This window comes from Nomascus leucogenys, chromosome 14 (genome assembly GCF_006542625.1).
Source record: "Nomascus leucogenys isolate Asia chromosome 14, Asia_NLE_v1, whole genome shotgun sequence".
NCBI lineage: Eukaryota > Metazoa > Chordata > Mammalia > Primates > Hylobatidae > Nomascus > Nomascus leucogenys.
In genome coordinates this window covers 70,900,494-70,971,971 of record NC_044394.1, presented here as the reverse complement: position 1 = coordinate 70,971,971, position 71,478 = coordinate 70,900,494, and the positions used below count along the sequence as shown (strand labels likewise).

General features: G+C 45.4%; 2 protein-coding genes across 3 annotated transcripts; one reads left to right on the top strand and one right to left on the bottom strand.

Annotated features, from left to right (window-relative positions):
- The first annotated feature begins 2,062 nt into the window (after positions 1 to 2,062).
- On the top strand, positions 2,063 to 7,168 carry FABP1 (fatty acid binding protein 1). The gene is made up of 4 exons (XM_003268786.3): positions 2,063 to 2,228; positions 3,830 to 4,002; positions 5,588 to 5,680; positions 7,048 to 7,168. Exons 1-4 carry the CDS (start codon positions 2,162 to 2,164, stop codon positions 7,096 to 7,098), a joined length of 384 nt encoding a protein of 127 aa, XP_003268834.1. The 5' UTR covers positions 2,063 to 2,161; the 3' UTR covers positions 7,099 to 7,168.
- Positions 7,169 to 17,146: 9,978 nt separating this feature from the next.
- On the bottom strand, positions 17,147 to 63,119 carry SMYD1 (SET and MYND domain containing 1). Of its 2 annotated transcripts, XM_030827315.1 has the most exons (10): positions 62,837 to 63,119; positions 46,028 to 46,204; positions 42,850 to 43,063; positions 39,489 to 39,619; positions 37,075 to 37,113; positions 33,824 to 34,013; positions 27,132 to 27,224; positions 23,762 to 23,925; positions 22,005 to 22,173; positions 17,147 to 20,176 (listed from the first exon to the last, which is right to left on the bottom strand). In XM_030827315.1, the coding sequence occupies exons 1-10, from the start codon at positions 62,971 to 62,973 to the stop codon at positions 20,018 to 20,020; spliced, it is 1,473 nt and encodes a 490-aa protein (XP_030683175.1). In that variant the 5' UTR covers positions 62,974 to 63,119; the 3' UTR covers positions 17,147 to 20,017. The 2 variants fall into 2 exon arrangements, with proteins under 2 accessions (XP_030683175.1, XP_030683176.1); XM_030827316.1 differs by lacking the exon at positions 37,075 to 37,113.
- Between the last annotated feature and the right edge of the window lie 8,359 nt (positions 63,120 to 71,478).

Below are 71,478 nucleotides of genomic sequence, written 5' to 3'. Positions count from 1 at the left end.
ACACTCTGTCTCCCAGGCAGCTAATCCAGTCATTTACACACAAACACACACACACACACATACACACACGAGGAATTCTCATGCCAGTTCTTAAGATAATGGATTTTTTACTTCCTTACATATACAAAAATGAAAAATCAGCATCCCACCTGGAGACCAGGGTCTAATATGGGCCCCTTTAGTACAATGAGACATGTTAAAAGATGGGCAATCAAAGCTCGGAGCAAGATGAAAGAAGGACTGTGGGTGTGCCCATCCTTCTTTGAGCCACCTTGCCCCCTTCCTGCCTGCTGCTCAGGTAGTTGTGGTGATTATAAAAAGCCATAAGTTCTCAGCATGCAGGCCCACTTCGCTTGCTGCAGGGACAGCCCCAATTCGTGGCCTGGGAGGCACCTTGTGTCCTAGACACTGTTAGAGGAGGGCCAAGCAGGGAGGGCCAGAGCACCCTCTGTGCTGGAGGGAAAGGTCTGCTGGTGCCAGAATCTGCATGGCAGGACACTCCATTAGTGAGTGTTCTCTGCCCACACCGCTCCTAAGGTGAGGACCTCCCTGTGGTAGGGTACACCTTAACACCACCTGTCAGGGATGCCATAGAAGGACCCTGGCACTGGGACTGTGGGTGGAGGGGAGAACTTCCGAAGTGCCTTGCTGGATCAACATGTCCAAATGCTGGAGACCACAGAGGGCAGAGAGAGTGACATGGACGCCCCTGATGTATCCACTTGGCCCTGTGGCTGGAACTGTGGCCTGAGGAGAAGGAAGGAAAAAGGATGGAAAGGTAGACTGGAGTTGCCTTTTGAGGGCTGGCAGCCCTGCTAGAAGTTTAGGCAATGGGAGTCATTTTCCAAGCCAAAAATTAGAACTCGTGATAGGGAAACGGAAGTGTTACTGGGGGTGGCCATCATGACCCGTCACGTGACACCAGGCCATCCAGGACCTGTGGCCTCTGAAGTGATAGGAACCACCGAGGCTCATGCCTGGAGCGGTGGCCCGACTCAGCCTATGCTTCAGGATGATCTGTCTAACCACAGAGTAGAGGAGGCCCAGAGGACGAAGGCTGGAGGCTGCGGGTGAAAAGGTTGATGCCAAAGTCCAGACAAAGAAGGGAGAGAATCTGGGGGTGAGGGGGTGCTTGTAAAGAGCTGCCTCAGAGGCAGGAACTGGGACATGTGCACCCATTGGGCACCACGCCTCTCTGTGCTTCACAACAAACTGGCACATCCCAAGGCCACTGGAAGCCCTGCTGGGCCATCTCCCCAAGGCCAGTGCTGCACACACAACCCTACAAGACCAGTTTCCTACACATAACCCCAGATCCCTTGTCCTGTCTTCTCAGCAGGGCTGGAGCAAGTCAGCAGGTGCCACTTTCTCCTGCCTTGTCTCCGCCTAATAAAATGTGTCTCAATTCCGCACACATGGTTCCAATGTTTTACACCTGCCATTTAGCATGGACCGCTTTAACACCTCAAAAAGGCCTGTGGAGGAGCCTATAATCATCAAGGAGGAATTCCCAGAATACAAAATAGCACCAGCAGCTAACTCTAAAAATTAAGTTTGTGTAATAATGGGGGTGAGAAGAGATCATAAGGTTACGTAAATAAGGTGAGGTTTTGAGTTCAAAGGAATTCTCTGGTATTTTTCTGTGTGTGTACACATGCACCCACACACGTGTGTGTATATGTGTACAGGCATATATAAACACTTATGCCTATAATGTGTATATATGCATTACATATATGCACATTCACACATCTTTATGTACATAATACATATATGCATATATAAACACTGATGTACAAACACATATGCACATATCTATATATACACACATGTGTATATATACACATACATGCATATACACACACATTTCATGGGGTGTGGAGAGTCACTTACAGGCTGCAGGGCCATAAGGCTTCCTGCTTGACTGATATTCATTAATGTTTGCTGAATTACAGCAAACCTTTGCTGTGCCCATCCTGTTCTTTATCATTGACCATTGCTCTCAGGAGTTAATGTTTGAACCTGGCCATAAAGGAATCAACAGCTGCTGACCTCTGGCCACTATTCGAAGGGAAGGGAGCCCCCTATAAAACAGCCTACAGTGGACAGTCTGGTCGGCAGAGCTGCAGGTCAGTCGTGAAGAGGGAGCTCTATCACCACCATGAGTTTCTCTGGCAAGTACCAACTGCAGAGCCAGGATAACTTTGAACCCTTCATGAAGGCAATCGGTGAGTGCTAGACTGAAAGGCAAAGCCGTGGGTCACATCAATGAGGGTCTGGCTCTCCAGCAGTGGCTATTTAGGGTCCGAATGTTGAGATGGGGGGAGAGATTCAGGCTATATATACAAACTAGGGGGCATTTTACTGACTTCTGGAGTTATTTGCAGCGAGTGCTCACTGCACAAGGCCACCCCATAGGCAAGTGGAAAGAGCACTGAACTAGGGTGTGGTCTGGATTGATGGCCATGTCGTTGGCACTTCATTGTGTGATCCTATTCCTGCATTTATTCATTCTTCAAACAAACAGTGATTCAAGGCCAACCACACACTGAGCACTGTGCTGGATAGATATCAGGGAGACAGATAATAAAGGTAATAAGGCATTATCTTATCAGGGAAGAGAAGAGAAGAAATAAAGGTAATAAGGCATTCCCTAAGGTGTATGGAGCGCTGACTGTGCCAGGCGACTGTGCTGACCATGCGATATGCAATACCCCATCTATTCCTCGCCAAAAGACTAAGCTGGGTACCATTATTTTCCCACTTTACAGTTGATGCAACTGAAGCCTAGAAAGGTTTAGTAATCACAAGCAAAGTCATGCAAGTAGGAAGTGTTTAAGTTAGGATTGGAAGCAGGCACTGGTTCTCAGAGACCCTGCTTTAACCCCTGTGCCTCCCAGGGTCACGTACAGGAGGATGTGGCTCACGGAGGGCATGGGGGGATGGCTCAGTGGAGGTAAAGAGAAGGCTCAGGCTGAGGCTTGGAAGACAGGTGTCTAGGGGACTGGGGGTGGGGAGCATGCTCCAGGCAGAGGGAGCCCTATAAGCAAAGGGTGTAGCATGGCAAGGGAGGGTGCCAAGAATGAGAAGGGTGCCGAAGACAGCAGGGGCAGGGAGAGGAGGACCTTCAGCGCTGCTGGAGAGGGATCTTCTGCAGGCAAGTCATACCACCTCTGTGTCTTGCATCTCTCCCTCATGCAACAGAACCCTCTGTGCTCACTGTCCACCCACATAATTTTTGTGAACCTCAGTTTGTATAACAGCGTAGACAAGTTCTGAAATTGGTAAAGCTCTACCCCAGGGCAAGGGATTGCTGGTATGTCTTCCTCCGGAGCCTTGACTGCAGAGGTGGACACAGGCTTGCCTGGCACAGTGCCGCTTTGTGTGAGTTGGCCTGGCATGATTATCAGTAGCTCCCCTTTCACTCCCAGGAGGGACCTAGCTTGGAAGATCAACTCTCTGGTCACCAGGGGTATGGGGAATGAAATGCTCACACTCCAAGAACAAAGTCATCAAAGGAGGAGGGAATGAGGAAGGAGAGTGAGCAAGAACCACGGTGCTTACAAGGGGAATGGTTCTTCAGGCCAGAAGAGTGTCCTTTTTTATAAATTGACTGGCAAGATAGCAGCAGGCCAGACAGGTCACTGTCCCTTCCTTCCTGAGGCCACAGCCCACGCTGCTCACCAGGCCCCAGTGAGTTTCTGTGGCCCCTTGGGAGACACAGTGCCCTTCTCTGTCCCTGCATGTCATGTCGTTTCTCTCACCTACCTACCACAGTCATGAAACTCCCACCTCTGCCCATCTCTAAACCTCAGACTGTTTCCACCAGGTCTGCCGGAAGAACTCATCCAGAAGGGGAAGGATATCAAGGGGGTGTCGGAAATCGTGCAGAACGGGAAGCATTTCAAGTTCACCATCACCGCTGGGTCCAAAGTGATCCAAAACGAGTTCACCGTGGGGGAGGAATGTGAGCTGGAGACAATGACAGGGGAGAAAGTCAAGGTAGGAGGGCATCCCTTCTGCTGTCAGAACTTTCCTTGGAACCTGGCCCTGGGGCCTCATTCCTCAAGGCTCAAACCTCACAATTCCACCCAAAGATACCATCTCTGAACCCACCTCCCATGTGGGAGAAGCAGAGAGACAAAGGCAGCTCTTAGGGAAGAATCTTATAGGGAAGCTGCTCTCCTCTTCCCAGGGACTGTCTGCGGGGTGTTCCAGCCCCTGAGCTCTCCCATATGGAGGATATGGGGGAACCAGGCATGCGGCAGGATTCTAAATCTCAGGTTCTCCCAGGCCCAGTGCTCCTAGCACTAACAGTCATCTAAGTAGGGCCCAGGAGTGGGGCAAGTGGGAGTTTCTGAAAAATCCTTAACTGAGCCCAAAGTCAACTGGCCTTCACTGAACCTAGAGCTGGTGGCGATAGGGAGAGACTTCTTGAAGGAGGTGCTGGCAATACCGAATACTAGGGCCCCGGACAGGTGCTCAGACCCTGCCTTCAGTGGCGGTCACAAAGTCTCTGGCTTCAGCCACCCCATCTGTAAAATAAGAACAGTCAACCTCCCTAGACTGAAGGCAGTGGGCAAGGCAGCATCACTCCTGCTGGGCACAACTCAAGGTGTGCAATGACAGCTGGGGTGTGGGCTGTGTGAGTGGTTGGCAGATGGTGGCAGGGGGATCCCAGCAATGGGAGTGCCCATCTCCTCCTCCTTCTGAAACACTCCATGCTCTAGCAGCCGTCTTCTCTCCTCCCCGCAGATAGCTCTGTTCATTGGGCTGGGCGTGTTTGTCTTTTTATCTCTTCTGGTCACTCTTTATTTCTGCCTCTCCAATTACAACATTACGGGTCAGGGTGATTTTAGGAGGAAAATATTCTTGATGTGCTCATGATCAAGGGATTTAACTATGGGCCTTTTCCAAATTTTCTTTTTGGAGGCAAAAATGTTTAATGTTGCCCAGGGTCTTCGGCTCCCTGCTGGGTTCCTGTCATCTCTTCCAGGATGTATAAGGGCTTGGAAGGAGGCCACAATAGGAAAAGTTAATGCTCTGGGAAGAATAATACATACCTGGTTGGGCGGGTGGCTCATGCCTACAATCCCAGCACTTTGGGAGGCTGAAGTGGAAGGACTGCTTGAGCCTAGGAGTTCAAGACCAGACAGACTGGGCAACATAGCAAGACCTCATCTCAATTTAAAAAAGAAAAAGAATAATACATACCAAAGCAAAATATGTATTCTCTACTGGTCAATATTTGAATTTTGCCACTACCTCCCTCCATTAGCTTGGGAGAATTGAGATTTTACTTGATTTGATTTTAGAATTTGTATTTGGGGCCACTTAGGTGTTCCATGCTCATTTCTAGATCACATGCCATAAATTAAAGTTCTGACAAAAGAAGTCTTGACATTTTATTTAGTTCTTAATGCACCTCATTTCTATTTGGAGCCAGAGAACTGGAGGCTTGGGATCATAGGAACCAGAGCATTTTGGTTGTTATGAGCTGAGACCTGTGCAGAAGAAGCAACTTCTTTAGCAAGGCTCTTGCCTCCCACCACCCCTTCCTCACAGGCCACCTCTCTGTTCCTTGCAGACAGTGGTTCAGCTGGAAGGCGACAATAAACTGGTGACAACTTTCAAAAACATCAAGTCTGTGACCGAACTCAACGGCGACATAATCACCAATGTGAGTTGGTGGTGCTCTGAGTGTGTGGCTCCCAGTGCTTGAGGGGAGAGGGGAGGTGAAGCATGGGGAGGGCCTCACATACCCTAATGCCACCCCTCTACCCTCCAACCCCCAAACTTCTTTCCTGTGGTCAGTATCCACCAGCACTTACTGAGGATCCATAATGTCCCAGGCAGTTTACACACATTATCACTAATCCTTTCTGCTCAGCACTAACCAACCAGCCACAGAGGCCTCCACCTGCCCTGCATGCCCAGGGTGCTTCATAAATGCCTTTGCCCATTTAGCATTTATAAAGAGAATCCCATTCCTGGTGATATTATGGCAGCCTACAAGCCTGGCACAGTCCAGTTATGCAGTCAGCCTTTGTGCCTGGCTGCCAGCCACATCCTATACCCTATTTGGGGGTGAATGGTGCAGTGTTTCTCCTGCAGGTGTGTCCCTCTGACTCTTCTTTGCCCCCAGAATATGCTTTAGGGAGTCACAGACAACAGAATACTGCCTCAGGGCACAGTCATCACTCTGTTCAAATGGAAAAATTCTTAAACTAGAGAGAGTGTGAGCATCAACCACCCAATGTGCAGTTTCCACCTCCACCCCAGCACATTCCCAGGAAAGCAGGGGAGCAGGAGATGAGCTGTCCTGCAGTAAGTCCTGGCCAACGCCCTTTGATAGGCTCCATCTCATCTAATCCTCCTGTCTCCTTCGAGGGAGGCTGGATGAGGGATTCAATAGACAGGTTGACCTGTCCAAGTCATCAGCTAATGGTAAATCCAGGGCTCAAACCCATCAAGCAGCAACCATTGCATTGCTGCTGAAGCTAAGGGGCTCCTTTTCACCCTGATGCCATGGTATGTCATTCCAGCAGTCTTATTCAAGAGAACTGGCAGGGGTGGAGAAAACATCCTTAAAAACTCAAAAGCTGATGCATCCACTGTTTGTATACGCTTCACAGCTCTAGGAGGACAATTATGCACTACCCACTGCCTTCCAGGCTGTGTGCCTAGTTGTGTCCATGTACGTGTATCCTTGGTGCTCAACATGTATTTGGTGCATAGTAGGTACTCAATGAAACTTTGAGAAATTGGATCGGGCTGGTTTGGATGGTCTTGCTATAACAGACATTGATGTAGAAAAGAATTCAGTCAAAGGCAGGAGGACTTTCCAGGTGAGGGGGAGAAGTGACAAAGACTTGGCATAGGATTTTGGAAAACATTGCCAACCTTTCCTCCGGTCCTACAGGAAACCAGACGAATTTTTGAATTGTTTCATATGCCAACATATTTGGTGCTGTTTTTTAAGCTTAATTTTGTTTTTTACAATACAACATCAGATGAACACTTCATAATTTCTTTTCTGGCTTTCAGACCATGACATTGGGCGACATTGTCTTCAAGAGAATCAGCAAGAGAATTTAAACAAGTCTGCATTTCATATTATTTTAGTGTGTAGAATTAATGTAATAAAGTGAACTTTGTTTTAAAAAAATGTCTTTTCTTCTCAATGCCTTTTCATTGATGGTGCTATTGCTCACCATATTCTCGTAAATATATTTTCGTAAACGTTGATAATCCACATGATCCATCCACACTACCAGGTCAAATCCGAAGAGTAATTCCCTGCACACAAAACCCATGCTGTACACTCAGGTGTTCTGCCAGGAAAGCCAGGTGTGGCTAGATCTGCAGGAAGGCCCTGGAATGCCCTTTCCCAGTCAGGCACACGGGCAAGGAGCTGGAGCCAGAGGATGTGCAGAGGGGTGGCCTTGAGGATGCTCTCTGTGGGGACAGGGAGCAAGAAGACTGGGCAGAAAAGGAGAGCTATACCCACAAGCACAGCTGCAGTACGAGCCCACCAGCAGACAGGTGCAGAAAGGTCGACACTGACCCACCAAATAAACTTTTCCTCCTGTGGGAGGCTGAGCAAAGGGCTTAGTGAGAGGCGCCAGAAGTGGACAGAGGAGGCTCAGTGGAAGTTCCCTCCATGCTATGGGCAGGGGCACAAGGTAGGGGAAGGAGAGGAGTCCCTTCAACACTACTTTATGCCAAACTGTTAGGGGTTGAATTGCACTCCCCCAAAATTTATAGTTTGAAAGTCCTAGCCCCCAGTATCTTGGAATGTGACCTCGTTTGGAAATAAGGTCATTGCAAATGTAATTAATTACGATGTCATACCGAAGTAGGGTGGGCCCCTAATCCACTATGTCTGGCGTCCTTATAAAAGGGGGAAATTTGGACACAGAGACATACATATGGGGAGTGTCCATGTGAAGACCAGAGCTATGCTGTTGCAAATCAAGGAACTGTTCGAAGCTGAGAGAGAGTCCTGGACCAGATCCTTCCCTAACTCCTTCAGAGGGGGCATGGCCCTGCCGTCACCTTGATCTTAGGTTAACGGCCTCCAGAATTGTGAGATAATACATTTCTGTTGTTTACGCCTCCCAGTTTGTGGTACAATGGCAGTCCTAGCAAACTAATAACAGTACTCATACCCCTCAGAGCTGCCATTTCTACCTTCACTGGACCTTTCAGCACCCAGAACTGTATGCAGACCGCAGTAAGCCTTGATGAATGACTGAATCGTTCACATTCCCCCTCTTCTCTTCCCACTTCTAGAGTTGAAACTATTACTTGTTACGTGGATTGTTTCCCAGGCCACCTGTAGCACCTCCCTGCCCCACTCTCACCTGCAAATCTCCAGCCCACAACAGCGTCCTCCTCCTTAAACAAGCCACCAACCATTATACATCCTACCTCACTGTCCAGCACATAACAGTTACACTCCTAAACCTGGCATCCAAGCCCCTATATCATGGGTCAGCAAACTTTTTCTGTAAAGATCCAGAGAATACATTTTCTCAGCTCTGCGGGCCATTTGGTCTCTGTCACAAATACTTAATTCTGTCATTGCAGTGCAAAAGCAGCCACAGCCAAATGGTGTGGCTGGGTTCCAACAGAACTCTATCAGCACTGAAATTTGAATTTCATATAACTTGTACACCATAAACTATTACTCTTGTTTTAATTTTTTGCACCATTTAAACATGTGGAAACCATTATTAGTTTGTACCTTGTGTAGAAACAGGTGGCAGCCAGATTTGGCCTGTGAATTGAAAGGATGCTGACTCCTGCAATCATAGCCTGTCCAATCACTTTTAGTCTGTAATATACATTCTAATCAAACTAAACAACCTCCCATTCCCCTCACAATTCAAGCACCACCTGCTGTGAGACGTCTTCCCAAATTGCTCAGCTGAAAATACTCTCTCCCTCTCTCTGCCATTTTATCAGGACCAGTCTTTGCAAGGCAGTTCCTCCTGCCTCGCACTATTATTTTCTCCATATATTTGTTCTCTTTCTCTCACCTGAGTCTTCTTCTCAGCCTTGGGGAAAAAACAGGTCCATTATTTGGAGAACTAAGGCAGACTGAAGGAAAGAGTTTCAGTCCGCCTTTGGAGAATGATATTACTTCAGTAAGAAGTCAGAGTCGGGAGTTACAGGGAGCAAGAAAACAACAGCACACTATGATATGCCATTCACAAAAGTAAACTCCAGATGAACTAAAAAGGTAAATAAGCCAGGCGCAGTGGCTCACGCCTGTAATCCTAGCACTTTGGGGGGCCAAGGCAGGCGGATCACTTGAGGTCAGGAGTTTGAAACCATCCTGACCAACATGGTGAAACCCTGTCTCTACTAAAAATACAAAAAATTAGCCAGGCATGATGGCGGGTGCCTGTAATCCCAGCTACTCGGGAGGCTGCAGCAGAAGAATTGTTTGAACCCAGGAGGTGGAGGTTGCAGTGAGCCAAGATGGCACCACTGCACTCCAGCCTAGGAGACAGAGCGAGATTCCATCTCAAAAAAAATAATAAAAATAAATAAATAAGCTAAATAAATATGAAATGTTAGAGATAGATATGACTGTAGATAGCTTCCAATTACAGAAGACTTTTTTATACCAGATTTTTTATGCAAAAACCATCTAGGAAAAGATTAATAAATTTGACTACCTCAAAAATAAAAAGTTTTATATAAAAAAGGCACCATGAACACAGTTTCAAAAAAAGGTATGGCTTACATAACAAAGGTTAATAGACAGAATATAAAAATATCCCCCAAATCAATAAGAAAATCCCCAAGTCAATGGAAAGGTGTGTTGAGGACATTAATAGACATCTCACAATATAAAATATGTTTAGTCTTGTAGTAACGAGGGAGGAGGGATACAAGATGAGGTACCATTTAAAAAATCAAACTAGTAAAAAATTAAAAGGTTGCTAACACCTGGGGTTTATAAGGATGTGATGAGCTCTGCCTTTGGTGGTAAAGATATAAAGTGGTGGGCTGGGAGTGGTTGCTCATGCCTGTGATCCCAACACTTTGGGAGACTGAGGCAGGCGGATCACCTGAGGTCAGGAGTTTGAGACCAGCCTGGCCAAGAGACCAGCCTGGCCAATATGGTGAAACCCCATCTCTACTGAAAATACAAAAATTAGCCGGGCATGGTGGCGGGCACCTGTAATCCCAGCTACTCAGGAGGCTGAGGTAGGAGAATTGCTTGAACCTGGGAGGGTGAAGGTTGCAGGGAGCCGAGATCCCGCCATTGCACTCCAGCCTCAGCAACAGAGTGAGACTCTGTCTCAAAAAAATAAATAAACAAAATAAAATAAAATAAATATATATATATATATGTGGTGAACTCCATATGGAGCACCATTGACAGCATCCATTAATGTTTTCAATGTGAAGTCCCCAAAACCTAGCGAAGCCACTGTTGTGTCTCCTTTAAGGAGAGTTTACACACATGCACAAGAAGCGTATAAAGGATGTAGTCACCAAAAACTGGAAACAAATGCTCCTCAGTAAAAACAGGGTTCGATCAACTGTGGTACAGCCATACTCTGACATAACCTACAATAGAGTAAATGAATGAAGTAGATCTGTATGTACTGATATGGAAATATCTCTAAGACAAAACACTTCTTTTAAAAAGTAAGTTTTAGAAATAATATTGACAGTATACTATCATTCAAATAAATGTTGTTAAAACATGAAACAAAATTACGTTTATACATCTATGTATGTGAACCTATAGAAAAAAAATCTAATGGTTGAATATCATTATCCAGAACACCAGATAATAGCCATTACCTCTGGGAACAGAACTGGTAGGAGGTTGAGAGCTTTTTGCATTATTTATATTGTTTGAATCTTCTGCAAAGAACTCATTTTGTGAAACTATTATTTTTAACAAGCAATACATTTTTTTAAAGGCAGATGACAAAGTAAAAATATTGGGCATGAAGACATGGTTCTAGTTAACTAATCTGTAATTATGGACCTCAGCTTTCTCTCCTGTAAAATGGGTAAGACAATCCCTTTCCTCGTGGCTTTCATGAGGAGCCCATGAAATGATGCAAGCCAAATGCCATCCAAATAAAACATGTCATTATTTCCATTCTCAGATTCCTCAGGGGATGTCAGTTGGGTTTGATATTGAGATCGTTAGCAGAAACTGTGGTGCCCAGAGAAGTGAACCTCTGAGAGCAGATGCAGAGGCTCAAAGAGGAAAAGAGGTTTGCTCTGGCCCACCAAGCCGACAGAGAGTGGCACTGGGGTGCTTTGACTCTGGAGCCATGGGAGAAGAAAGTAGTGCAGACAAGGTCTTCTCAGCAAAGTTTCCAGGGATCTGACAAAATTCCCAGTCTCCCCGCTAAAGGGGTTCTTCCCCTGAGAACATCTATGGGTTTTTGAGGGGATTGTGCTTTTTCCTGAAAAGGAGAATTAATTTTATATGTTGAATTTAGATTTTGTACAGGTGCCCAGAGAACTTTGGGCCGGAAGCCTGCTTAAATAAATGGAATAAACAGCTGTTGATGGTATGGGCTATTTTTACCTTAACCCCTCCCGCACTTTGGGCCCCTCCACGCCTCCTCTCTGCCTGTCCTGTGGGCATCCCACCAGCAGAAAGCGCTGTTTCCCGGTGACAGACCATCGATTTTCAAAGAGCCGGTTTGGGTGTCTATATCCACACAAAAGTAGCCTTTTTTTTTTTTTTTTTTAACTCACTACTATTAGAGTAAGTACAGTGATTGGTGGGCAGGGGAAGGGGCGGGGTGCTGCCTAACTTAGTCCATGCTTTATCTTCAGAGCACTTTTTCTGTATACACTAGAGGCATGTTGACCATCCCATGATTTTGTAGCATGTCTTACTAAAAAAAACCTGGAGACGTGGGATTAAATGCGTCTTCTCCACATAGCCTAGCCTCTTTCAGCCAAAGCAGGGCTGGGCAGTGTTAAGCCCTGAGGATACAGTGATCCCCGGGAGACTCACTGTCAGTGGGACCATAAACGCAACAGTGTCATCCACTGTGATGCAGGTAGGTACTAGCTCCAGCCCCTGCTGCAGACCGGGTAGGGGTGGTGCCTAGAAAAAACATCTCAGAGGCGGTAAGAAAGCATCCAAGGGTATTTGCTTCACAGGGAGATGTGTATAAATGGGGCTTGGCAGAAGAGGAGGCAGAGAAGGAACAGAATCTCTACCATGAGTATCCTTTGACTCTAGCAATGAGTTTGAATTTGATCCTGAAGACAGTAGAGAATCAGTGAGGGGTTTTAAGCTCTAAGAGTAACATGATACTAAATGGTTTGTAAAAAAATTATTCTGGGCCGGGCGCGGTGGCTCATGCCTGTAATCCCAGCACTTTGGGAGGCCGAGGCAGGCGGATCATAAGGTCAGGAGATCGAGACCATCCTGGCTAACACGGTGAAACCCCGTCTCTACTAAAAATACAAGAAATTAGCCAGGCGCCGTGGCAAGTGCCTGTAGTCCCAGCTACTCGGGAGGCTGAGGCAGGAAAATGGTGTGAACCCAGGAGGCGGAGCTTGCAGTGAGCTGAGATAGCGCCACTGCAGTCCGGCTTGGGTGAAAGAGCGAGACTCCATCTCAAAAAAAAAAAAAAAAAAAAAAAATTATTCTGGCCACAGTGTCAAGGGCCAGTGAAAAGAACCAAAGCTGAACAGAGAGAGACAATTCAGAGGCTGTGGCAGTGGTCCAGGCAAGAGATGCTGGGGGCCTCAATCAAAGTGGTGCCCGTGAGGACAGAACATAGCAAAAGGTTTAAGAATATTTAGGAATTAGAATTGATGGGCTCTAGTTATTAGAAGTGGGATATACGTTAGCAAGATGTATCAGTCAAGATGTATCAGCAGGAACTAAGGCACGCTGTGAGAATTTAATCAAAGTGTTAGAGTAGGTAGCTAGGTAGACACGAGCGGGGCAGGAGAGGGCCCCCCTACCAAGGAATGTCAGGCAATCATCAGGTGATGGTCACGTAGTTGTTAAACTCTCTCTCTAAAATAATAGTTGGTCACAGCCAGCGCCAGGGAAAGGCAGTCTCCCAATAGAAAGAAAATCCCTTAAGATGGTGGTCAGCAGCTTCCCAATAAGAGCTCAGGATGTGGGCAAGTGGGTTCAAGCATGTGCATTAAGAGGCAAAATGGCGGAGCTTAACTGATACACGACCTTCCTCTAGCAACCTTCAACTAGTGAGGAAAAAAATACCTCAGATGAGCATGTGCGCAACTCCAGTAAACACACTGCGCATGCAGCCCCGCCCAAGCGCTGGCAGGCCACTACGCACGCGGACAGCCTGCCCCAAAGAAAAATCAAGGGAGGAGAGACACAAAACCCCAGGAGCATGCCAACATATAAAACCCCAGATCAAAGGTCAAACAGGGCACTTGGATCTCTCAAGTCCCCCGCTTGGCCCTCTTCCAAGTGTACTTTACCTTTCGTTCCCGCTCTAAAACTTGCCTCAGTCTTTCACTCTGACTTATGCCCCTCAGACGAATGTTATCCTCTCGGGAGGCAAGAATCACATTGCTGTGGACCCATTCGGATTTGCCACTGGTAACAAAAGGACTACTTCCAAAGATGTGGTTAGAGTAAAGGGAACCCATTAGGTAGCTGAGGCACCCAGCCAGTAACTGCAGGAAGCCACCACCACCTGTAGACCTGAAGAGACAACGCAGGGGACAGCGTTACCGGAGCTCAGGGAGACCTAGAGCCGTAGGACGACCACCCAATGGGAGCTGAACCCTGCCTGGGCAGTTGTGGGGGGTGTCCTTCTGCATTCCAGTCTCCTGCTGGTGCTTCTTATTGGTTAAATGAGAAAGAAGTCAGCCTTTCTGACACAAAGCAGGGCAGAGAAGAGTGGAGAAGGCCTGTGGGAGAAATGGAGAAAAACCAGCACAATGGGAACTCCTTCAGTTGCAAGGGAAAGAAACCCACCCAAATGGGTTAGGCCAAAAATAAAAATGGGGCAGGGGGAACATGGTTCACTAGCTCATAGAACTAGAAAGGACAGAGGGATCCAAAGCTGAATAACAACTCAATATTTCTCCCTCAATACAAGCTGTGGTCTCCTGGGCCTCTCCACACAGCAGAGAGTATGATTGTCAGCACCTCCATGGTCACAAACTGAGAGCTTGCATTCCTAGAGAACAGCAAGGACTCCTCCTCCTCCAATTCAGAAGGGAAAGGGTTGCCCGACAAAGGTCCAATTGCCTGGCTTCAGTCACAAGCAGTATGGTTGGAGCCACCTAGTCCCAGATCCCGATTCAGCATACAGCTTGGCATTTGACATCGGCCTTCGCAGGAATGTTTACACCAGGGAAATCAGCAAATGCTACAGATCAGGGCTCTTCTTCACATTGTTTTTAAATCCCTACTGGCACTCCATTGACTCATGGGCCATGACTGTGTGTCAGGAAATGCTGTGCTGTGACAGGTTCAGGCTCCATCCTGCACCAGCCTGTCCTGAACCGCCTCCTCAGAGCCTCCTGGTGCAGAGCAGTGTCCCTAGAGAAAGGGCTGGAAAGTGTCCACCAAGGCCAAATATAAGTGTCACTGACGGACACAAACCACATATCTAGAATTCTATCTGCTGCTTCAAATTGTAGTCCCCTGCACTGTCCCAGCTCTTGGCCATTCTTCAGAAGGGTGCTGGGTCTGTAAAGGGATTCCACACCTGCCCAGCATAGGTGAGCAGAAGAGAAGCAGTGAGAAAGGGCTGTGATCTACAAAAGGAGAATTTTAAAACCCTGCCTTGGTGAACAGGGAAGAGAAAGAAGGCAAACTGGACATGGCCATCAAAGAGCTGTATGGAAAGGAATATTCATTCTCCAGGGGCCTGGACTGCAGGATTCAAGTCCCAGGTCTTCTGCTCAGAGGCTTGCAACTATGGATGCGTGGCTGGTCTGAGGACTCGATAGCAAGACTGCTGTGGTAAGCAGAGTGAAGTCCCCCAAAGAGTCCATGTCCTAATTCCCAGTCCTGTTTATGTGTTACCTTACATGGCAAAGGAGATTTTGCAGATGTGATTAAGGTAAGGACCTTGAGATAGGGAGATTATTCTGGAAGATCCTAGTGGATCCAATGGAATCACAAGGGTCCTTATCAGTAAAAGAGGAAGGCAGGAGGGGCAGAGGAGACGTGATGACAGAAGGGGAGTCAGAGTGATGTGATTGCTGGCTGGGGGCCATGCCAAGGAATGTGGGCATTTTAGAGGAAGACGCTTCCTCTCCTGGAGCCTTCAGAAGGAACACAGCCCTGCTGGCGCCTTGGTGTTAGCCCCATGACACCCATTTTGGACTTCTGACCTCTAGAACTGAAAGATAATAAATCTGTGTTGTTTTAAGCTACAAAATGTGTGTGGTAATTTGTTCCAGCAGCCATGGGAAATAAACACAACTCCTAAAGACATCTGGGGAACTGTAGCATTGTGCTTGGACCAGGTTGTTCTCACACCGAACTTCGTGAGCTGGGGAGGCCAGGACCGGGAAATGAGGACTGAGTTTCTGCCAGAGTGAGCAAAATGGTACCGTGGCTTACAGCCGTGCTGCCTATTGGACTTCTCTAAGACAGAGGAGTCCTCCTGGCCCAGTTGAGACTGGGTTGTGAATGTAATTAATGCTGGGCCAGGAGGGGCAGGGAGCTTCTAGAAGGACTGTTTACTTTCATGCGCTGGATGTTATCCACAACTGTGCACGCCTTGGTCCAGAAGCCTGGACCTCCAACTGCCCTCAGAAATGTTATTCTTGGCCAGGTGCAGTGGCTCACACCTGTAATCCTAGCACTTTGGGAGGCTCAGGCAGGTGAATCGGTTGAGCTCAGGAGATTGAGACCAGCCTGGGCAACATGGTGAAACCTCGACTTTACAAAATAAATAAATAAATAAATAAATAAATTAGCCGGGGTGGTAGTGCACACCTTGTGGTCCCAGCTGCTTGGGAGGCTGAGGTGGGAGAATCATTTGAACCTAGGAGGTTGAGGCTGCAATAAGCCATGATCGCTCCACTGCACTCCAGCCTAGGTGACAAACGAAGACCCTCTCTCAAAAAAAAATAAGACGTAATGTTGCTATTCTCTCTGGTATGTGCCCCCAACTATATTTTTCCCTTTGGTATCCTTTAGAGAAGTACACTCTGTGACTCACCCAAGCAATGGCTATGTCTGCCCTTTAATACATGTATTCGTCAATACATTGATGGTGCAGTGGGCAGATGGCTTCATCTAAAGGGTAATCAGAGGTCTTAGACTTGCTTGGCATGGCCCTAAAGAATAGAGGTTTCATGATGCAGATTTCACCCCAGTTTAAGTGAAGACTTCTTTAATGGTCTTTCTACTATCTATTTTGCTACTCCCATGTAGTGAAGCTCCTTTATAGATTGACAACACTGCAAATTAATGTGTTCTGAAGTTAGGCCATTACCATGGTTTAAATATTCCCACCATGGCCAATTTTAAGTTATCAGTGTGATGTTGATGAATGTAGAGTTGGGAAGAGATGTGCCCTGCCGGCTCTCGAGCTGATAAGAGCTAGTTCCATCACACCCCTGCTTGCCTCTACCCTTCACCTTCATCTTCTAACTGGGAGAAGGGACTCCCCAGGAGAAGCAAGGTTGGAATGCTCAAAGTGTAATAATAGCTAATAATAGTCACTAAGCACATATGATGGGTTGGGTTCTCAGGGCTTTACTCTTTAAAAAGTCAGTCCTCACAGTAAACTTACGCTAGGTAGAAGTCAGGAAACTGAGGCATGGGTGAAATAACTAGTCCAAGGTCACACAAATAAGATTAGGAAAGCTGGGATAAAGATAAGCTTAGATGGTTTTTCTTAGTGTCCATGTTCTTAGAAATGACACTGAAGTATTTCTCTAAAATTGCACACTCTAATATGGTAGCCACTAGCCACATTGGCTAACTACGTATAAATTAGTTGAAATTAAATAACATTTAAAATTCTGTTTTTCAATCATACTCCCGTGCTCAATAGTCACAAGCTGCTAGTGGCTACTGTACTGTATTGGACAACACAGATATAATACATTTCCATCATCACAGAAAATTCCATTAGACAGTGCTGCTCTAAAAAGATTGTCAGAAAGAAAGAAGCCACACTTATTTGCTTGGAAACACAAAGTATTTAATAGGATTTGCTGACTGCTATAACATAAAAACTCAAAATACAGTTTCATGGTTCTTTTGCCCTGAAGTAAGCAAATTCATTCATTTGTTCATTCATTCATTCATTTATTCAACACACATTTACTGAGCACCTACCACGTTCCAGGACCTGTGCAAGGTTCTGGGGGTAGGAAGATGAATAGAAGGACACAGCTCCTGCCCTCCAGGAGCTCACCGTCTGATGGAGGAGGTGACATTCTTGGGTGGTGTTCCAAGGAAGAACAGATCAGAGGAGAGGAGACAGGAAAGAGAAAAAGTTTCACTTTGGACATGATGAGTTTGCTGGGCCTGCAGAACATCCGAGAGGATGAGTGGGGCTGGAGCTCAAATGCAAGATCGGGGAATACAGATTTGAGAATCATCAGCCTTAAGGTGGTCATTAAATGAAGGGCCTGCCTGAGTTCATGCAGAGACTGTGTGCAGAATGAGATGAGAATGAATCAAGGACAAAACCAACTCCAGGAAATGTCAATATGTCAGGGGCAGGGAAAAAAAAGGACCAGCGAAGGAACCTGAGAAACCAGACCAGAAGATCATCACAGGGAAGTAGGTCACCAAAATCAAGGGCTGGGAGTGATGATTGACATCGAAAGGCCAAATCACATAGGAACTAAAATGTACCCATTAGATTTGATCGGTAAGAGCCCTTTTAGTGAAGGAGTGGGAGTGGAAGTCAATCTGCAATGGATTCAAGAAGAAATGCAAAATGAAGAAAGGCAGATGATAACTATACAGCTAAAAAAAACTCAGTCATGAAGATTACGATCCAAGAGTTCTCAGCATTTTTACTGATTGCACTTGAGAAGGCCAGTGGGGTAAGAAATGTCAAGGATCCAGGATGGAGAAGCAATAATAGATGGAGCAAAGTCTGGGGGTCAAAGGAGGGGAAGGGATCCAGAGTACATTCCAAGGGGGAGAAGGACTCACATTCCAATGGTCTGAGAGGGAAGGAGGAGCACAGACAGAGCACAGTTTGTTAAAGACAACAAATATTAGAAAGATAGGATGGAAAAAAAGCCTACGAATATGGGGAAATGACCAGTAGCTTAGCAGATGACAATGACAAAGAAGGGAAAAAGGTTTGGGGGAGACATTTTATATGAAGGTAAAAGAGTGATAATTTGAACTTGCCAGTTAGATCCCTGCGAGAAGGTAAGTGCCGTCCCTAAGCCTGTGGTGTGGGGGCTTGAAAGACTATCAGTCTTCTTGTAAAACCTTCCAGAAAGGAAAATCTTCAAACAAGACCTAAGTGTCAGATACAAGTATTTTGCAAAAATGTGGCCCATTTGCAGAGTTTTCAGCCACTGGGTAGTGCTCAGAGGGACACAGTGGGCCATCATGTTGTGAGGATGGAGAAGCTAACATTTAGGCAGAGATAACAAACATGGGACCTGGTGGGATCAATTTACTTCAAGATGTGGGGTACAGCTCTGACATCAATAGTAGTCCTGGGTTGTGTAGAAGTCTTGGTGACACCCCAAACTGAAGGAATCTTTTCCAGGATCTCCCAAAACACTGGTGAGAAATTTGGGGTCTCAGAAGATAACAGGATAACAGGCTAATCTTGGTATTGGTTGATTCTCAAGACCCTCATTTCTTAGACGGAAATCACAACAGCCTTCCAGGAGATCGGGATAAATTGGCCACACCTCTGAAGAGGGTCTAACCCAGGTGTACAAGAATCCAGATTCAAATGTTCTTTCTGGTGAGAAGAGCAGAAGCCCCCAGGGCATGACAGAAAAAGAAACTCAGCAAGGGAAGTAATAATTATTCAGTACCGAGAATGGAGCTTCATGGGGGCCCATGATAGAGTCTAAGCTAGTAAAGACCACCCAGGTACATATAACCAAATAAAGCCCCCAAGGGCCAATTCTGCGGGGCCCATGATCAACAGGTATGTGTGTTTCCAAGATTCTCTCTCAGCTTCACATTGAAAATATTTTTTAAATCCTACTAGGCAAATAGCCAGAAAAATATCAGACATTATCTAAAATCACAGGGAACCACAAGGCTAGATGATAAGGGTGATGGAGGAAGTTATTCCCTCTCTGTGTGTTCTAGAAATATTTCTAGAATTCTAGTTGGAACCCAGATTTTTTTTTCCCCAGACTTTAAATTAAGACCTCGGGTAGTTTGGGCAAGGCCCCCAGCCAGCTCTTTCCACATATGCACCATTCTGAAGTGGTTTCAGGTCTCTGAGTAGAGCCTAAGTGGCCCAAACACAGCCCCTTCTTCGTAACTCCACACCAACCACACAGCATCACACATCCTGCTCAGCCAATCGTGTCTATTGCAGACCACAGGTGAGACCAGCAGCCCCGGAGACACCTGCACAGATGGGTGAGCAGCCACCTGAGACTCCAGGCACCTGCCACCCTCAACTCAGATGTCATACTCTCTGTGATACCCCCACTGCACACACACACATCACACACCAGACACATTCCCTCCTCTGCACCCTCCTCCATATAGTTTACAATTGCATTTATTATTAGCGTGCTTTAAATGTTTCTCTACATTTTGCTTCCCCACCCAACGACATTTGGAGCTCCTTTATTGGGTTCTAGGGCCTATCATCCAATAATATTTGTAGAAGGAGTTGGTCTGGGCTGGGATAGAGTTAACTTGAACTGAATAGACTTGAATTGAGCCAAAATGGCACTGGGAAACACAGGGCAGTAAATTCTCACAGCAACAAGGTTAAGCATTACCTCAGCTTCCTCATTAGGTGTCTCTCCAGAGACCCACCACCTCCAGAGTCTCTCCCTATTTCCCCAGCCACATTGCCCCTCCTCCACTGGGCAGTCCTCACTGCTTCTTGTGGAACAGAGCTGGGGCTGGCTCATTGATGGGCTCGGCCATGACCTGCATGGGCTGGTTGTTCAGGGCAGCCTCGCGCATCTTGTAATACATGAATTCGTTCTGGCGGAACATGCGTAACTCCATCTCCGTCTGCACCCGCATGGCCTGTAGGACACAGATACACCATAAACAGTGATAGCAAGCCCCTAGGACATGCTGGTCTCTGATATACCTTGGGGTAAATTACTTCCAGCCACGGAGATTCAACTCTACCCCCTTAGAACACACACACACACACACACACACACACACACACACTCATTCATGAAGGACCTAATGTCCTGGCCGTGGGCCCACTTTGCCAGGGAGAGGGAGTCAGAACCCTGGGAGAGTAGCTGAATGAACTTTCTCAGAAAAGAATGTTTGTTCTCAGGAACTGCCCAGTGGGGACCTGGATTTGAACTCTGGCCCCTGCAGACACTAGTGTGGGACCTCAGGCAAGTGATGTAATCGCTTCAGCCATCAGTTTTCTCACCCGTTTTGTGGCTTCGTACCTTACAGTGGGTTGGGAAGATTACAGTGTGTGACACACAGAAGAGCCCTCATCCTCCCACATGTCCATTCAAGAAATATTTCTCAAGGGCCAGGCATTCAGAGACTGAGGAAACAGCCGTGAGTAAAATCAACAAAGGCTCTGCCTTTGACAGGCTCAGTACCCTAGACACAAAGCTAGTTACCCAGCTTTTCTGCCCCTTGCTTGGTCCTCCTGCCAATTTTGAGGGGCTGGTATATTATTTCCATTTTATAAACGAGGAAACCTGGGATCTGAATAGTAAAAGGACATCCATATCTGAGACCATACCAGTCCTAAATGTCATAGTCATCCTACATTTTATAACACTAAAGTCTGTCCACTTTCCCTAGACTGTACTGTCTGAGGACAGCCCTATAACTCTCAAATAAACCAGCCTTTCAAAGCACCAAGGACACCAGCAGCACCATTTGCCAGGCACTAAGTGCATTTCACACATTAACTCATGAACACTCATCACAACCCTATCCTTTCCCCCTATTTTACTGATGAGGAGACTGAGTGCCATACATTCAATATTTGCAAAATCACACAACCAGAAAGTGGTGAAGCTGGAACTCAACCTGGAGGTCTGATTCCAGAGCCTGTGATCCCTAACTCCACTCCATGTTACACAGAATACTTTCTAATATAAATGGCTGTGCGCATGCACACACACAGACACACACACACACACACACACACACCATTGTTTACACTTCCTCAGTCTAGGCTTGGGGTGTTATGATTCAACAGACTCAGGCTTCAAGTCTCAGCTTTGCCATTAACTCGCTATGTGACTATGGACAGATTGCCCTCCTTCCCTGGGCCTCAGTTTCCTCATGTGTGAAGCAAGGTGATATGATTTGGATATTTGTCCCTTCCAAATCTCACATTGAAATGTGATTCCCCAGTGTTGGAGGTGGGGCCTGGCGGACGTGCTTGAGTCATGGGAGCAGATCCCTCGTGAATTGCTTAGTCCCATCCACTTGGTAGGAGTGAGTTCTCACTCTGAGTTCACACCAGATCTGCTTGTTGAAAAAAGCCTGGCACCTCTGCCTCTCTCTCTTGCTCCCTCTCTCATCATGTGACGCACTGGCTCCCTTTCCCTCCTGGCATGATTAGAAGCTTCCTGAGGCCCTCACTAGAAGCAGATGCCAGCACCACACTTCCTATACAGTCTGCAGAACCATGAACCAACATAAGCCTCTTTTCTTTATAAATTACCCAGTCTCAGGTATTCATTTATGATAACACGAACAGTCTAACACACAAGGGTAGTGGGCTAAAGCGTTTCTGAGTTCCCTTCTGTCTAGCTGGGAGTATGTGGACTTTTCTAAAGCAGAGTCCACCTGAACTCACACTCTCATCCTCAGAAAGCTCAGGCCAGGAAGGGAACACCAGCCTCAAGATGCTACTTGCCTCTAAGTCCTTAGTGATGGGGTGGGAGGGTCCATGTGTTACCAGGAGAATGGCATAGGCTTTGCAGATCATCCCGTGCCCCACCTCAATGTTACCAGCGTGCCAGTTGGTCAGCCCTGCCCGCATCACGGCCATGCCCAGTTGGGCATTGTTGGGGTGGTAGAGCTTCCTGCGGGAGCATAGCAGATAATCATACATCATACCAATCGCCCTTATATCTGCACTTAATTTAATAATGTATAAAATGCCCTCGTTGATTAAGCCCATCTGTCCTCCCCTCAGCACTGTGAGGCTTCTGTAGCCGCCAAGGGGGAACTGAGGCACAGAGATATGGAACAAGTTGCCAAAGATTCTACACAGTGAGGCTGTGACAGCTGAAACTCTGGCCTGGGCTGCCCAGCCAACTCCTTGTGAGAAAAAGGGGCAAGGATCATACTATCTGAGCTTAGGGACTCTAGCCAAGATGGCTGAATAGGAACAACTCCAGTCTACAGCTCCCAGCGTCAGCGATGCGGAAGATGAATGATTTCTGCATTTTCAACTGAGGTACCAGGTTAATCTCACTGGGGATTGTCAGACAGTGGGTGCAGGACAGTGGGTGCAGCGCACCGAGCGTAAGCCGAAGCAGGGCAAGGCATCACCTCACCCGGGGAAGTGCAAGGGGTCAAGGAATTCCCTTTCCTAGCCAAGTAAAGGGGTGACAGACAGCACCTGGAAAATCGGGTCACTCCCACCCTAATACTGCGCTTTTCCAACGGTCTTAGCAAACGGTACCCCAGGAGATTATATCCCGCGCCTGGCTCAGAGGATCCTACACCCACGGAGCCTCACTCATTGCTAGCCCAGCAGTCTGAGATCAAACTGCAAGGCGGCAGCGAGGCTGGGGGAGGGGCGCCCGCCATTGCTGAGGCTTGAGTAGGTAAACAAAGCCACCGGGAAGCTAGAACTGGGTGGAGCCCACCGCAGCTCAAGGAGGCCTGCCTGCCTCTGTAGATTCCATACTATCTGAGCTTGAGCACAGGAAGCTCACAGCACTCAGGAGTACCTCAGACGTCTCCCTGGAAAGTGGTAGGAAGGTCAAGGGAGAAAAAAATAATTTAAATGTCCTTTTTGAGATAGCATTGTATTTTCACCTGGTTGGCACCCTTTTGCAGGGCTTCCTTAGAATGTTGTACAGTTTATCTACATTTTGTTTATGACTAACATCCTCTCAAAGAAATGAACTTGTGTCAACTTATTTGGCCAGAAACACAAATTTGCATGACAACATAAACACAGAAAGCAAGAGAGGTTGTTGGCCGATGGAAGGCAAGGGAATTGAATTTTACAATTTTTAAGCAAAGATGATTGATGGCTCTTTTAAAAATAAATAAATAAATAAATAAATAAATAAAACCTCCCAGAATTGCCTGTGTTGATTACAGGTTGGAGGGTGGGGTCCAATCACTTAAAATCAAGCTGGGGTTAGCCTGAAGGAAGTCAAAAGCAGAAGATGCCACCCAAGTGATAGATGTGCTGGAGAATTTGGGAAAGACCAGGGATGACAAATAGGTTTCATCTCAAGCACAAACTCTGATTGGTCATTACCATTGGAGCACCATGATAAAAAGACTCAGTCAAAAAGAGAACCATGATGGATTACTAACGCCTGCTGTGGGTATAGGAGGGAGAGGCACCAGTAAATGTGCCATCTATTTGCCATCCCTGGAATAGACACACTTCCAGGAGACTATCTGAGACCTACAATTGTCACCTACATATAGCCGTCCACCATCCTCCTGGCATAGAACGAGGCCTCCTCAAAGGCCTGGAGGTAGGAAAGGACCTCCGAAACAATGCTCAGCATCCGCAGCATGTAGATGTTGGTGTCAGCAAACACTGGCTCCTGCTTCTGCAGGCACTCCCGGCATAATTTCACAACCTAGAGTGAGACAGAGGCCCTGCCCATTACCATTGCACCAGAGCACATGCTTAATTCACATATGCGACCATCATGATGATACCAGACAATCATTCTTTTTAAGATTGGGGCAATTGCTGACAGAGGTGGGAAAGCACAGGTTTGGGGTATTAATTGCAAAGTGGTCCTATTGGCTAAGGTGTAAGAATGGGAAGGGTAATGGTGTGAGACGTGGCAGATAGAGCACAGAGAGGAGTTTCCAAAATCAATAGGTAGCAGGAAGCTATGAAAGCTATACACACACACACACACAAACACACACATATATATGTACAGTCAGAGCTGTATATGCACAAGTTCCACATCCATGGATTCAACCCACTGCAGGTCAAATACATATATATATATTTGGAGACAAGAGTCTCACTCCATTGCCCAGGATGAAGTGCAGTGGCTCAATCTCAGCTCACTGCAACCTCCCCCTCTTAGCTTCAAGCTATTCTCCTGCCTCAGCCTCCTGAGTAGCTGGGATTACAGGTGTGCACCACCAAGCCTGACTAATTTTTGTATTTTTAGTAAAGACAGGGTTTCACCATGTTGCCCAGGCTGGTCTCCAACTCCTGAGCTCAGGCATTCCGCCCACCTCAGCCTCCCAAAGTGCTAGGATTACAGGCATGAGCCACCATACCTGGCCAAAAATATTTTGAAAGAAAGAATCATACAACAACAAAAAACAATACAAACAAATCAATACAGCATAACAACTATTTACATGGCATTTACATAGTATTAGGTGTTATAAGTAATCCAGAGATGCTTTAAAGTATATGGAAGGATGTGCATAGGTTGTATGCAAAAATACACTATTTTATACAAGGTACTTGAGCATCTGAAGATTTTGGTATCTGTGGCAGTCCTAGAACCAATTCTCTACAGATACTGATATGTGTGTGTGTGTGTGTGTGTGTGTGTATATATATATGCATACACACACATATATACATATACAAATATATTTATATCTCTTATAACAATACACTGAGATGAGTACTACTAATAATCCCATTTTACCAGATGAGAAAACTGAAGCACAGAGAGGGTGAGTACTTTCCCAAAGTCACACAGATGGTGAGCAATGGATCAAGCACTGAAACCAAGCAGTTGAGCTGCAGCTTCACCGCCATTCCTGTGATTCTTCACTCACTGTGCTTTGGAAACATCTGAAAGCTTTTTTAAAACACTGATGTTCCGGCTGGGCGTGGTGGCTCACGCCTGTAATCTCAGCACTTTGGGAGGCCGAGGCGGGCGGATCACGAGGTCAGGAAATTGAGACCGCGGTGAAACCCCATCTCAACCCCATCTCTACTAAAAATACCAAAAAAAAAAAAAAAAAAAAATTAGCCGGGCGCAGTGGCAGGTGCCTGTAGTCCCAGCTACTTGGGATGCTGAGGCGGGAGAATGGGGTGAACCCGGGAGGCGGAGCTTGCAGTGAGCTGAGATCACGCCGCTGCACTCCAGCCTGGGCTACAGAGAGAGACTCCGTCTGATAAAAAAAAAAAAAAAAAAAAAAAAAAAAACACTGATGTTCAAGTCCTACCCCAGACCAATTGAAACCAAATATCTGGGAGAGAAACCCTGGATGTGTAGTTTGTATAAGCCCCTGGGTGGTCCTTAGGCTCAGTGAGTTTGAATAATTATGTCCTACTGAAGTGTACAAGATGGATGAGCAGAGAAGGAGGCTCCCAGGAAGCTGGGAAACATCCCCAGAAGGATGCAACCTTGGCCCTGGTGAGGAAAAAGATGGGCCTGACCGCAGTCACCCTGGAGTCAGGCTTTTCTGACTGACTGTTGTGTAGACATAGGCTTAGGCCCTACCCTACAAAGTCCAGTGGTCTCTAGATTTTAGGTGTTCGTCGTTCTCCTCTCCTTCCTTTGCTGCTCTCATGGGAGAAATGCCATACAATTCCTTCCATTTGAAATCAGTGAGAACTAATTTTGCTCTGAGACTTTCCCAGAGTTCATGAGGCAACCTGAGGTGGTGGGGGCGTAGCAGGGAGTGGAAAAATGATGGCTGGCAATCAATTCATCCAGAAAACCATCCTCTTAAACCCATGGGGGCAGCGTCCAGAGCCACACCTAGCCCTGCCAAGTCTGAATGGAGAAGGAGAAGAAACGAAGAGGAGAGAAGCCAGGGTAATGGAGCCAGTGGGGCCCTCCTGCTCACTCCAGCTCCCACCTCATGCCTCTGACATAGATTTTCCATGTTGTACAATAACATTTTCTTCGTGTGACTGTCTCCCCACCTGACAGAACTCCTTCCAGGCAAGGAGAGTGTCTTGTGTTGGCCACCCCAGTAAGGGCTTAGAAATGTGCAATAAATGAGTTAGTAAAGAAGGAGGAAGAGGAGAAGGGAAATAGAAATAGAAATGAATAGAAATTAATCTCCCAAATCAACATGCCCTAGTGGCATTAACATTCAAGTTGCTTAGCAAGCTTGGGGAACAAAAATACTAATTCATGGTCCCTGTTTTTCTGTTGCAGATTGAATGACTCACATCTTAGAGTGTGAGAATGGAAATCAGTATTTCCAACAAGCCGCCCAGGTTAATTCAATGCAAATACGCCACAGGCCAGTGTTTGGCAGTGGGTCTCACCTTTGGTTACACATTGAAATCACCTGAGAGCTTTAAAAATCTTAATATCAGGGTCCCATGCCCAGAGATTCTGGTGAAATTGTCTTGAGTGGGGGCCTGACCATCAAAATTTTTCAAAGGTGATTCTAGTGTAGAGCCAGCTGAGAATCCCTGGTGCCTCAAGAGCCAAGGATGAATGCTCAGTTGGGAGAGACTGAAAACTGTAGCTGGCACATGCATTCAATTATGGGAAAGCATGCAACTCACTCCCAGTATGTCCACTGCCATCTGCATTCCCCCACCTCTGATACCAGGTTTAGATATCACAGATCCCCCAGGGACAAGTGTCTGGCTGCATTTGCTCCCCTCAGACCCAGTCTCAGTGGGTTAATAAATAGTCACTGAGAGCACATCCCTAAGAGATGCTAAAGGTTTAGGGGTAAGAAGAGTCATGGTCTCAACCAAGGGACATCTTCTAGAAAAACAACCCGCTTGGTAGCCCCCACGCCCATTCTCACCCCATTTCCCTCCCTTACTAGAGAACATTTCCAGCCTCCTCTCTACCCCCATCCTCTATAACAAGTGAATTCTTACCTCATGATACAAACCCTCAGAACGAGCCTTGTCTATCTTTTCCAATGTATCCTTGGAGAATTGTATCATCTCCTTCACCACTTCCTGAGAGGGCTGGGAAAGAGAGACACAGTGAGCTAGAGATGCCTTCATGAGGCAACCCATTCCACCTTTGAATAGTTGCCATCTTTGACATTCAATGTAGTGCAAGGTTAATGCCTTCCTCATTCTGAATGCCTCATTCCTGTAAATGCTACCTAAGATCCTGTAGCTATTCCAGTTCCCTCATCACATTTCTGACTTGTGTTTTCTATTAAGCCAAGTCCCAGACCCTTGCTGTCAGCCAATCATCCCAGCCTGTGCAAATTCCTGGCCCTTTGAACCCCAGGGCAGAAACTGACATTGATCCCTATTGTGTTTTCTCTGGCATTTTGGATTCTATCACCCAAAATATTTGCTGCTCTCCCTCTTTGTTTCAAGTCAACCACATATTCCACAGATACACCCTTGCATTTTTGTTTTCATCCAAGTCATTGATTTAAATACCAGCCAGCACAGGGCTAAAGACAGAGCCCAGGGACTTGACCCAAAAATCATACTCCAATTTGTCTTCGAGTTCATTAAGGAGGGTACTTGTGATTATAATTATTCAAACTCTTCCAAATGCCTTAGCATCCAGCCTGTATTTCCTTGTCTTGACCAAAAGGATATCAGGAGAATCTCTGTCAGCTGTTCCTGTGAAATCTAGACTCATTAGGATTACTACATTTGCCTAAGCAAACTAGTGATCTTACCAAAAAAAAACAAAACAAAACAAGGTTTTGATATTTGAGGCAACGAAGTGCCATAATTAAGAAGCCAGTTCCCACAGGGACATAATAATTTTGAAGAAAAAGAGCCAAATTTCTCAAAGTCCAAACAAGAAGTTTACATGCTATGCTTATTCCTATCAGAAGTCCTTTTCTGAAACATTTTTTTTGCTTAAGCAAATCTTTTATAACTTTTTTCCAAAATGAAAATAACTTGATTATTTATTCTGACTGCAAAATTGGCATATGCAAGTTGTGAAAATTAAAACAATATTAAAAAGTATGGTAAAAAAAAAAAAAGTAGAAATCCCTAGAACCCACCTAATGACTACAGTCAGTATCTGGGGGAACATTTTCCTATGTATGCATACAGAAATAATATTTAAAATACTTAATGACTGATACAGAAAAAGCACTGACCAATCAAAGCACAGACAGTGACCATCAACAATGGGTATGTCAGCCTAGCACGATGGTTCACGCCTGTAATCCCAGCACTTTGGGAGGCCCAGGTGGGCAGATCACCTGAGGTCAGGAGTTTGATACCAACCCGGACAACAGGGTGAAACCCCATCTCTACTAAAAATACAAAAATTAGCCCGGTATAGTGGCGCACATCTGTAGTCCTAGCTACTAGGGAGGCTGAGGCACAAGAATCACTTGAACCCGGGAGGCGGAGCTTGCAGTGAGCCGAGATCACACCACTGCACTACAGCCTGAGTGACAGAGTGAGACCCTGTGTCAAAAGAAAATTAAATTAAATTATTATACTAAATTAAATTAAACAATGCGTATGTCTAAATGACTTTACCAGTAAGCACTGGCTGAATTTCAGTCCTATGTGTGCACACACATGCATATATGTGTGTATGTGCCAACAGGATTGACTATTTTTTTCTAACTGGAATTATACCACATATCTGTCTATAGCATTTTTTCACTCAGTATATTGTAGACATTTTCCCATATCAATATAAAACTATCTATATCATCATTTTAATAAATGTAAAGTTTTCCACTGTATGAAGCTAGGATAATTTATTTAACCAGTTCTCTGGTTGTCCAATTTTTTCACTCTAAAGAGTTAGACTCGGCCAGGCGCGGTGGCTCAAGCCTGTAATCCCAGCACTTTGGGAGGCCAAGGCGGGTGGATCACGAGGTCAGGAGATCGAGACCATCCTGGCTAACACAGTGAAACCCCATCTCTACTAAAAAATACAAAAAAATTAGCCAGGCGTGTTGGCGGGCACCTGTGGTCCCAGCTACTCGGGAGGCTGAGGCAGGAGAATGGCGTGAACCCAGGAGGTGGAGGTTGCGGTGAGCCGAGATCGCGCCACCGCATTCCAGCCTGGGGGACAGAGAAAGACTCCGTCTCAAAAAAAAAAAAAAAAAGAGTTAGACTCAACAGCTTCCTTTTGATTTGGTTCACATTGTTTTGTGAAGTCACCCTCAGTGAACTACCAAAAAGTAACAACAGAATGGGCTTTTGTTCCAATGAAAATGTATCCCCCTCTGTAGATCATCTTCCCTCCTTCCCCCAGCTGTCCTGGACCAGTTCTGCCATGGGTTTTCATCTTGCAGTATGAGAGTCCTCTGGCCAGGACACCTTGCTTCAGGGTCAGGCTCTCCTAAGGAAAGGGGTACTATATTTGTTCTTCTGCCCACCTCACCCACTTTGGCTTTTGTATAACTCTTGGCTATCGCTATAATTTTGGCTATCCTTGTTTCCATATCCTTCTGTATCTGGGCCTCCCTGGAGTTAGTTATTCTATGTGTCTACCTGTATTTGTTCCATGGCCTGACTCTGACAATGGATGCACCCATCAGTGCGCTAGCTTCTGCTTGCAGGTCTCTCTCCTAGCTTAACCTTTGCCTTGACCTTTGATTTGGCTCAGATTTCTGGCTTTGGCTGCCCTCCTGCCTGCTACCAGCTGCTGCCTTATGCCCCGGAATGCTGTTCAGCCCTCTGTGAACTCAAATCATGTCTTTGTTCCAAAGAAGTTATTTCAGTGTGTGACTGCTTTCCTAAGCCTATTGGAATTAAGCCCGTGTCTTGCCTGGTTGTGCAGAGTTCTGTGACTGGTGGACCAGAGGTGTATCATCGATCTGTCAAACCTACATTTCTAGTTACAGCCATAGCTTATTGCCCAAGTAATGACTCACAAAATCATGTATAGTTTATGACCCCTAGTATCTAATCTACTGTAAATTCTATTACCTTTAAATCTCAAAATTCTTAGTGAATCTTCTGGAGTAATCAGTAGCTTGTAGAATAGATTAAGAGAATACCAACTGGTTAAGTGTTCATCAAAGTCTTGCTCAATTTGATGATGTAAGGAGGAGTGTCACTTGAAGCTCTGGAAGTGAGTCAATTTTTTTTAAAGAGGCAACTTACAAGATTCCCCAAAACAACCTGGCAGAAAGGTTGTTAATTAATAAGTGCAACATGTGATAAATCTACTCTGAGAAAGGAAACGGGGCTGTTCCACTTGGCTCCACTCTTCAGAGAAAAGGCAGGAACATTCTGATTTGCAGACAGGATTTAAGGAACCCCCGCGGTGAAAGGCCGCTGTCACCAGGAGCATCAAATTCTACAGAAAACAAGGAGGAAGAGGGAGGGAGGAGCCAGAGGCGGAGGAGAAGGAGCAGGAGTTGGGGGATCTGAGGGGCTGGGGAAGGAGCCAGAGGAGAAGGGAGGAGCCATAGGAAAGTGGGAGGAGCCAGAGGATAAGGGAAGGGGCCAGAGGATAAGGGGAGGGGCCAGAGGACAAGGGGAGGAGCCAGATGAAAGGGGGAAGGGCCAGATGAATGGGGGAGGAGCCAGAGGAAAGGGGAGGAGCCAGAGGAAAAGGAGCCAAAGAGGAAGAAGAAGGGGTAAGAAGGATGTTGGTTCCCAAGCCTGGAAAAATTGGCACATTTCTATTTGATTTTTTTTCTTTTCTTCTTCTTTTTTTTTTTTTTTTGAGAGGGAATCTCTCTCTGTCGCCCAGGCTGGAATGCAGTAGCACAATCTCAGCTCACTGCAACCTCCGCCTTCTGGGTTCAAGCGATTCTTCTGCCTCAGCCTCCCGAGTAGCTGGGATTACAGGCGTGGGCCACCATGCCTGGCTAATTTCTGTATTTTTAGTAGAGATGGGGTTTCACCATATTGTCCAGGCTGGTATTGAACTCCTGACCTCGTGATCTGCCTGCCTTGGCCTCCCAAAATTCTGGGATTACAGGCGTGAGCCACCACGCCCGGCCTGGCACATTCCTATTTGAAAACCATGGGTAAAGGCTGGAGAGAGAAAGGGAAAAACCCGCCAGGCACTGTAGCTCATGCCTGTAATCCCGGCACTTCAAGAGGCTGAGACGGGCGGATCACTTGAGGCCAGGAATTTGAGACCAGCCTGGGCAGCATGGTGAAACCCCGTCTCTACAAATAATACAAAAATTAGCCAGCAGTGGTGGCATGCACCGTGGTCCCAGCTACTCAGGAGCCTAAGGCAGGAGAATCGCTGGAGCCCAGAAAGTCAAGGCTGCAGTGAGCTGAGATCACACCACTGCACTCCAGCCTGGGTGACAGAGTGAAACCTCGGCTCAAAAATAAAAAAAATAAAATAAATTTTAAAAAAGAATGATTCTAAAAGAAAACCTAAGCAGCCTAAACAAAGACAGTCCAGAGGCACAATTGAGGAAAAATGTCATAAATTTTGCTATTATTTTCCCATTTTAAAAATATTTGGTTTTTATTTCTACATAGGTTTACATACGCATATATTAAGGAGCTAGGAAAGATTTTGATGGCAATTGATGGTTTGAGGCTGGTGTACTGATGGAGGCTTATCAGGCTGGGGTACAGCATTATAGGGAAAAGAAAGGAAACGATTGTGATGACATTGTAGATAGTCCAGCTTGAGGAAATGGTTAATAAGTTAGTCCAACTCCCCATTTTACAGATGAGGAAACTGAGGCCCAGAAGGAAGAGACTTGGCCAACCTCAGATGTTTAGAGTCATAGCCAGTACTAGTAAACAGGCCTCATAATTCATCTTCCAGTATTCTTCCTACTACATTATGATGGCCTTTTTTTAATACCTGAGGAAGCATTTGCTTTTAAAAAGATATACTCAATTTTTTTCTGCTCAGTTAGTATAGGTGAGTTATTTTTATTTTGAGTTGTTTTAATAGAGAAACTCAATTTGATATAAAATATAATAGAAAGCTTTTGCCTTGAATTCAGGTAGGTTCAAGCAGAAATCATCAATCTTTTATATCAAGAGAAATGCCAACTCTGCAATTCATACTGGAGACGTGTGTGTATTGTCACCAGCTGGTAACAGCATATCTAAAGTGAAGGGATGGGAACTGAAGGCCACACATAGCCTACTGAACTATTGAAACTGCCAGGTAAACATCAAAAAATCTAAAGAAATTATTACATGGTTGTTTTATTTTAGAATAGAGAAAAGAGGGTCTGGCCTCTTAATAAAAAAAAATAAATTAAGTAGTGTGGAAGCAAGTTATGAAACAAATACTCAGGGCCAGTCTCCAGGAGGGAAGGCTGACTGGCTCACAGATAAGACGTGTTATCCGCAGGTTCTGAAAGGTCAGGGTGAGGGTGAGTGCAATAACAAATTCTTCTCTGTAGCGCCCATGATGCAGTGCTCAGTGCCTCTCACATACATCCAATATACACGTCCTAGAATACAGACCTTTGATTCTCTGAAAAGAGGTCGTTCCTATAGAAGACATTAATCCTTGGGCCCCAACTGCTTTGTCTCTGCCTAGGAGGGGTGACTCTCAATCTCTTCACCCCAGGCATCGCTGGTCCTCCTACTTCTGCCTGTATGGAAACCGAGTATGCTTGCATGCACATGGGTGTGCATGTGTGTGTGTGTGTGTGCCTTTTAATGTTCATAAATGGTAGCACAGGACAGTGTTAGGGGTTAAATTGTATCCTCCCAAAATTCATATGTTGAAGTCTAGCCCCAGAAGTTACCTCAAAATGAGACCTTACTTGGCAATAGGGTCATTGCAGATGTAATTAGTTAAGGTGAGATCATACTGGAGTAGAGTGGGCTCCTAACCCAATATGACTGGTGTCCTTATAAAAGAGAATGTCATGTGAGACGCCTCCATGCCTGTGCTGATCCCCCTCAACCTCCCTCTGAGCACAGCTTCACTGGAGGAAATGGACAAGAGGAGTCAGTGCTTTCTTCGGTTTTAGCTTCTTGCTTACACTATTGCAGTAAGTGATTAAATACTTCACTCTCATTTCTGCTCTGTTGCTTTAACTGGCTACTCTGACACCTGGCGGCTCAGCTTTCTCTCCCAGCTCAGCTGGGTTCCTGACCTCCCCTCAGCAAGCCTTCCTCTGCTGCTCAACAGACTCACCATCAACTGGCAACAGCTACCCAGGAGTTCAGGATGTTGACCAATCTAAACCTAGCCCTGTCTCCACACTGCCCATCCCCATGGGACTAGGAATATCTTTTTGATAACTAGATGATAAATCTCTTTGCCCATCTGATCTGAACACCTTAAATTCTCAACATCACTCAACTCATAAAGGAGCAAGAGGAGGAACCAAAATCTCCAGTGTCTACTCCGTATGCCACTCCTTTTACACACATTATCTTCTTTAATCTTTATAACAACCTCTTGCAGTGGGGCCATCATTCCTATTTTACTGTTGAGAAAACTGGGTGACTTCCCCAAACTCAAACACCTGGCAAGTGGCAGTGCCAGGACCTAGCTGGGACCTACCCGCGGTGCTCTGCTCTCATGCCCTGCCTCCTTCCCAGGGTGACAGTTGCTCCCTAGGAAGCTCATGGGCAGGGCACACGGATTAGCTTTGAAACCACCTGTGACTGGCTCCTGGAGAAGACGGACACAAACACCCCAGCAGCAGGGCTGTGTGTACCTTGGGATTGTCTTTCACCCCCAGGAAGAGGTCATCCTTCAGTTTTTTCTGGCAGTGTTCACATGTGCAGTCAAAGTAGTACTGCTTCTTCAGCTGCCTCTTGCGTTCTTCACTGACATTGAGGAAGTCGATGTAGGACACAGTCAGCTCCTCTCCTTCTGAGATCTTGCCCAAGGCCCGGAGCTCAATTCTGAAGCAGGGTGAAAGGAAAAGGTGAATCGAATCCAGGCCTACTGGAATGGGATCCGTGCTCTCCAAGGCTTCATGGAGTTGGGTCTCAAAGACAATGACTTTCACTGACACTCAGAAATTCCCATTGACCCCATAAAAGGAGAAATGTGACCTAAAGGATGATTTTCTGGATAATTCTACTCTATTCCTTCGAACAGTCTGATCCATTCCATTCAGTTGACTACTCTGGAATCAGCTCAAATAGACTCCTAGTAGAGAGCTGGGCTTGGTCATAAAACCAGACAGAATGTCCATGCCCGTAAGTCTCCCTTTACTTTTAGCTACTGATTGTCTGTAACAAAGGAAGGGAGAAATAATAAGGCAAAAACTCCAAACAAGAAAAAACCTAAAAATATTTTCTGGTTAGTTTGGGGACTACTCCTCAGAAACATACACATTCGGTTACCCACAACCTTGGCCCATTCTGTGTCTAACTTGAAGTCATCTCTTAACCTTCAGTCCAGTGGTTCAGGCCAAATTACCTAAGGAGACTTAGCCCACTGGAGATCACTGAAGGCAAATAAACAAAGGCTGGCACTGTTCGCTTACTGCATTTTTCACTTTTGTGTTTATTGGGAGATGTGGCTTATTGGTTGAAGGTGGTTAGCAAGGGCAGATGGCATTTCAGTTCCCTTCCAGCCTAGACCTGACCCTCAATTACCTACAGCATTACCCACCATACCTAATGTGATAGATACTGAAGATGTTGAAGGTAAAAACCCACTGCAGAACTGACATCCAGCTGAGCCAAACAGGTGGAGGTCAGTCCGTGGACCTCTCAGCCATGCATCCTCCACTACAAGGCCAGACAGCTACAGAAAACAAATGGTGGGCCCTGCAAGCTGGGTCCTAAACCGTGCTCTTGTATCTCCCCAGAATCCTGGGACCTCCCTGCCTAGTAGGAAGCCATCATTCAGAGAGGAAGTGGCAGGATGCAGAGGGCTGGGAAGAGTGTCTGCACAGAGATCCGTGGTCATTTCTTTTACCTCCCAGAAAGGCTCAGCTGGACACCATGCAAAAGCAAGGGCAAGACTCCAGCACCTGAGGAGAGTCCCAGTCAAAGGCAGCCCCTTCCCTGTGGTCTGAGATGACAATCAAGGGAGGAACTGCTGAATGGTAGTGATGTTCATGTCCAGGCATCTGAGGTGTGACCACTTATGGATAAAAATCCTTCTCCCAAAGCGAGATACACTGACACGCCTATTAATGTGATAATATGTATAAAAACAACTCCTGTGGAGCCTGCAAAACTGAAGTGCCTGCTCACCATTTGTCCCTCCTTTCCTTTGTTCCTTATCCCAATTTTCGGCAGCAGTGGTTACTATAGTGATGAAAGGCCAGTAGGAGAGGGAGGCCGGGTGATTCTGCTCTCAGTTCTGCTTAGAATCCTAATATGTCTGAGCTGCAGGGATGCTCATTTCACAAATGAGGATAGTGACACAAGAGGGATAGGTCCCACAACACTTTGGGGACAGAGCCAGGATTAGAACTTCATACCATCATGAATGGTACTTCATACCATTCACGATTCTCCTCATCATAGTAGCCTTGCCTGGTTGCTTTCAGGCTGCTTCCCAGGTCTTCGATGCACGGTAATTAAGATGCATCAAAGCCCTTGATTTTTAGGACTCTACTAATGTCCTTAATAATTCTATGCGAGCAACTCCTGGGCCAGGATAGAGTGTGGATCTCCGGTGTTTAACTCTGTTGGGTAAGTAACCAATTCTGCCCCCATGAGTCCCTTTTACAGAGGCAGCTCACTATAGTGACATATTCTAATTCAACAGTGAATCAGTGGCCAATTGGGCTGGAATTTCCAGTAGTTTTACTTCCCATCATGATTGTGCCAATTCTTGCACAGTCTCAGGGTGTCTCTGATTATTTCAATGGTATTAGAAATTTTTCAAAACCAAATTAACTTAATGTCACTTAAATATGAAAAGATGCATATATGTTTGCCTCATTTTACCTTACTGGAAACTAGAGATTGGGGGAGGGGAATGGAGACCAGCCTGAAATAAGCATTGCAGGAAGCAGGAGATGAGGGTTTTAGCCCTGGCTCTCCCTCCAACCAGCTTCCTTGGACAAGCTTCATCCCCACCCTGGACCCCAGACCCCCCACTTCTACCTCCAACAATCTGCAATTCTATAGTTCAGCTAATCAAGCCACAAATAGGCAGCCTATTTAAGTATCTCTCACAGAGGTTAGGGACAGAGCCCAGAGCTACAGAGACTTAGAGCTAGGAAGGTCCCTAGAGCACTCTCCTCTTGACCTTTCTCTACAGATGTGGAACCCAAGCCCAAGAGATGACGTGAATCATCCAAATCCATGTGCAGTGCACACCAACACAGACTCAAGTGCACCAACCACTTCTACCCCAGCATTCCCAAAGCCCAAACTCCCACACAGCATTTTGTTCTTAATCCAAAGACTATTTCAAGGGCTGTCAACCCCACCCTAAGGAAAAGACCCATCTGGGGCCATTTGGTTGTCATTAAGAAAAGTCCGAAGTAAAATTTAACCTGAACTACTAATTCATAGTTGGTCAGAAGCAGTAAGGAGAATACTAGGAATAAACCTTTATTAAAAATATCAGTTATAGATGCTATTTTTTGGAGCCCAGTCTGGGTGAGAAGTTGGGGCTTATAAACAGACGGTCCTTTAGTAGGTCAGTCACAGTCCCCATTTCATGGTAAGCAGGGTTTAGGGAGACAAGATAGGCTTTTGCTAAGACAATGTGGACTACAAGGGTTCATGCTTCAAGGTTGGAAGAGCAGTGGAAGTGAGGCATGAAAGGGAGGAAGAAAGGAGGCAAAATAAAGCAAAGGCAAGGCAGGTGGTATGTGGGTAAGGAAAAAGTGGTTAATTTAAACGCATTAAAAAGACGAGACACTGGGATGCAGAAGGACATTATGGACAGATGGCAGCCAAGAAGTCTCGGGAATGGGTGGCCCCAGCAAACCAGGCAAGTGAGGGAGATGGGTCAGAGGAGCAGGGATGCTTGAAAGGACTGACCCACCTCATCTGGGTATGAAACATGGATTTCACTGCCTCATGACTGAAAGACAAAACAGACACCCATATGGAAATCATTATCATTGGCTGATCAGGTGTGATCTGGTGCAAGGGTGTACAGCATTCTGGGTCACGGTATCAAAGCTTTGGCCATCACAATAACCTTTATCCTAGCCCCTTCTGGCTGGACTCACTGGACAAGACATAGCCTGGTATAGTGGAAAGTGAACTGAATTTGGAACAAGACATTCTGGATTCAAAGGTACTCAGCCCTGACCTGAACAAGTTCCTTCCCTTCCCTGTGTTTCAGTGTTCCCTCCTGTAATGAGACTGTCATGAGACAATGCACTTAAAAGCAGAGTGCTGAAAAAACATGCACAATGTTGTTATTATCATTCTATTAAGCATCCTGGATGAATAAACATTGCCTCTTTGGATGTCTGTCTTGGAAAGAGTTTGAAGTGCACATGGAAGCTGGTTAGGTCACATAGTATGTAAAAATTTTGGGGGTTCAAATTGGGCCCCTAACCCCATGTCTAGGGTTCTTTCCACTATGGCAGGTGGCTAGACAGGAAATGCAAAGTCACCTTCTCTTGCACAAAAGCCAAGAAGCCTGAATAAAATGTGGCTGCTAGAAATTAGTAGATGCAAGGAAGCCAGAGCAGACACAGAAGAAAGAGTTCCTAGGTTCCTGTGGCTGTTACACCCAATGACAAGAGGAGCCTTGGGTCACCACCACTTAGAAGAGGGCCATCTAGAAGGCCCAGGCCCATACATGGCTGAATTTGATCCTCTCTGCCAACCAGGTCAAGCTCAGTCAACAGCCCCTCTAGGGAGGATTCCATGAGATCCAGGCCAGTGACCCCAAAAGGCTTCAGAAAGGAAACACAAATGCTGAGAAAAGATTATCATCTGAGTCCAAAATAAACTTTCCAATCTTGAGTGACTTTCTCAATTGCTTAAGAGCCTGGTTTCAGAAATAGGAAGGAAAAGAGAAATCAGGGTACTTGGCATATTGAAGCTTAGACCCGATTCTCAGCTGAGAACCAGACACCATTGTCTGGCTTCTAGGAAGTTTTTGGGGGAAACTTGCTCATTGTTGATGGCTCAAAGTCAGCTCGTATCTGTCATAAAAGCTCATCTCTAAGAGCAAAAGCAATTAATATTGCTCAGGCCTCATTCCCCTATATCTCCCCATCCTGAGCCATGGACAACCAGGGGCTCATTCCAACTGCTGATTCTTCTCCATTTGTGCCCCACACCCAAATCCATCATGTGCCCTTATTTCCCCCCTCATCTGTGCTGTCTCAGAAAAGGGGGCTGACCTCTGAGGGTTGCGTCACCCAGGTTTCTTTGTGGTCTGGCTTCTGGTTGGGGTTTGGCCAATGGTAGGAGAGCAGAAGGTTGGGGGAATGAGAGGTTAGACTATCTAGTCCATTGACTTCCTCTTTTCTGAGCCATGGTGCCAGCTGGCTGGTTTCTCTAGACACAGTTGTAAGCCACAGCTGAGCTGTTGGGGGCCCTCTATCCCGGGTCCAGCTCTCACTAGCTGCAGAAACAGTGCTTCCTTCACCTGCCCTTCCAGGCCTAGAGGTGGTGATGGTTTCATGTGTTGCTAGTCCCTGGGCACCTCACCATTCCTCGTTAGTTTCTTTTTGTTGTTATATTGGTTTGTTTGGTTTGGTTTGGTTTTAGAGACAAGGTCTCACTTTATCACCCAAGCTGGAGTGCAGTGGCATGATTATAGTTCACGGCAGCCTCAACCTCCTGAGGTCAAGTGATCCTCCTGCCTCATCCTCATGAGTAGCTGGGACTACAGGCACACACCACCATGCCCAGCTAATGTATTTATTTATTTTTTATAGATACGGGGGTATCACTATGTTGTCCACGCTAATCTCGAACTCCTGACCTCAAGTGATCCGCCCCTCCTCGGCCTCCCAAAGAGCTGGGATTACAGGTACGAGCCACCAGGGTTTAAGATACTAACCACCTGCCCCTTGTTAGTATCTTAAACCCTGCCCACAATTCTGTAAATTGTCCCTTCATTCAATTCTATTTGGGTAAACCCCTTTGAGTGTGCCTCTTGATTCCTGCTGAGACCTTGACTAAATGACCTTTAGACAGATAATCCTAGGCTTCAAGTTTTAAAACAGTAGTTAAAGGTTTATCTAACACATCCAGGCAGCCCCAAGAAACATACACACTCAGAAATGACCCAGGTTGAATTCTTTGATATCCTCCATGATGCCTTTCTCTCATTCACAATTATTCTGGAATGAGATTTCTATGTGCTATACATTTAAAATCTATGCTAGTTCAGGTTTAGCAGGTTGACTTTGGCTTAAGTCAAGTGGAGAAAACACCATAGGTCTCCCCATCCCTTTCACACACACCCCCAGAAAAAGGCATACTCACTTGCCATTGTTAAATATGACAGTGCAGTTGGGCCAACAGTCATGGTTCACCAGGCCCAGGTTGGGGAAGATGCCTACGCCCACAGCCTGCAGGCCTCTCTGATCACTGAGAGTAAAACCGTTGCAGTTAATCTACCCAGGGGAAAAGATGAAAGAGTCAGTTGACACAAACATGGACAGAACACCATCCTGGTTGTTGAAAGGAGTTTTTAAAAACAGAAGACCCAGTCTCACCCTGGAGATGCTTAGGAAGTCTGGACACAAAACTACTAGTCTCCTGTCCTCTGCGTGACTCCAAATGATGCACAAGATTAGGGCCATGGGACAGTCCCATATCTGCAAAAATGCAACCCTACCTTGCAAGTTTTTTGTGGCTGTATTCTAAAAGAGTCAAAGATGGAAATGTTTTCCTTTTTCTGTATCTGGGTCTTACATGAGTATTCCTCAGTCTCTGTCTTGGTTTTTCTCTCTGTACCCTGCTTTGTGTGCACGCGGGCGTGTGTGTGTGTGTGTGTGAGCTTTTCCTTCCCCTCTTTCCTCTGCCTACTCAGTTTAAACTCCTGTAGCTGTTCATAAAAAAAAAAATTGACATCTCTTTTGATTATTTTGTATCTGGTGAATAGTTTTATATTCCCTGCTCACAATTTTTACATCTGATCACTGCCATATTTAACACTTATCTCTGAGATTCAAGGCAAATCAAGTTGGTTACTACAGATGTGGCATCCAAGTGATTTTCTTTTCCTTAAAAATAAATTGTTCTTTACAGAAACAGACACCAAATATCTGCTCTCACAGTATGAAAAATGCATAAGAATAAATATAACCTAAAATACATTAGTAACTGCATGCAAATTTCCACTTCATCTATAAATACATCTATGAATACATGCTATACATAACAGAAACCCAGTAGACATTCATGTCCTCACATGGATATTTGTCATAGATATGGAGGAGTGTCACTTTCTCCATTTATTCTCATCAGACATTTAGTAAGTTCATGATGTTAAGCCTCTGAGTACCACTAACAAGCTGTACTACTTGGAGCAAACTTCTTTCTTCTCTGAGCCCTGGTTTTCCCATCTATAGGTTGAATAAATTGGACTCGATAAGCTCCAAGGATCTTTTCAGCTCTAACCTTTGGTAATTATATGACCTCTAGCCCTAGTCCCCAGACCTATTAGGGATGCCCAAGATTGCATGACACACCAATTCACCCCAAGGCTATAGAACATAAGAGTTAAAAGTAAAAGCTTAGGCCAGGCATGGTGGCTTGCGCCTGTAATCCCAGCACTTTGGAAGGCAGAGATGGGCAGATCACTTGAGCTCAGGAGTTTGAGATCAGCCTGGACAACATGGTGAAACCCTGCTTCTACAAAAAAATACAAAAATGAACCAGGCCTAGTGGTGCACGTCTGTGGTCCCAGTTACTAGGGAGGCGGGAGGATCACTTGAGCCTGGGAGATGGAGGTTGTAATGAGCCATGATTGTACCACTGCACTCCAGCCTGGGTGACAGAATAAGACCCTCATCTCAAAAAAAAAAGGTAGAAGCTCTGGCTCCTGAAAATACAGACTGCTGGCCAGGCGCAGTGGCTCACGCCTGTAATCCCAGCACTTTGGGAGGCCGAGGCGGGCGGATCACAAGGTCAGGAGATCGAGACCATCCTGGCTAACACAGTGAAACCCCGTCTCTATTAAAAAGTACAAAAAATTAGCCGGGCGTGGTGGCAGACACCTGTAGTCCCAGCTACGCGGGAGGCTGAGGCAGGAGAATGGTGTGAACCCAGGAAGCGGAGCTTGCAGTGAGCCGAGATCGCGCCACTGCACTCCAGCCTGGGCGACAGAGCGAGACTCCGTCGCAAAAAAAAAAAAGAAAAGAAAAGAAAATACAGACTGCTTCTAGACTTCCCCTGGGCACAAGCTAACCATGTGGCTTTTGGAGGTCATGTAACCCCTCTGGGCCTAGGTTTTCTGTTCTATAAAATAGAAGTGCTGAAAGCATGGACCTTACCTTGTGTTGTAAAGATTGTGTGAAATAATACATGGGAAGCTGTGGTGGTTAATTTTGTGTGCCCACATGGCTGGTCAATGGTGCCCAGATATTTGATCAAATACTATAATGTATGCTTCTGTGAAGGTGTTTTTGGATGAGATTCACATTTAAATTGGTGGAGTTTGAGTAAAGCAGAGTGCCTGCTAGAATGTGGGTGGGCTTCATCTAATCAGTTGAAGATCTCAATAGCATAAAGACTGATCTCCCCTGAGCAAGGAGTTCTGCCAGCAGAATGCCTCTGGACTTGAACTGCAACTCTTCCCTGATCTCCAGCCTGCTGGACTACCTTGCAGATTTTGGACTTACCAAGCCTCCACCATTGTGTGAGCCAAGTCCTTAGACTCAATCAAACTCTCTCCCTTCACCCCCCAATATGGTGAAGACTCGAGAGATGTCAGTGTGATATTTGTCCTCCTCCCTCCTCAGCCTGCTCACCTTCGCCACATAAAGGGCCTGGCCTACTAGATGGAACACATCCATCCCTACAGCCGGGACCTGAGCCTCCTCATCCACCCGGCTCTCGCCCCTGCTTCCGGGACTTTTATGGCCTCACCTGGCTTTGTTGCTCCCACCCCAAAACCCTGACTCCCCTCTCTCTGGTTCACACCCCCCACTGCTCCAGGCTCCACATCAGTCCTGCCTGGCAGACCTGTAAAAGGTTTCCAAAGTGACTGGTGGGCAGGAAGGGATAGTGATTGGGGGGTCTTTATTTTCAATGTGGAGAGGAAAAAATGTAAAAAGTGCACATAAGTAGGAGGATAAATTACCATCCAGAGATGGATAAATAAGTAAAATTTGTATGTGGGATGCCAATTCAGAAAGAGCAGGAATGGCCTCATAGTAAACAAGGCCAGAAGACAGAGTCTAGGACGAGGGGTCTTCATTTCAAGCTCCTGTCCTCCTTCAGTCCTCTTGGCCTCCCCTCCCAATTCTGGCCTGGCAGTTTCTGGAATATTCTTAGTTGTACGATCCCAGCTGTCACCATGGCCCCTCCTTTATGAGGAATCGTACTCTAGAATCTCTGGATTTTATTAGTTGAGTCATTTGGAGGCCTGTCCCTGGGCTCAGAAAAGGAAGGGGCAGTAGGTGTTTCTGCTACGTGTGGTAAATAGAAGGCGGTTTCTCCAGCGCTTCTGGCTGCCTGGGCTAGACGAGACCTTTATGGAAATAGAAATCAGGGTCCAGGGCCGACAGGGCTTCCGCCTCGTAGTTCACTTCTGAGAAGCCCCACCCTCCCCAAGGGGGAGGAGGGAAGGAAAGAGGAGACAGACAGGGAAGGTGGAGAAGGGACACAGGGGGCCTACCACTCCGAAGATGTGCGAGATGTACTGCATGCTGAACTGCTGGCTCTGGGGCAGCCAGTACTGCAAGAATGTGTCCACGTCCACCCGCAGCTCCTTCTGCTCCTCCTCCCCAAAGTGCTCCACGTGGTTCTGCAAGTCGTCCACGGACACCAGGCAGCCCTCCGTGAGCCCGGTGCCTTCTCTCTCCACCCGCCACATGATGCGCGCCGCCAGCCTGTGGGAAGGACAGCATCAGGGGGCCACTACAGCTGCACTCATTCATTCAACACACATTTACTGGGTGTCTCGTGCATGCCAGGCACAATGTTGGGCCCAAGATACGGTTTTAAACTAGATGGATGGAATGTATTCTATCATGATGCTTCATATAGTGGGGGAGAGGTAAGTAAACAAGCACATTTTACATATAAAGTGCTATACAGAAAAAATAACACAGGGTGGCATGATACAGAGTGACTGGGGTGGGGAAGCTAAGGTCTTCCAGGGAAGTGTCACAGAGAAGGCACATTTGAGCTGGAATTGGAAGGGGTGGAGGAGCTGGCTCTGTGACACTGGAGAAAGAGCACTTCCGGAGAGGGCAGTGAGTACAAAGGCCCTGAAGAAGGAATGAGCTTGGCATGATGGAGAAACAGCAGGAAGGCAGAGGTGGCTGGAGCACAGGGAGCAAGAAATGGAGACCAAATAAAGGTGGAGGTGTGGGCAGGAGCCAGGTCCCGTGGGATCTGGGGAAATAGAGAGGTGCGGCAGCCTGGGTCTCTCTTAACAGTGTGGCCTACTGGGATGAGCCCTGCATCAGGAGTCTAATGACCTGTTTCCATTTCTTACTGTGTGAGCCTGGGCAAGTCACTTGACCTCTCTGAATCTATCTGGTAGCTTGTAAAATAGGGAAAATATTCCCTGCTATGCTAACCTCCAGAGGTATTCAGAAGACAAAGTGAGGTAATAGGTGTCTGCATTATGTGTGAAGGTATTGGTATTCTTAATGATTGGGGAGTGAGAAAGTGGAGAAGGCAATCTAGGCGGGGAAACAGTGTGAGCGGAGGCCCCAGGCAGCCACGGGCATGCCACGTGCAGGAAGCAGGGAGGGGCCTGGCCTGGCTGGAGCCAGGCTCTGAGGGAAGAGGAGGAGGCCAGGTGGGACAGGAGGAGACCTATAGAGACACAGGGACTTGAGTATGAAACAAAGGGGTATACTTCACCCCGAAGGCCTCTTTGTTAATTATTAGGTGGACTGTGATGAAGTTTATGACCCAGGGACACTTTAGTGTTGCTGCCACCCACTGACTGCACACTTTTCAGGCACCTGGGGAGGGGATGGTGGTCCAGGAGAGATCCTGTCCCTGAGGAGAGACCTGCTGGGCAAAGCACAGGCCCTCTCCTCATTTTTTTTCAATTGAAATTTTAATTAAGATAATTGCAGATTCACAGGCAGTTGGAAAACAATACAAAGAGATCCCTTGTACATTTTGCCCAGTTTTCTCCAATAGTAACATTTTGGAAAACTAGTATAACAGCCAGAATATTAACCCACCTCTATTATTCAGATTTCTTCCATTTTACTTACACTCATGAATGTGTATGTGTGTTTAATTATATACAATGCTATCACCTATGTGGCTTCATGTATCCACCTGCGCAGTGAAGATACTAAACAGTGCCATCACCTCAGGGTCCCTTCTTTCCCCCTACCTCTTTTTGAACCATTTTAACCATTTTTAAGTATACAGTTTGGTGGCATTAAGCACATTCACACTGCTGTGCAACCATCACCAACCATCTGTTTCCAGAACTTTTTTCATCTTCCCGATTTCTCCTGTTTGAATCACTGAGTTATTTCTGGAGAAATGCCCTGCGTGGGACTCCAGGTGCCTGGAAACTGAGGTGTCTTCACAGGGAGCCCACGGCAGCACGGGGGAAAATACGACTCAGCACAGGGAAGATCTGCTGCCTCCAAATAATGAGGAAAGGGTCATGAAGCTCAGAGAATAGAGGTCAATGCGTGATAGATTTCAACTCAGTAACTGTCATAGGAGGTGCCATTTACTTTAGGTCTTGAAGAATATGTAGTGTTTCAACAGATGGAGCTAAGGGGCATGGAGAGGTTGACTGAGCCATTTCATCCTGCAGGTTCTTAAAAATCATCAGAATATGACAATTCCATTCTGTACCTTAACTTCACACCCTATGCACACAGTGAAAATGCTCCCAGTCACCATCTCCATCTCCTTTGCTCTGCAGTGCTGGCTTCCTGAGCATCTCCCTGCAGCCCAGCACCAAGCCCCACCCCAGCGGAGCCTCCGGGATTGGGAATCTCTTGGGCTGGAGCTTTAGGCCTTGAGATTTCTGATGATGGCCACCAGGAAAGGCCATTAGTTGCAAACTCAAATGCACTCTCTGGTGTAATGTGTATGACCACAGGGAGTAGTGGTGCTGCTGTGACTTAGAAAGCTCTGTATTTTTTCAAAGATGGCAGATACTACTCAGCTTTAGGCTATTTTGCCAGATCTTCAGTTTTTTGTTTTTGTTTTTGTTTTTTCAAGAGAAGTCAGAAATCCTGATTTTAAAATGTGAAATTTCCCAATTTTTAAACATTGGTGGACCAATTTAAAAATACTTGCCCCTTGGCCGGGAATGGTGGCTCATGGCTGTAATCCCAGCACTTTGGGAAGCTGAGACAGGTGGATCGCTTGAGCTTAGGAGTTCAAGGCTACCCTGGGCAACATGATAAAACCCCGTCTCTAAAAATATACAAAAATTAACCAAATGTGGAGGTGTGTGCCTGTGGTCCCAGCTAGTTGAGAGGCTGAAGTGGGAGGATCACTTGAGCCTGGGAGGTCAAGGCTGCAATGAGCTATGATTAGGGCCCCTGCACTCCAACCTGGGCAACAGAGCAAGACCCTGTATCCAAAATACCTAAATAAACTAAACACTGGGGAGCCCTACAGAGGGAATCTGCAAGCCAGTTTTAGCCTGTGGCTGCGATTTGGAATCACTGCTGTCAACAGCCAGTTCTCCCTCTTAGACCTTAAGGGAGTGAAGAGAAGTGACCATATCCAGTCTTTGAGGCTCTTTCCTGACTTGCACTCAGCTTGGCTTCCTTAGATTTGGGAATGCTGTTACTGCCGCCATTCCAGCCTGACATTTGGAAATCCGAAGCACCACCATGCCCAGCTCTCACCTGATGTTCTCATTGGGCACCTTCCCGTATCTTTTGATGGCCGAACATTCATTCTTGTGGTTCAGCCAAGCATCCTTCTGGCAGGTGCGGTCGCAGTAATGGGCAAACTTGCACTGCCCACAGCGATGGAGCTTCTCCTGCCTCTTGAAGCAGGTATGGCACACAAAATTAACAAGGCTGGAAATGGAGAGAGAAGACACATGATTGAGAGCACAGTGGAAAGGGCACCATGCAGCCAGTGGGACACCTGTGTTCCAGTACTGGTTCAGCTGGCTGGTCCTTGTTTATCTAAACTTCAGATTTCCACCTTCCAAAACGAGGAGTTTGAGCTTCCAAAGGCCCTTCCCAGCTATAACAATTTCTTTAGCAAATTTTTTTTTTTTGAGGTGGAGTTTCACTCTTGTTGCCCATGCTGGAGTGCAATGGCATGATCTCAGCTCACTGCAACCTCGGCTCACTGCAACCTCTGCCTCCCAGGTTCAAGCGATTCTTCTGCCTCAGCCTCCTGAGTAGTTGGGATTACAGGCACGTGCCACCACACCCAGCTAATTTTTGTATTTTTAGTACAGACGGGGTTTCACCACGTTGGTCAGGCTGGTCCCAAACTCCTGACAAGTGATCCACCCGCCTCAGCCTCCCAAATTGCTGGGATTACAGGCGTGAGCCACCGCACCTGGCCTACCAAATATTTTTATATGTGAAGAACACTCTTACCCTCTGCATATAAGCCCTTCAATTCAATTCAGGAAGGGTAAACTCATGACCTAAGTGTATTAGGCACTGGGAATACCACAAATTACTAGAGAAACAATTGAACATGCAGTGTGGTGAACACTATGACAGGGGAGCACAGGGGGGTCCTAGACACTTTGGAGAAGACACTTGAATTCCTTATGGACCCCTCGCCCAAAGTCACAGGTCATTGGCACTGTGTTGGAGGGGGCATTTTGGTGACATGTCCTTCTCGTTGTTGAAACATAGTGTCCCTTTCCCCAGTAGTGTCCCTTTCCCCAAAGAACAACAAATCATAATGATCTACAGTACGATGGGACAAGAGCATCACAGTATTGTATGCAAAAGAATATCTATACACTATGATATATGTCACAGTTTGTGCATTTCGCAACAGTAAGAATGACAAGGTTACTGATTTCACTGTCATTGACATATTCTCCCAGCTCAGAGCGAGGGTGGAAGTGATGAGGAGGAAAATGCGTGCCCATTCGATGGGTGAGGGAGAGAGGTGTGGGAAGATGAGGATCCCCACCCGGTGCTTCCAGCCTTAGTGTTCTCATTAGAGAGCCCCCTGTACCCCATGTTAAACCCATCGTTCAAACAGAAAAGTGCATAGGCTCCATAGGAAATATATTTCAGGACATAGCCTGACATCCAGAGTGACGGAAATCTGGTATGATGTACAGAATCTCTGGGCCTCAACCTCATGCTCCCGCAGTGTGGGGAAGAGAAATCCCCACCTCTGAAGCAAAGAAATAATGAAAACCAGTTCCGTGATGTGCAGGGGAGCGCTGAGCTTCCGGGAAGGAAGTGGATGGGTAAACTCAAGTAGGAGTCCACAGTCTAAACAGGGATCTCAAAAGTATAAGAACACAGGAGCTTTTAGAATCACAGAATTCCAGAGCCTGGAGGGAGAAGCTTCCACAGAATATTCAAGCACAGAAATCCTTTGTGTTTATCTCTGGCCATGAATATTCTAATTCCCACCGTAAAAAGGAGTTCACTGTTTCTGAGAACAGTCAGTTCATTGTTGGCCAGTCCTAATTGTTGCAAACTTCCTCCTTGTGTTAAGCTTGAATTTGCCTCCCCAGAAAACCTACTCCTGTACCCTAATTTGGCCTTCTGTGTCCTTGCCCAGTGGAACAAGCCTGGTCAGGTCAGTTCTTCAAGAATTTGAAGACCGCTGCCTTGCTTCCCATTCATTTCTCTCCTCCAAGTTAAATACTCCCAGATCTTTAAACAATTCTTTGTACATGTTTTCTAGAATTCTCACACCTTTCTGGTGGCCTCTGATACACCTACAGAAATCCCTGTAGCCAAAGGAGGATGGGTTTAGCTGAGAAATCAAGCAACATGTGCTGGCCAGTGCCAGGGGGTCAGGCTCAAGGACCAGCCCAAAGGCCAGGCCTGACCCTTGAGCCTGATCCCTGGCACTGATCCCAGCATGGCATCTAGAAGGGGATAGACAGGTGCAGAGCCAGCTAAGGGCACCGCAGGGGCTACTGCTCTATGCTACATCCTGGGCTTCCTAAAGTCCAGGCAGTTTTCAGCCTCTGGCTGACCAGCTCAACACACTGCTATGTCCCCATCCACTAGGAGGTGTATTGCTACTAATTTGTTAACAATCATAAAGTACTCGAGGGCATGAAAGGTTAGTGCTTATTTCTAATAAGCAGATTCAAGGTTATCCTCATAGTAACAGCTTCCTTACTCTTACACTTGCCTTCCCTCAAACTTTCCTAGTGAGCGAGGAGGAGTAGAATTACACTAGCATACTTAGAACTGCGCAGGATCTGCAGCCCATCATAACTAGGCCACAGAGGGTGCACCCTCCCTGAGAAGGTCATATGTCATAAGTGCCCCAGCAGAATAGAGCACATGGGGCCCACATGGAACTCTGGCCACTTAGTGAACTCTCTAAACCCCTGGAGATGGAGAGCTATGAATTTCTTACATCTGCCTCAAGTCAGGATTGCATTTCCTGGCAGGAATTTGCAGTTCATTAGCAGGAACTGGACTGCTGAAAAATCCAAGTAAATTGGATTCCAAGAAGGCTCCAAATCTTGTCTCCTGGCCAAACACAGGTGAGAGCTTGGGTGTCAACACTTCACAATTATGGTGCCCAGAAAAGAGTATACTATTCAGATGTGGCGCCATGTACACTTGCCGGATCTCCACATTGTGCTTCCATTAGTTTCTTTAGTGAAAACCTCACATTAATTTAGGGTCAAATGGCCAGGTGCAGTGGCTCACACCTGTAATCCCAGAACTGTGGGAAGCCGAGGTGGGCAGATCACCTGAGGTCAGGAGTTTGAGAACAGCCTGGCCAACATGGTAAAACCCTGTCTCTACTAAAAATTCAGAAATTAGTTGGGCATGGTGGGACATGCCTGTAATCCCAGCTACTCAGGAGTCTGAAGCAGGAGAATTGCTTGAACCCAGGGACAGAGGTTGCAGTGAGCCGAGATCATGCCACAGCAATCCAGCCTGGGTGACAGAGCGAGACTCTGTCTCAAAAAACAAAAAAAAGAAAAAGAAAAAAAAAAAAGAAAAAATTAGGGTCAAATTACAAACATAGTCAATAGAACGTCCCAAGCTTTCTCAAAGGTGCTACAGTCAAGACAGAGTTTCCACTCTGTTTGTCTACACAGCATTGCACTTTCTAGACATCTTTATGGAGGTATGATTGACATACAACAAGTGTTAAAAAAGAACACTTTGATAAGTTCTCACATATGCACCTACCCACGGAACCATCATCACAATCAAGATAATGAATATATCCGGGCAGGGCGCGGTGGCTCACGCCTGTAATCCCAGCACTTTGGGAGGCCAAGGCAGGTGGATCATCTGAGGTCAGGAGTTTGAGACTAGCCTGGCCAACATGGCAAAACCCCGTCCCTACTAAAAATACAAAAATTAGTTGGGTGTGGTGGCGGGCATCTGTAGTCCCAGCTACTCGGTAGGCTGAGGCAGGAGAATCACTTGAACCAGGGAGGCAGAGGTTGCAATGAGCCAAGATTTTGCCACTGCACTCCAGCCTGGGCAACACAGCGAGACTCTATCTCAAAAAAAAAATTAAATAATGAATATATCCATCAGCCCAAAAGCTCCTTTGTGACATTGAATTTTTTAACTTGAAGTGGAGTCTTCACCTTCATCCCTAACTGATGGTTTTCAGTGTAGCATTCCAAAACGTCAAGGTCATTTTGAATTTTCTTCTGTCATCTTTTATATTGGTATGCTGCCCTCTGAGTCATCCGCAAATTTCAGAGTATGTCTTAGGTTAGGAATGAGGAAGGAGGAGCAGATGTCCACCTCTGGGGCATCAGGGCTCAGACCAGGAATACAAACCCAAGGCAGGAAAGAAAGGGAGGAGAGCCAGGAGGTGGTCTGGAGAGGGAACAGTTAGACACAAGCACAATCATGCTGTCTGTCCCTTGTAACCTGCCACTTGTAACTCCATGCCTGTCTGTTCCAAGGTCGTCCATCAGAGAGCAACCCCACAACAGAACTGCTCTCATATTTTACACCCAAATTGACACTTTAGAATAGCATAGTACAATATCCTCCATCTTTTTATTCATATACATATATTCACACATTCATATTTCATGTATACACTAATATGTTGCCTACCAAACAAAAACATTACACTTCACAATTCTTTGTTTTATTGTTTTAAATTTCAAACACAAATGAAAATTCCAGGTGATCACCTAGGTAATCACCTAGGTGAACACTTGGAATAACAAATTTTGAGTCTTCATCTTTACAATCACTGCTTATTTCTAATCTACTTAAAAATGTGGGAATATGTGGTATCACAAGGATTGGAGACAGACTGTGGCCAACACAACCTGGAATAACTCTGAAGCTTAAGAATTTACTCTCACAATGAACACATGTAGTTGAGTCCATGTGGCTGACTGTATAAGCGAAGGTCCTCAGAATTAACTTCCAGGCAGAATACAATGTTTATTAAAAGATATGTAATTTTAAAATGTGCTAAAATGAGGTTTACCCAACAGCAGTTTTTCAGAACTTAGACCCTTACAGATTTTGGGGTGAAGAGAAGTGTTTTATCCTTGACGTTCTTTAGAATTGCTGGTACATGGTGATAACAAAAAACAGATTGACTTTTATTGTTTTTTGTTTTTTCTTTTGAGATGGAGTCTCACTCTGTAGCCCAGGCTGGAGTGCAATGACATGATCTCGGCTCACTGCAACCTCTGCCTCCTGGGTTCAAGAGATTCTCCTGCCTCAGCCTCCCTAGTAGCTGGGATTACAGGCACCTGCCACCGCGCCTGGCTAATTTTTGTATTTTTTAGTAGAGAAGGGTTTTCACCATGTTGGTCAGGCTAGTCTGGAACTCCTGACCTCGTGATCTGCCCACCTCAGCCTCCCAAAGTGCTGGGATTATTGTTTTTAAATTCTGTGCCAAGACCCCTTACTCAATGACCTTATTGCAGACATCAGGGATGGACCCCTTGCACAACCCTGTCCTTACTTAGTCCACGCTGCTTGTGGGGCTTATTATGGCAAGTTTTCCTAGCCTGGTTCCAACAGAAAGAATATGTCTGGCCTGGCATTTGCCTCCAAGCTCCCATTAACTAACTTAATACACTTCTAATAGGGCATGATTATAGAATAATCTATCTGCTATTAACTGCAGCTATATTATGTCCCTAAGAATAAATTCCAGTGGCATGACCCTCATGTTCTCAAAGTCAGTAATAACCACTGTGACCAGGAGAAGGCTGGAGACAGAGCCTTAAGCTGCTGCAAAGCAGCCTTCACCCAAGATTGGGTGACAGGGAGAACATTACACTTATATAATCATTTTATCAGGCCTTGGATCAATTCATGTTATCTCATGAGATTCTTTGCTATCAAAGAATTCCTGTTATCTCATGAGATTCTTTGCTGTAATAAACTTTGAATACTTTTCATAAAAAGAAAATGTGATCAATGATTTCTTTTCCCATGGTGAACTTGGATGGGTTCCAAATATGAACCACCAAATAGTTCCTCCAGCATCACAGATCTGTTTTATATCCCATTCTGTAATTTTGCTAGGGCCTACAGCCAAGTTTTAGAAGCCGGTGAAACCCAGGAAGCATTGAGTTATTGTTCTTAAATTTAGGTTTCCTTTGGGATGAAGCTGACCTTCTCTCTATGCCCTCGGCTGCTGGTAGGGCTTAGCCGCAAGGCTGGAGCTGGGGAGAAGGAGGATGCAGAGTCGGGCTTTTGGAACTTCAGTGTGCACACACATCACCAGCAATCTTGTTAAAACTCGGGTTCTGATTTAGTATGGGGGTGGGGGCTGGGATTCTGCATTTCTAACAAGCTCCCAGGCAATACTGATGCTTCAACTTTGAGTAGCAAGAATGTCGAGAAGAGAGAAAACCCAAATCCTGCTCCTTCTGGTGGGATAAACTGAGATGTGTCAAGTAGACAGGAAAGGGAAATTTTTTGTTTTCTTTCAAATGTAGTCTGAAATTTTTTTTAAGCCTATCCCTCTGGTTCCCATCTCCCCTCATCGGCATGGGGTTGGGTATTATGGAAGGTCAAACCTAGAGTTGGTCAGAGCTGGGTTCTACTCCTGACTCCAATATCTACTGGCTGTGTGACCTTGAGCAAGTCCCCTAACTTCTCCAAGCTTTTGTTTCCTTATGTGAAAATGGGAATAGCAACACCTAGATCTTGCTATCTTTTAGACTACTGACCAATACTTTTGAATGAAATATACTTACTATTTTAAAAAATTCAAGCAAGATGAAAATTACAAAGAAGTTCTGAAATCTCACCACTCTCATAGTGATTTTAGAGTTAAAAGAAATCACGTGTGTAAGGTGGTCAGCACAGAGCCTGGCACTGGATAAGTATTCAGTGGACATCAGCCTGGGCCACCCATCCTGCCTGTCACTCGGAGAGGGCTGGGCCAGGTTGATCGCCGAGCTCCTCTCACCCGCAGCACCAGCTCATTCCAGGCAGCTGCCAGAGAGGAAGACAGCCCAGCTACAGGAGAACATCGTATGGGGACAAGGGCACTCCTCTGACAGAAATGCCCATCCTGGCCGAGCATGGTGGCTCATGCCTGTAATCCGAGCACTTTGGGAGACCAAGGCAGGTGGATCACAAGGTCAGGCGTTCGAGACCAGCCTGGCCGACATAGTGAAACCCCATCTCTACTAAAAATACAAAAAATTAGCCAGGCGTGGTGGCGGGCACCTGTAATCCCAGCTACTAGGGAGGCTGAGGCAGGAGAATCGCTTGAACCTGGGAGGCAGAGCTTGCAGTGAGCCGAGATCACGCCGCTGCACTCTAGCCTGGGTGACAATGTGAGACTCTGTCTCAAAAAAAGAAAAAATAAATGCCCACCCCTCCCCTCCTCTGCCTTACTGCCCCCAGTGCAGGAGAGTGTCCAAATAACATGAAGTCCTAAAGCCACTTTTTGGATTCTGAGAAAGAGCATTTGTCCCAGGCAGGCTTAGCTGGATGACCTTCATCAAGTCTCATTTCTCCCCAGTCTTATATTCCTATTCACACAAGAAGGTATCAACTCCCACTCACACAGCACTTTGCCATTTCAAAGAGATGCTTTTAGTGATTCGTTTTTTTAAAAATCTTCACAGCAACCCTTTAGACTGGCCGAGATCATTATCCTCACAGGGATATTATTGTCTTAAGGGTCCCTGATGCTGGACGCTGCTCCCAGCACAGAGGGTGGGCAGATGCAGCTACAAGGCCCACCTGCTTGGCCTGCAGCCTTGAATGTGCCCTACTCCAGCAGCTGGTCCCCTCTCACTCTGCTCTGCAGCCCTGCTGGACTCTGTGATCTGTCAGAGTGAAGAGGGCTGGAAGGGCAGCTGCTGCTCAGCTCCTTGTATGGAAATAGTTGCTCACGGACAGATAAATGCAAAGACAAGGTGCCTGCATGGTGGGCAAGCCCTCCAAAAACTCAAGAGAGGACTGGACCAACAGTTCAACAGTTCTGTCTTTCAGGGCTGCTTACAAACTCCTAGCCTGCCAGAAGGTCTCTCCTCAAAAATTAGAGGGAAGTGTCTTTTTTTTTTTTTTGAGACAGGGTCTTTCTCTGTCCTCCAGTTTGGAATGCAATGGCGTAATCATGGCTCATTGTAGCCTCAAACTCGTGGGCTCAAGCGACCCTCCCACCTTAGCCTCCCAAGTAGCTGGGACTACAGGTGCATGCCACCACGTTCAGCTTGTTTTTATTTTTTTTGTAGAGATGGAGTCTCATTATGTTGCCCAGGCTGGTCTCAAACTCTTGAGCTCAAGCGATCTGCCTGCCTCAGCTTCCCAAAATGCTGGGATTACAGGCATGAGCCTACTGTGCCCAGCCTGGGGGTAGGTGTCTTAAAGAACATCCCATCCCTCAAGTACCCAGATAACTTCACAGTATTTTAAATTCTTTTTCTCATTCCTTCTTCTTTTCTTCTTTCCCTCTCTCTTTCCTTCCCTCCCCGCTTCTTTCTGCAAGTATGTATTGAGTATCTGTTATGTGCATTGAGCTAGGTAACAGAGGGCCTTAAAAGATAAAGGAAGGCAGAGCGTGGTGGCTCACGCCTGTAATCCCAGCACTTCGGGAGGCCAAGGCGGGCGGATCACGAGGTCAGAAGATTGAGAACATCCTGGCCAACACGGTGAAACCCCATCTCTACTAAAAATACAAAAAAAAAAAAAAATTAGCCGGGCGTGGTGGCGGGTGCCTGTAGTCCCAGCTACTCGGGAGGCTGAGGCAGGAGAATGGCGTGAACCCAGCAGGCGGAGCTTGCAGTGAGCAGAAATCGCACCACTGCACTCCAGCCTGGGCGACAGAGTGAGACTCTGTCTCAAAAAAAAAAAAGATAAAAGAAATACCGACTTTGCCTTCAAGCAGTCCCCAGGCTGGGATGGGACATAAACACATATAAACAAGGCAGGACCCACATTCCAAAAGCATGGTAACTTGCTGTAAGTTTCAAGGAAGAGAGACTACTTCAACTGAGGTAAGGGAGGCAATCTAGAAAGGCATCACCTACGAGATGAGGAGGCATTGTTCTGACCTCAGAGGTGGGCTGAGTTTGTACTCAGAGAAGGTCGAGGTCTTCCAGAAAGAGGCACTGATATGAGGCAAATGTGTCGATGTTGGGGTGTACATATAGGAGACAGAGGTAGCTGTTGGATGAGATCATGAGATTCATGTTTGCACTGACTATTAAATACCTTGACATAAGAAGTCAGTGGGAGCCAGGGGTAGTGGCTGACACCTGTAATCCCAGAACCTTGGGAGGCTGGGGCAGGAGGATCACTTGAGCCCAGGAGTTTGAGACCAGCTTGGGCAAAATAGCGAGACCACTGTCTCTACAAAAAACAAAAATAAAAAGTAGCCAGCCATGGTGGTGGGCACCTGTAGTCCCAGCTACTCCAGAGGCTGAGGTGGGAGGATGACTTGGGCCCAGCAGGTAGAGGCTGCAGTGAGCCATGATTGTGCCATGACACTCCAGCCTGACCAACAGAGTGAGACCCTATCTCAAAAAAAAAATAAAAAAAAGAATTAAAAGGTACTGTTTTCTTGGATCAAGCCTGGAGATTGCCAATTTATTTTTAACATCCCTTTTTTTATTAAAACACCAACTCTCAAGATTTTCTCTTCCACAGCTTACACACCCTACGAAGACCTGTATACATTTACATGGCCTAGCTGAAGCACACCCCTCAATTCATGTTCAGAACACATCCTGGGATGTGAGTGGGTAAAGATAGCACCATTATGGGGACAACCTGCCATTTGATCTAATCCATCTTTAAAAGGCAATCATTCTCAGACTTCTGGATTTAAGAATTATTGAGCAATATTTAGCAATACAGCTCACAACAGGTTGTGTAACATGTCGACATGTCTTGCCTCTGCAGCTAAAAGTGCCTAATGAAAAGCAGAATTCTAAATCGATTATGGTTATTCTCAACATCCAATGCAAACATTTAAGGCTGTCACTTGAATACTTTAACACTTACTCATTTTCTGAACTAATTGTTCCGGAATTTCTCTAATCCTTTTATTAAATTATTTCCATTTATAGCATCATTTATCCCCCACTAACCAACCACCAGCTGTTATCAGATTAAAGGCCACATGTGTGTTTGCGTGTCTGCCAGGGCTAATCCTGCCATTCCCACAGGCTCACACAGAACTACACTGGCTAAACCCCACCAGCTCTGCTGCACCTAAGAAAGCTCATAACTGGTTCCATTTTCAAAAAAAGCCTGGTTGACAGTAATTTATTTACAAATACTCAACTTTTTCTCATGCTCCCCATCATCTTTTTCCCTATACACACACTGTATATACATAATCTCCAGATCACTTTCAACTTTGTAACCAGAATAATTTAGAGACTGCTCAAGTTTTTATTTAAAGAACTTAAAAAAATCCACTAACTGTCCATGCTCCTTCTTAACATATTTTGTGATGAATTGGATCAATCTAGAAAATTCTTACTGGTTGGGGTAGATTGAATAATAGCCCCCGAAAAATTGTCAATGTCCTAATCCCCAGAACTTGTAAATAGGTTACATTACATGGCAGAGGAACTTTGCATGTGTGATTAAGTTAAAGATCTTGAGACAAGGACAGTATCCCGAATTACCTAGGTGGGCCTAATGTAATTGCAAGTCTTTATAAGAGGAGGCAGGAGGTCAGAGGGGAACAAGATGTTACACTGCTGGCTTTAAAGATTCAGGAAGGGGGCCGTGAGCCAAGGAATGTGGGCAGCCTCAAGAAGATGGAGATAGCAAAGAAACAGAAGTGTCAGCCTGTTTTAGACTTCTAACCTCCAGAACTATAAGATAATAAACTTGTGTTGTTTTCAGCCATTGAAGTTACAGTAGTTTGTGACAGCAGCAAAGGGAACTAAAGGCTGGGTGCCTAGGGGCTCACGTCTGTAATCCCAGCACTTTTGGAGGCTGAGGCAGGCAAATCTCTTGAGGTCAGTAGTTTGAGACCAGCCTGGGCAACATAGTGAAACCCCATCTTCTTTCCCTCTCTCTTTCTCTCTCTTTCCTTCCCTCCCTGATTCTTTCCACGAGTATTTATTGAGCATCTGTTATGTGCATTGGGCTAGGTAATAGAGGGGACAACTAGACATAAAGGAGTAATAAACAAATGAGTTATGCATATATTTAAAAATTGAGGGCATCAAAAGAAAACAACAATTCAGAAAAGAACAAATGTTAAAAAACTTTCACTTCTCTAATAATAAAAAATTCAAGTTAAAAAAATACTACAATAAGTTTTAACAGATTAAGTTGACAAACATGAAAAAGTGAAATAGTTTTCTGTGTTGGCCAGTGTTGGGATGAGGAGACAACCCCTGTGCTGCTAGTAGAAAAATGTATGATCTCCTTTGGTGAGGTAATTTGGAAATCTATATCAAAAGCCTTAAAAACGTCTTTTGAATTCAAAATTTGTACCTGTAGGAATTTGTGTTTAATACATAATCAGAGATCTATGGGAAGATCTACTAGGAAAAAGAAGAGCATTACTTTGATATCCAAAACACAGCATCTACAAATTAGTTCAGACCTTGTAGAAAGCAGCCTGGAGAGTTCTCAAAAAACTAAAACTAGAATTACCATCCGACCCAGCAATCCCATTACTAAATATCTACCTGAAGGAAAATAAATTATTCTACCAAAAACATACCTGCACTCATTTGTTTATCACAGCACTATCCACAGTAGCAAGGACATGGAAACAACCCAGGTGCCCATCAATGGTGGATTGTATAAAGAAAACCTGGTGCATATATACCCTGTAATACTACACAGCCATTAAAAAAGAACAAAATCACGTCCTTTGCAGCAATATGGGTGCAACTGGAGGCCATTCTCCTAAGCAAATTAATACAGAAACAGAAAACCGAATAACATGTTTTTATTTTGAAGTGGGAGATAAACATTGGGTACATATGGACACAAAAATGTGAACAATAAACACTGGAGATTCCAAAAGGGGAGAGGGAGGGAGAGGGGGAAGAATTGAAAAGCTACCTATAGGGTACCATGTTCACTACCTGGGCAAGCAGATAATTAGAAGCCCAAACCTCAGCATCACACAATATGCCCATGTAGCAAACCTGCACATGTACCCCCAAAATCTAAAATAAAAATAAAAACAAATATATGGCATCTAATTAAATTAATATACAAGTCAACAAAAAGAATACTATGCAGCCATTAAAATGGTGTAGAAGGATATTAATGGTTTGAAAGTTGTTCACAACATATTATGAAGTAAATAAACAGGTTACAAAATAATCCAACTTTTTTGAGAGAAAAAGTATATACAACTTAACTACATTGAACCTGAAATTATTAAATGCACCATTTTTATTCACTACTAAGAAATCAAAAAAAATCTGCCAATTAAACCATAATGAGCCATAGATTTTAGGACACATTATGATTTCAGAGAAGTTAAAATATGTATTCTGGAATTGATAAATACAGCATATTATGTATGTCCCATTTTCCCTCCATTCTGAAATAAACTTCTTTTCCCATATTTTAATATTCAGAATTTAGGGATATTTTGTGTCTTACAATCAAAGCATATATTTAATGTAGTGTTTCTGCAGGGCGCAGTGGCTCACGCCTATAATCCTAGCACTTTGGGAGGCCAAGGCCGGCAGATCACTTGAGGCCGGGAGTTCGAGACCAGCCTGGGCAACAGGGTGAAACCCTGTCTCTACTAAAAATACAAAAATTAGCTGGGTGTGGTGGCGTACACCTGTAGTCCCAGCTACGCGGGAGGCTGAGGCAGGAGAATCACTTGAGCCCAGGTGGCAGAGGTTGCAGTGAGCCGAGATCTCACCACTACACTCCAGCCTGGGTGACAGAGCAAGATTTCATCTCAAAAAATAAAAATAATAACAATAATAATGTAGTATTTCTTCCAAGACCCCCACCCCACCTATAACTCATCAGAATCAAGAAAATATTTTATATGCATTGTATTTGCATCAGAAAACAAGGAGGATATACACCAGAATGTTAATAGCTGGGGTTTTTTTTCCAAATGATAAGATTGCAGAGAATTATTATTTTCTTCCTTAACAACAACAACAAAAACCAGCCTTGCGAATTCCCAGGTTGGCCCCATGCTATGTAGAAGCTAGGAGGATCACTTGGGCTAAGGTACCACAGAGCTCCCACTCACTGTCCTCCTGAGAACTGGAAACTCTCAGAGTGGAGAGTCAAAGGGGCAGAGAGCAACTTTTACCCACTCATGCATCACCCCCGGTATCTCAACTACCATAAAATACTGTGTCCAAAAAAGGCAACTCCTTGGTAACAGTACTTCACTCCCTTCCAGCACCCAACCGCAACACTTAAGGGGATGGCAAATAGACTTCATTTTTAAATGCTAGTTCTCATTGATTAGTAGTAGCCCCCTGGAGGACCTACTGGAAGGGATTCTGAGGCCAAGTTGGAGTTCAGGAGGAAGGTATGCCTGATTGATTAGTCATGCCTAGCACTTAATCCAAGTGCTACATAATAGCTAGGCCTGAAAGAATTTTCCCAGCTTTATTCTTGCTCTCTTACCTTCAAGAAGACTACCTGTTTTTCCAACCATCAAAGGTGAAGAGATCCTAACCAGACTAAGGACCATAATTTAAGGGCCTGGATTGTTACTGTTAATGCTAAACGAAGCCCATTCTAGCAAAGACAAAATTCAGGTTTACAAACCAGCATTTCACAGTATGGCATTATATTTTAAAGCCAAATAACACATATATTACTGGCCTAGTAATTACACTCCTGTGATACACACCTCATGTATTTGCTTTCCAAGAGATAGGATCAAAAATGTTCATAGCAACCATTCACAGGAGAATGGAAAAATAAATTTGGTACACAGACACACACAAAGTTTATTCACTTTATTAGTTTCACAAAACCACACAGATGAATAATAAACATTTCAGTGAAAGAAGCAAGTGGCATAAAACCACATATAATATTGTACCTTTGTTTAAAAGATCAAAAACAAAACATAACTAAATTATATATTGTTTAGAAATATGTGACTGTGATAAAACTATTACTTTTTTTTTTTTTTGAGAAATAATCTTGCTCTGTCACCCAGGCTAGAGTGCAGTGGCATGATCTTGGCTCATTGCAACCTCCGCCTCCCGGGTTTAAGCGATTCTCTCACCTCAGCCTTCTGAGTAGCTGGGATTACAAGCACCTGCCATCACGCCTGGCTAATTTTCGTATTTCTGTAGAGACAGAGTTTCACCATGTTGGCCAGGCTACTCTTGAACTCCTGACTTCAGGTGATCCGCCTGCCTAGGTCTCCCAAAATGCTGGGATTACAGACACGAGCCACCACACCCGGCCAAAACTATTATTTAAAAGGCAGTAGAATATACAACACAAAACCTAGGATAATTACCTTTGGAGCAGGCATGCGACAGGATAGAGAAGATGTAACATATTGGAATATTCTAGTTAAGTTGGTTTGGTGTTGATTTATTGCTATGCTTTATATAATATATGTTAGAATATATACAATATAATATATAATATATATGTTAGAATATATAATACACACTGTTTGAAAGAATTAATTTTCATTTAATGCAGTGCTTAACTAAAAATAAAATCTTTCTCCACATTTGCGTGGAAGAGTAGGAAAGCCTGTCTTGCAGTAACATGGACTAGAACAAGCCAGTTTTGTACAGTGACTTTTGTGGGTGACTCAGTCCCACCTCTGCAAACAATTTTCTCATCTATGGTGGCTGAGCCTCACCAGGAGCCTAAAATGCATAAAACTTTCCTTTAATGCCTCTTTGGGCTGTCTCTGGCATAACCAAAGAAAGCACAGCTCCCTCATCTGTGCAGTGACAAGTTTGGGTAAAGCATTTTTTGAAAAAAAACTATCTCTTTTAGATTTTTTTTCAATCATTTTAAAGGTCATTTATACCATTTATCCCACTTTTATTACTATTGTAAAAATAATATACGATTTTATGTAGCATTTATCTGCAATGTACATGAAGGTGTTTTTATAGTTGTTACTTCAAATGAATGACAAATTATTTATAATAACAAAAACGTGGAAACAATCCAAATGGCCAGTCATCAACAGGTAATAGAAGAACATGTAGCCCTTAAGTACTATGTCTCTGAAGAGTGTATAATAGCACAGAAGATGTCAAAATTATTAAATGAAAAAGCATAATAGCTTGTATAATGAGTATATTACAGCCAAATGAAACCTATGTTTTAAAACAAACCGAAAATAGACACCCAACATGTTAAGAGTGGTTATCGTTGTATGATATCTTATCTTTCTAAATTTTCTAAAATGACAATGCCTTGCTTTTATAATGGAATGCAAGCCCATTCAACTTTCACCTTCTTGAAGTGGAACTGATTGGCTAGATTGACTTCGGGGAATTGGAGGCAGCAAATGGAGATGTTCTTCACAAGGCCAGGCAGTAACTCACGGGCAGCGCCAGGATTAGTGTTGACAGTCCCTGTGTTTCTGGGTTGTTTTCACTCTGAATCCAGCTGGCTCCCTAACTGTACTCACCCCTCCCCTGACACATACACACACACACACACACACACACACACACACACAAATTAATGAAATAAAACAAGCTCCCCCTGAAAAAGTCACCTCAGCCCCTTATATTCCTCGAGTGGTGGTGAGCCATATGCTCCAGTTCACACCCTTTTCCCTGAAGGTCTTATTGGGCAGGAAGACAAGAGAATGTGAATACTAATCAAGTTATCTCTGAGAAGCAGTGCCCTTTCCCAGGGTGGTCAGTGCAGCCAGCCAACCGCAAAGCCTAGGTTATCAGACTCAAACCACATAGATGTCAAGCAGGTCACCCCAACCTTGATCTCAGAAAATATTGACAATCCAATGTAATCACCATGTAGGTTTGTTTAAAATGAAGATTTATTACTAATTTAAAAGCTTGGTAGTCTAGTGTGGCCAAGGTTGTGAGGAAGCGGGAATGTAAATTTAATAGAGCCTGTTTGGAGAGCCTATAAAACTAAAAGCATCACATCCTATGGCCCAGCAATTCCTCTTCTAGTCCTGTGCCCTACAGAACAATCGAACATATGTAGAGGTAGACACGATCAAGGATTTTCATTTTTTTCATGAAAAATTAAAAACTACCAATTGTCTCTCAATAGGGGAATGGATAAATAAAACGTCATATATTTATAGGATGAAATATTTAAAATTAAGATTGGTGAGTCATATAGCATATCAATCTATATGGATAGCTCTATAAAGGAAATAGATCTTTGGAATTTAAAAGAAGTATCTATAGATTTATAGTTCCTGCAAGGATAGACATCAAAAATGTGTTGTTTAGGGAAAAGAGTGAGTTCTAAAATGACATCTGAAGTATGACACCATTTCTGTAAAAAAAAAAAAAAAAAAAAAAACAGACAAACTACAGCCATCCATTTTGATAAGTGCAGATATATGTATGTAATAGCACAGGAACATTCTAGAAGGAAATACATTGAAATAATAGCAGCGGTAATATCTGAGGAAAGACAGAGGGGACTGGAATAGGGTGATACTCTGATTTTTCAAGGGTAAGTGGATTCCTGGGTTATTCATAGTTATAAATATACAAATAGTTTATAATTTTTTAGGTCTCAGCAATTACTTTATCTGGTAATATATTTATAATAAAAAGAAAGCTAAAAATACAGAGCTTTCTGTCGGAAAATATTTCCCACAGCACCACACCCACCTTTCCACTCCCAGCACACCCTCTCAGCCAAGTTGGCCAGTGTTGGGAGAAAGTGCCCCCAAAGCCTTTGCTCACCTTCGCCACCCTTCTAGAAGCCACAGCAAATCACACTGGCAACGACCCCTTGCAGAAAAATTAGCGCTCAGAAGTGCCATTTTGTTCGAAAAAGAGCACATGAATTTTATCCCTTCCCCTGATGATTTTTGAGAGCAAAGTATTGTAGAGTTCGGCACCAGCCAAACCAACAGGAGAGAAGGCAACTCCCCACATTTCATACCTGTCAAAAACCACTGCAGAATAAGCCCGCTCAGCAAAGATGATATCTGCAGCCCAGAACTCCTTGGTGGCCTTCAGACCCCTTCCTTTGCCCTCAGCAGTGAAGACCTCCACGTTCTCCATTCTCCCTATTGTCATCTCAGAGTCTGTCAGGCCAGCGCGGCAGATATTTAACACTGAGCCAAATCTCTTGTCATTGCTATTTCAGCACCTTCAGCATCCCAAAGAGCAAGACTATAAATGGACAAGCCACCTCCCCTTCCCTACTCGCTCTCAGCCACTGGGCCCTCACCTCCCCCTCTGCTACTTTTCCTGGAGGTGGGGATGGGACAGGCAAGAGAACAAGTGAACTGGAAAGGGTTTCATTCATCACCCAGCAAAGCCGACAGAACAGAAAATGACCATGGGTTAATACGGTTCTGGAATAGGGCCTGAAAAGTTTTGAGAGGTTCCATTGCAAGCAGAAGCTATCTGTATGTGCTAAGTTCTGAACTGCAACAATCCTGTTCGGCTTTAGTTGGAGTAGGGAACATTTGGTCAGGAGGGTATTTTTAGCAGCCAGATGCCTCTGTCAATCAAAAGCAGACAGCTGGAATGGTCCAAGAGAAACAAGGTGATATTTGCTGCTCTGGGACCCTTCAGCTGTCAGGCTTGCACTTTCTCAAGTGAGATGGGCCCCTCACCCCACCCCTTTCAGTCTCTCTCCCAAGGGTGGACTGTTGGCAGGAAGCAGCAGAAGCTAAACTGAGGGCTGGGCGTGGTGGCTCACGCCTGTAATCCCCACCTTGGGAGGCCAAGGCACATGGATCACCTGAGGTCAGGAGTTCAAGACCAGCCTGACCAACATGGTGAAACCCCGTCTCTACCAAAAATACAAAAATTAGCTGGGCGTGGTGGTGGGCACCTGTAATCCCAGCTACTGAGGAGGCTGAGGCAGGAGAATTGCTTGAACCCGGGAGGCAGAGGTTGCAGTGAGCTGAGATTGCGCCATTGCACTCCAGCCTGGGCGACAGAGTGGGACTCCGTCTCAATAAAAAAATAAATAAATAAATAAATAAGAAGAAGAAGCTAAACTGAGCCCTTGCCATATACATAACAGTACTATTTAGGCTCCAAGGGGGCATTTTTCCTCTCCAGTATCACCTGGGGCTCCTACAGCACCCCTACTCCACAGCATGGAATTCCCTGTTATTAGCACTGCTGGTGATGCTGGTATGCTGGAGGCAGGCTGGATACAGACAAGGCAGGCTTTAAAAATAGCAACCCCCATCTCTATCTTTCTATCAAATTTCCTTTAACATGTGTCCGCTGCCAGGAAAATACCAACGTGCTCTGTCCTTCTTCTTACTCAGGAATGAGGACACTGGAAAGACAAATCTAAAATCCCCATTGAACTAAATGCCACTGTTCTTGGCTATCAGACAGCTTTTACTGAGGTTTAAAAGAAAGACTTACAGATCTGGAGCTCTGGCTTGACTTCCATGTAAGATTTTTAGTTCCTGGGATGCATCTATTTCCGGGGGCGGGGGGTGGGTGGGGGCATTTCCTGGATTTTTCTGAGTGTATGGTTTCTGAGTCAGATGAATCTGAGTTTGAATTCTAAGCCTGCTACTACCACTTGAGATGGAACCTGTGAAACAAGGGTGATAATTTCTACCTTACTGGATTGTGAAAGTTAGATAATATGTGTAAAGGACATAACACAGCACTTAGCACTTCATAAAGTACTCATTACGTGATAGCTATTTTATTTTATTTACTCTGTCACATTATCCTCCCTAAACTATCACGATGTACCAGAAATTTTAACATGTCTTCAACCAATTGAATCTCCCAAAACACCTTCGACTCTTGGAAGCATGTTGAAAGTTCATTGTCTGATCATATATCCTGATTTTTAGGTAAGAATACATAGCCATGACAGCAAGAGAATATCTCTGCAGCTTCTGATGTACCCTGAAGAGCAAAAGAACTTAAGACATGTAAAGTTAGGTGCCTCAAAAAGTAAACACTGCATGCTCCCAAGGGGAAAAACAATTCTACAAAACAGAGAGTTAAAAAAAGAGAAAGAGGCTGGGCACGGTGGCTCACGCCTGTAATCCCAGCACTTTGGGAGGCTGAGGCAGGTGGATCACAAGGTCATGAGATCGAGACCATCCTGGCTAACACGGTGAAACCCTATCTCTACTAAAAATAAAAAAATTAGCCGGGCGTGGTGGCGGGTGCCTGTGGTCCCAGCTACTCGGGAGGCTGAGGCAGGAGAATGGCGTGAACCAGGGAGGCAGAGCTTGCAGTGAGCCAAGATCGTGCCACTGCACTCCAGCTTGGGTGACAGAGCAAGACTCCGTCTCAAAAAAAAAAAAAAAAAAAAGAGAAAGAAGGCCAGGCACTGTGGCTCATGCCTGTAATCCCAGCACTTTGGGAGGCCGAGGTGGGTGAATCACTTGAGCCCAGGGGTTTGAGACTAGCCTGGGCAACATGGTGAAACCCTGCCTCTACCAAAAATACAAAAAATAAACCAGGCGTGGTGGCGCGTGCCTGTAGTCTCATCTACTCAGGAAGCTGAGGTGGGAGGATCACTTGAGCTCATGAGGCAGAGGTTGCAGGGAGCCATGATCATGCCAGTGTACTCCAGCCCGGGTGACAGAGCAAGATCTTGTCTCACAAAAAAAAGAGGGGAGGGGAGGGGAGGGGAGGGGAGGGGAGGGGAGGGGAGGGAGGGGAGGGGAGGGGAGGGGAGGGGAGGGGAGGGGTGACACAGCAAGCTCTCATCTCAGAAAAAAAGACGGAAGGGGAGGGGAAGGGAAGGGAGGGGAAGGGAGGGGAAGGGAGGGGAAGGGAGGGGAAGGGAGGGGAAGGGAAGGGAGGGGAAGGGAGGGGAGGGGAGGGGAGGGGGAGGGGAGGGGGAGGGGAGGGGAGGGGAGGGGAGGGGGAGGGGAGGGGAGGGGAGGGGGAGGGGAGGGGAGGGGAGGGGGAGGGGAGGGGAGGGGAGGGGGAGGGGAGGGGAGGGGAGGGGGAGGGGAGGGGAGGGGGAGGGGAGGGGAGGGGAGGGGAGGGGAGGGGAGGGGAGGGGGAGGGGAGGGGAGGGGAGGGGGAGGGGAAGGGGAGGGGAAGGGGAAGGGGTTTTCAGGAAAGGAGAGGAGAGGAAATATTAAAAAGGTTTTTTGACTGTAATCCCAGCACTCTGAGAGGCCAAGGCGGGCAGATCACGAGGCCAGGAGATTGAAACCATCCTGCCTAACATGGTGAAACCACGTCTCTACTAAAAATACAAAAATTAGCTGGGCATAGTGGCACACCCCTGTAGTCCCAGCTACTTGGGAGGCTGAGGCAGGAGAATCACTTGAACCCAGGAGGCGGAGGTTGCAGTGAGCCGAGATCATGCCACTGCACTCCAGCCTGGGTGAGAGAGCGAGACTCCATCTCAAAAAAAAAAAAAAAAAAGAAGGTTTTTTCAATCCAGGGTGACTCCCAATGAATACCCTGTATCCACATTGCCTGGCAACTCAGGGTCTTGCAACAACTTGTCTGCCCTTAGGGGCCAGGGGCTCAGCCTGGCTCAGATGAGCTTGTTCCCTAGACTCGGCACTCTTGGAGCAGGTTCAGCCCAAGCCATGGTCAAGGAAGAAATTTACCAGCCCCAAGACCATACAGAGAGAGGAAGCCCAGGGCTTTAATCATACCTGTGGGCCTCAATCTTATCAGAACAATGGTTATTATATTATTAAAGGGTGGTAGACAGAATAACAGGCCCCAGAGATGTGCAGATTCTAATGCTTAGACCTGTAAATATGTTACCTTATATGGCAAAAGGGACTTTGTGAATGTGATCAAGTTAAGGATCTTGAGATGAGAAGATTATCCTAGATTATCCTGGTAGGACCAATGTAATCATGAAGATCCTTATAGGAGGAAGGCAGGAGGGGCAGGGTCAGAGGAGATGCGACAATGCAACCAAGAGGGTCAGAGTCAGTGAGATGTTTGAAGGGGCTATGTTGCTGACTTTAAAGATGGAAGAAGCAGCCATGAGCCAAGAAACTGGAAAAGGCAAGGGAACAGATTCTCACCCTAGAACCTCCAGAGGGAACACAGCCCTGCGGACCTTGATTTCAGCCATGTAAAGTCCATTTCTGGCTTCTGACCACCAGAACTGTAAGATAATAAATTTATGTTCTTTAAAGTCACTAAATTTTATTTTGTCACAGGAGCGATAGTAAATATAGTAAATATTTACTATATTAGTCTCATTATAGTAAATATTATGTAACATGCCTTTTGTTAAAGTGAAATTAATACATAATATAATTTATTCGTTCTCATACCCAAAAAAAAAATGACTAGTTTAACCTAACAAAGGTGAAAGAAAATCAAAGTTAATTTGTAGTAATATCTATTTATTGTAAATTAAATGTGTAAATGTGCTCACTATGCATATGCTTGGGTACAACTATATTAGAAGATGAGATAAAATGGCTAGATGTTTGTACCTCTAAGTGGAATCACTATGATAGTGAGAACAAAAATGCAGATTGATTTTGAGGACACAAATACCATATGGTTGCCTGTGACCATAATTTTCTGAAATGGTGAACGACTCTTAGGGGAGTTCTAAACAAAATAAAGTATGATCTTTCTTTGGTTAACAAGAAGTTGCATTGCTGGAAAATTCAGCATATATTAAAACTTTACAAAAACTACTTTATGATTACTTACAAAATGGATTTCCAGACTCAGACAATCATAAACCGGCTTTTTGCCTACCTGAAAAGCACATACAGATATTTGAGGTTGTACAGGGCGGGCAGAGAGTCTTCATTGTACCAGGCTATCCCCTGCTTCTCAGAGGATCTAGCATCTCCGGCCAGGATTAAGGACACAGAGGATGTTGACAGTAGTTCCCAGACTGTTGGTGGGGAAGGGGGCATAAGGCCCTCGTATGTCACATATCAACATAAATCCTGTGTAAAAGTTTTTTGCCCATCTGCCTTTGCTACAGCCCTTCCCGGTTTGTTTTTTTCCCCCCACTGAGATCCAACCCTTTTTTGATGACTTTGGTGCTGCCAAGAATATGCCTGTAGCATCCCACAATCACTGTGACAAACAAAAGTTCTTCCCACATTTCTAAAACGCTTCCTATGTAGTAGATTTGCCTCCATTGAGAACTACTGGTCTTTGTCTTGAGAGAAAGCATATCTATAGTTTTGAAAAGATTTCTTATTGATACAGGAGATAGAAAAATTATTTAGGCTGGGCACAGTGGCTCACACCTGTAAACCCAGCACTTTGGGAGGCCAAGGTGGGTGGATCACTTGAAGTCAGGAGTTCGAGACCAGCCTGGCCAACATGGTAAAACCCCATCTTTACTAAAAATACAAAGATTAGCCAGGCGTGGTGGTGCATGCTTGTAATCCCAGCTACTTGGGAAGCTGAGGCATGAGAATCACTTGAACCTGGGAGGTGGAGGTTGCAGTGAGCCGAGATCATGCCACTGCACTCCAGCCTGGGCGACACAGCAAGACCGTCTCCAAAAAAAAAAAAATTATTTAGGCAGAGAGTGAGGGCAAAAGAGTGCTCAGCAGAACTTCCCTTCTAACAAAAAGCAGCCCTAGAAATCATTTCCTTCTAACAAATAACAGCCTGGAAGACCGAACTGCAAACATAGACAAGGAAGCTGGAAGCTTGCACAGGGGATGCCGGCAGCTGCGCCAATAGAAAAGGGCTACCTGGGGGCCAGCCATGTCCAACATGGGGCTCTACCTTCCCTTTTTTTTAGCATGTGTACAGTAAAAAAGAAATGGGCCACAAAGAGAAGCTCAGGCAGAGCTCACCTGCATAATAAAAGGTTGGGGTGGGGGCTGTCAGAGATTCAAGCCCTGTGCAGATGACACACCTGGTCCTAACCCATTTTTCACATCCTATGTAAATCAGACATCACCTCCCCACTAGCTTGTCTATAAAACCCTCTTCATTTCAGCGTGGATGAGCAACCCATTTTTCTGGGACCCCTCTCTGTAGCAGAGAGCTATTCTCTTTATTTTGCCTGTAGAATTTCTGCTCTTAACCCCACTCTTTGTGTGTCCGCATTCTTAATCTCCATGGCTGTGAGACAACAAATCTCAGATGTCACCCCAGACAATGAGGCTGCTTCATTATTGCCCTACTGGAGATGATTGGGCAGAGAAGAAAAGATTCAGGAAGCAGGCCGGGCACGGTGGCTCTCATGCCTGTAATCCTAGCACTTTGGGAGGCCAAAGCAGGTGGATCACTGGAGGTCAGAAGTTCCAGACCAGCCTGGCCAACATGGCGAAACCCTGTCTCTACGAAAAACACAAAAATTAGCTAGGCATGGTGGTGGGCACCTATAATGCCAGCTATTAGGGAGACTGAGGCAGGAGAATCGCTTGAACCCGGGGTAGGGGACAGAGGCTGCCGTGAGCCGAGATCACACCACTTCGCTCCAACCTGGACAAAAGAGCGAAACTCCATCTTGGAGAAAAAAAAAAAAAGATTCAGGAAACACATGACAGCTGTTGTTGATGTCTTACATCTTGAAACACAGAAAAAGTAGATTCATTCTACATCTCCTAAGAGATCAATCTAGGGGCCAGGATGGACATAACTGTGACCATGTGATATAGTGGTTAGGATTGTAGACTTGAGCTTCACAGACCTTCACAGTCATGTTTCTGTAGATGAGCCCTTTTCCAATCCAGGAAGACGGCAATTTATCCATTGTTAGTGATTTTAGTAAGCATCCAGGCTCCTTCTTTTGTGGTGTCTGAATAAAGAAGAGTAGTGAGAAAGGGAGAAGAATGAAATAGCTCAAGCCAAAGAGCTCCTGGTCCAGGAAAGAGGCTGAGCTGGGAAATTTCAGACAAGCGGATGACAAAAATTACCACTATGGAACAGGATGTCCAGGCCATCGCTCTGTCTCTATTTCAGCTGAACTCCCCCCTCCCCAACACACACATACACACACAAGCCAAGAACATTCCTATGGATACCCAGCACTCCCTCACCCTAAAGAATGTGAGAGGCAATTGATGCAGGATTTATGAAGCAAGGGTCATGCTGGGTCCCTAATCACACAGCTCAAAGGTAGAAGAAAGGGACATGATGAGGCCAGGAGTGGGGGCTGTTTTGGGAGAGTTATCAGTGTATCATCAAAAGGCTAAGCATGGCTTCAAGTATCCTCTTAATGTAAGAAGGGGCTCTACTTGTTAAATTGCATCGTGGGTAGGATCTGTTCCCAGATGCCACTTTGCAGCCCCCAAATCTTTAACTGTAGTCTGTGTTTGTATTATTGCTCTGAGCCTTTGAGCTAATAACCTCAGAGGCCTTGAGAGAGTGCGTACATTTCCCCTGTATGTTGCAATTCAGGGAATATGTACAAATAAGTGTGAAAGAGTGTAGATAGCAGTCAAATCCATGTGGTTTGTGATATGTCTTTAATCATTGGGACAGCTTGTGTGTCTGTATTAATACTGTAGCTGTTAATCTATCATACCTGGAAGAGCTCCAGTCATATCCTTAAAGACCCACTGGCTGAGCCACACGCCTGCAATGATCACCATCTAGTGACAGATCAAAGGAGCTGCAAGATTTTACATCTGAAGACTACTTTAGTTAAAGGACAGCCCTTATCCCTGGATTTGACCTCCTTTGTACCCAGAGCTAAGGTTCAATTAGACCAAGGTCAAGGTTCCTTTACCTCCAAACTAAGAATGGTTTGTACCTTCTTTATTGGTTGGAAAAAAAATCAAAAGACTATTTTGGCCAGGTGCCGTGGCTCACGCCTATAATAGCAACACTTCGGGAGGACAAAGCAAAAGGATAGCTTGAGCCCAGGAGTTTGAGACCAGCCTGGGCAGCATAGTGAGACCTCATCTCTATAAAAAATAAACAAAATTATCCAGGCATGTTGATGCACGACTGTGGTCTCAGCTACTCGGGAGGCTGATGTAGAAAGATCACTTGAGCCCCAGAGGTCAATGCTGCAGTGAGCCGAAATTGTGCCACTGCACTCAGCCTGGGTGACAGAGTGAGACCCTACCTCAAAAAAAAAAAAAAAAAGAAAGAAAACTATTTTGTGACACATGAAAATTACATGAAATTCAGATTTCAATGACCGTAAATAAAAATGTATTAGAAAACAGCTGCACTCATTTTTTTTTGCATATTTTCTATGGCTCCTTTCACACTGCAACAGCAGTTGGATATTTGCAACAGAGAACATATGGCCCACAAAGCTGAAAATATTTACTATCTGACCTTTTATACCAAATGTTTGCTAACCCATGCTTAGATTAATAATAGCTTAATACCTGGCAATGTTAAATAGGCTCGGAGTTGGGGAGAAGCTCACTGCTTTCAAGTACATTCACCGACTGATTGATTCATTCATTTCATACACTGTGTGAGGGACCTGATCAAGGAAGAAGTTCTTGTGCACACCTACCACTCACATTCCAGGGTGACAGGAACAGGTGCCCTCCTTGATTATCCATGATATCCTGCATAATTACATCCTTGACAAAACTTCACACTCTCTAGTCCATGTGTTCTTACTAAAACTGCATGCTTGCTTCCCTCTTTCTCCCTCTGGCTCCAAAAAAACCTTAGTTGTGCAATCCTTTCCTCCCA

What these genes read in the sequence shown, in the direction of transcription:
- FABP1 (XM_003268786.3), top strand. Translation starts at nt 2,162, where the DNA reads ATGAGTTTCTCTGGCAAGTACCAACTGCAGAGCCAGGATAACTTTGAA. An exon ending in TGACAGGGGAGAAAGTCAAG is followed by an intron (nt 4,003 to 5,587) that starts GTAGGAGGGCAT and finishes TGTTCCTTGCAG; the next exon opens with ACAGTGGTTCAGCTGGAAGG. An exon ending in ACGGCGACATAATCACCAAT is followed by an intron (nt 5,681 to 7,047) that starts GTGAGTTGGTGG and finishes TCTGGCTTTCAG; the next exon opens with ACCATGACATTGGGCGACAT.
- SMYD1 (XM_030827315.1), bottom strand. Translation starts at nt 62,973, where the DNA reads ATGACAATAGGGAGAATGGAGAACGTGGAGGTCTTCACTGCTGAGGGC. An exon ending in GTCATATTTAACAATGGCAA is followed by an intron (nt 37,114 to 39,488) that starts GTGAGTATGCCT and finishes TTTGTCTTTCAG; the next exon opens with TCATGAGGCAGTGAAATCCA. An exon ending in ATGTTTCATACCCAGATGAG is followed by an intron (nt 34,014 to 37,074) that starts GTGGGTCAGTCC and finishes ACCCTGCTTCAG; the next exon opens with AATTGAGCTCCGGGCCTTGG.